General features: G+C 36.0%; 1 protein-coding gene across 2 annotated transcripts; it reads left to right on the top strand.

The window, feature by feature from the left end:
* Positions 1-28,141: 28,141 nt before the first annotated feature.
* LOC115697490 (subtilisin-like protease SBT2.2) lies at positions 28,142-34,875 on the top strand. 2 transcript variants are annotated; one of them, XM_030624516.2, is made up of 10 exons: positions 28,142-28,997; positions 29,668-29,827; positions 29,956-30,353; positions 31,381-31,476; positions 31,619-31,691; positions 31,905-32,187; positions 32,796-33,127; positions 33,202-33,466; positions 33,586-33,867; positions 34,384-34,875. In XM_030624516.2, exons 1-10 carry the CDS (start codon positions 28,780-28,782, stop codon positions 34,818-34,820), a joined length of 2,544 nt encoding a protein of 847 aa, XP_030480376.1. In that variant the 5' UTR covers positions 28,142-28,779; the 3' UTR covers positions 34,821-34,875. The 2 variants fall into 2 exon arrangements, with proteins under 2 accessions (XP_030480376.1, XP_030480377.1); XM_030624517.2 differs by having other exon boundaries at positions 28,143-28,997; positions 29,674-29,827.
* Positions 34,876-72,089: the final 37,214 nt, after the last annotated feature.

The following is a 72,089-nucleotide window of genomic DNA, read 5'->3' as shown; positions in this document are numbered from 1 at the left end:
AAATGATAAACATTCTAGCAACCTTTTATTCGATCGAAAAGAGAATCCGACGTTGTCCCGTTTAGGCGAGAGTCAAGGTCATTCCTATTTCATGAGCTCCCACCATTGTTTCATACTTTTGTAAGCCCTATAATAGTCGCCACCATTAGGGTGATCTATACTAAAATAAACACTTACAGATAGTTTTCGAGATTCTACGGCGTTAAGTTGCTAATGAACGTTCCTCCATTAGGGAGGATTACTCACTAAAACAATAACTATGTAAAACCAACAATGGAGATCGAATGTCTCTTGATTAAAGCTCATTATTTAAAAAATATGTATTTTATTTAATCACTTATTTTATTCTATATTTTAATAATGAAAATTACAAATTAAAAATGGTTAAATAAAAAAAATTTAAATTTTTTTAAAAAAATTCCAACTTTAATTAAATTTTCAATTATTTAATATTCGAAATTAAATAAATAATTAAAATATAATAAAATAAAATTTGAAAAAATATCTAATTTAATTTGTTATAGAAAAATCTAAAATATCCAACTTAAATATTTTTCAAATAAAATTTAATTAAATATCAAAAATTAAGTTGTAACCACTTAATTTAAAAATATTCCATTTTAAGTTTATCCATATTTAAAAAAAATATCAACTTAAAAAATATCTAAAGAATCTTAATAATCAATTCCTAGAATTCCTCAACTTAATTTTAAAATTCAAAAGATATTCAAATTTAAGTTCATAAATAAAATTAGTTAGAAATAACTAATTTACAACTTAAATAGGAATATTTAATGAAATAATTAAAATAAGTTTCAGAAAGAATCTAGTTAGTTATAATTCTATATTTAATTAAATACAAGAAAAATACATATAGTTTATCTAGAAATTAATTCATTAAACTAAGTGTGTTTTTCTTAAATTAATTTCAAAATATACGAATGGAAAAAAAATTCCATTTACTTTGAAATTAATTATGTTGCTAATCAATTTTTATTAGGTTAAACTAATTTAATTAACCTAGTACAGTTATCCAAATCAGGCAAATGGGCATTCACAGTTGGGGTTGTTCATGTGAGGGAGAGCTGGGTTCAGTATGTCGTACCCACTTCTATTGGCCCCCTAACTCTCACACAAGGCCCAAAGAGAGGAAGTTAACCTTAAAATGAACAACTGTTATTAATTGAATAGACCCAAAAACTAAATGGGCCTAAATAAAATCTATCATGGTGTGACATTTTATTTAGCAACCTAGTTCATCTAATTAAAAATTAAATGAACAACCTATCTGCATCTAAACATAAAGTAAACATATAAGCTCACACAGGCACACAGATTTGGATGGATCCTATCATGTTACTAGGTCATACACAAATGAAAGAAGAATGTAAAATTTACCTGTTACAAATTATTACTTGACCTATTGACAATTGAACCATGGGTTAAAATCAGATCATTGGATCTGTCAACAAGTTAACCATGGCAATTTAGATCAAGCAATAATCGGTTTTATAAAACTTACACATAAGCTAAACACATACTCCTGCAACAAGTTGAATTTGGATAGTTGGATGCAGGATTTATTTAATTTTAAATTAATTAATTAAAAAAATGAAAATAATTAATAAATAAATAAATAAAATTTTGGTTTTTAAATAAATTTAAATAAAATATATTAATTTAAAATTAAACCTACAAATTTTGAAAAATTAGGTTTCAACTAACCTAAATATCTTTTCATGAAAAAAAAAATTACTAACTATCTTTTAAATTTCATGTTATTTTATAAATTAAATATTCAATAAAATAAAAATAATAATTAAATATCTTTTTCTGATTTTACAATTTAACTTAAATAAAAAAATAATAAAATTTAAAAGTTAGCAAAATATTTTATTTCTATTCAAAAAATATCATGATTATAGTAATCTTATTTTAAATTCAAATAAGGTCAAAAAATTTAAAAATAGAATAATTTTAAAATATATATATATATATCTGACCTTCAATTTAAAAATAAGATAAAAAATTAAGCAAAAAGATAGATTTTTACCTATTTTCAAGTTCAAATTACACTAATATCTTAAATTAATTTTAAAAAAAATTAATTTATTTCTGATAATTAGATTTGAAATATGAAAAGTAAAAATCAAAATACAAAACTATACAAAAAATCAGAAGTTAATTCCATGAAACAGCATGAAAAATCGAAGAAAATCGAAAAAAAAAATGTGAGCTGTACGGATGGTATGCAGTTTCATACTCATCTGCGCGCGTCACAAGGTGTCCAGCCGAGAAACCTCAGCGCCAGGAGGTCCCTGCATGATTTCCATGCACGCAGGAGAGGGATCAGACATCCCTGAGCGTGTTGCTCAGACAGCTCCTTGTCCAAACACGCCCCTGACCGTGTGAATGGGCCATCCGCGCGTGTGGGAGGAGGGTGATCACCTTATCGTTTTTCAAAACTTAAAAAAATCACAACTAATTCAAATAAAATATAAATTGAGTTTAGTAAAAAAGTAAATTGCTTAATTTTTTTCCAAACTATCCAATAAAAATAATTCCAGAAACAAAAATTCAATTATTTTTTCATAAAATTTCACAAGCATCAATCAATCATCATATAACACAGAGATCAACATGAAACCATCCAAATCACACACAAATCGTTTTAAGTCCAAATTTCTTGAAAGCAAATCAATTACCATGGCTCTGAGGCCAGTTGTTGGAAATCTTTTACTAGGATCTTAGATTCACTAACAAGTATGTTGTTTAACATCTTAAATATGAACTTCTAAAATGATAATAAACACATATAAAGTTTAGGAAACCTTATATTGGGTGCAGCGGAATAATATGTCTCCTTCCACTCAGATCTCTAACCCTTGTATCCTTTATGTCGCAGAGTATCACCAAGATCTCAGTTCGAATGTCCTTCTGTTGAATATGGATTCTCCACGATCTTTCACACTATGATTGAGGTACCACTTGACGTGTAAGGGAACTACTCTATCACTCAAGGGGTTCGGTTCAATAGTGAAGAAGAGAGAAGGGAGGTGGCGGCTAGGTTAGGTAGAAGGCACTCAGGTTTTTCTCTGAAGGAATAAGATGCATCCTCTTTTTCTGAAGCCATCACTACCTATTTATAGTATGCCACCTAGGGTTAGGTTAGAATTATTTGGCATCAAAATAATGAAAAAATAAATGTTAAAAAACTACATAAGTGTTGGGTTTTATGCCCTAAATAAAACTCATTTCAATATAATCAGATCCACTTATTAATAAAGATCAGAAATAACATTTTATGTTGCATGGTTCACATGATTTATTTCATGATTATATGTATATAATGTATGAATTCTTTTTAAGTCCAGAACATATGAGTTTGTTAAAGATTATAGTGTTGTTAGCACAGTGGAATATAATCTTAATTGTATGTTCAAAAGCTTATTCCCTGATTTGTCAGAACACTGGATTTAGACTGACATGGTATAATCAGCGATAGGTATTCTTACACCTTGGAAAAGTGTTATGTCCTTTCCAGGACATTGGCAAAGTTTACCAGTATCGGATGCATGAAGTATACATCGGAAGGGACCGATATTGAACTTTGATTAGATATATTAAAACTTACCGTAATATCTATTCAATTCAATATCACCTGTTGATCCTAGATCAAATGATCTTAATCCTGATATGGTTAGGTTCAATCTCAAGAGTGTTATCTGTGTTCTTTGATTTCTTAGTTAAGCCTACTTTTGGGTCAGGGTGATACGTACATTTTGGGAACACGATAGTGCAATTGAGTGGGAGTGCTAACATAAAGATGGAATCTATAGCTTCTATCTGGCGAATAGAAAGTAAAGTATGATTTCCTTCGAGCTTAACCAAACGAAAATAAATGGTGGAGATCTCATTTCACTTAGCTGAAATATCATTTATACAGGGTTAAGTGTTTTAAGGATAAAATACATTGTAGGGTATTACAGTAATTTAATCCCTTTACAGTGTAAATCATCTATATAGAGGATCATTGATCACATTAGGGTTATAACAATGGATAACTAATGACGTGTCTATATCATGGAACATATAGAGCGTTCTATATGACTGAGAGTGCAATTCCAAGTTCTAAGTGTGGATTCAATGAGGAATTAATAAGTTAGGGAATTTACGTGGTAAATTCGGTTCGACTTATTGGAAGCTCGGTTATATAGACCCATGGTCCACATACTAGTTGAGACCATACTGCTTGTAAGACTCAGTTAATTGGTTTTAATTAATCAATTCAAATTCTAAAAGTTAGACTATGTCTAATTTGTAAATTCTCACTTAGTAAGGATGAAATCGTAAATAAAAGGGTTTCTAGGTTTAATTATTAATTAAGAGACTTTGTATGTCTAATTAATAATTATTTTAAATGATAATATTATTTAATAATCTATTTTAGTTATTAAATAATTAGTTTTGGCATTTAAATGGTTAGAATTGGAAAAATGGCATTTTTGGAGAAATAGAAATAAAATTGAGGAAATTGCAAAATCCAAGTGAGGCCCATAACACACCATGGCGGGCCACCTCTTTGCTTGTTTCCCAATTATTATTTTCAATTTTAATTGCCATGTAATTGCTAATAAAAGCCTAGCAATAATAGGAAAGTGGTGGATCACACTAAATAAGGCAGTTAATCAATTACACAGTAAAAGAGGAAACTGCTTATTTGGAAAGTTGAGCTCTCCCTTTTCCCTATATATAGCAGCCATTGTTCTCTTCTCTTGAATGATCATAGCTCACGAAATTAAGAGAGAAAAGAAGAGAGAAAATTTCGAAATTCCTTTAGTGAATGAGTAGTGCCCACACACATCAAGTGGTACCTCAATCATAGTATGTAAGACTATGGAAATTCTGCATCAAAGAAGGAGAAAAGAAGATCCAGATTCAGATCTTGATTATGCTCTGCTACATAAAGGAATCAAGGGCTAGAGATCTGAATGGAAGGAGTCATATTATTCCGCTGCACCCACTCTAAGGTTTTCTAAACTTTATATGTGTTTATTTTCATTGTTTTAGAATTCATATTAGGGTGTTAATCAAACATACTTGTTAGTAAATCTAGATCCTGGTAAAATAATTTCCAACAATAAGTGGCCGGCCAAGGCTTTGGATATTGAGCCCCACTTTTGCAATTTTGCTGTTTTATCATTTTTACATCTCATTTTCTCAAAAACGCTAATTTTCAAATTCAACCATTTAAATGCCAATTTCAACTATTTAATAACTAAAATTAATTATTAAATAATATTGTCATTTAATATATTTATTAATTAGACTAACCAAAGTCTCTTAATTAACAAATGTACCCTAGAAACTCTTTCTTTACAATTTTGCCCTTGCTTAGTGAAAATTCACAAACTAGACATAGTCTAATTTTAGAATTATAATTGATTAATCAAAATCAATTATTAGAGTCTTACAAGTAGTATTGTCTCAACTAGTACGGGGACTATGGGCCTATATACCCGAGCTTCCAATAAGCAGACCAAGAATTTATCAAGTAAATTCACTGACTTATTAATTTTTTGTTGCATCCACGCATAGAACTCAGAATTGCACTCTCAGTTATATAGAACGCTCTACATCTTCCAACATATAGACACGCTATTAATTATCCATTGTTATAATCCTAATTTGATCAATGATCCTCTATATAGATGATCTACATTGTATATGGAGTAAATTACCATAACACCCTTCAATGTATTTTATCCTTAAAACACTTAGCTCCGTATAAATGATATTTCAGCGAAGTGAAATGAGTACTCAACCATTTATCTCTGTTTGGTCAAGCTCAAAGGAAATCATCATTTCACTTTCTATTTGCCAGATAGAAGCTATAGATTCCATATCTATGTTTAGTACTCCCACTCAATTTCACTACCATGTTCCCAAAATGTACGTATCACCCTGACCCAAAAGTAGGCTTAACTAACTAATCAAAGAACATGTGTAATACTCCTGAGATTGAACCTAATCATATATCAGGATTATGATCATTTCAGCTAGGATCAACTAGGTGATATTGAATTGAACAGATATTACGGTAAGTTTAATATATTTGAATTAAAGTTCAATATCGGTCCCTTCCGATGCATACTCCATGCATCCAACCCAAGCTTTACTTTGACCAATGCTCTGGAAAGAACATAGCATTTATCCAAGATGCAAGTAAACTATGTTGTAGATTGTCATATCAGTAAAACCCTATGTTCTGATAAATCTTGGAATATCTTTAATCACATAATCTTGATTACTTTCCACTGTGCTGACGACATAATAACCAAGAATATAAGTGTGAAAAGGGTTTGGATGAATTTATAAATCAAATAGACAAGTAATTGATAACATGAACCAAATAACACACAAATGAATGAAAAATACTTCTGTATCTTTATTGATATTGAATAATAGAGATTACATTGAAATGGAGTTTTATTTAGGGCATAAAACCCAACATTATATTGATGGAATAATACAATAAATTAGGTCTTGAGAGGAAACATTGATTGTTGTTCTGCCATACCAATACTAGGACGATCGAATAGATTTCATAGTAGCTTAAGCTTTAACACTCTAAATTATTGCTTGTGATGTTTAGTGACCACAGTACCAATAGAAGAAGTAGAGGCAAACTCAAAGAGAATAGTACTTTTTTTTATGCAGAAGAACTATTCATTAAACAAAGAAAGGCCCAAAAGCAGTTACATTAGTAGAAATAAAGGGTTCTACCTCTCTCATACCAAAAAAAACCAGCAAAGTTTGATGAAGCATCCCAAGCACCTAGCTTATGAGCTACTTCATTCAGAAGTCTTTTTTTTCTGAACAAAGAAGAATTTTATTCAAAGAACAAACAAATACAAGCTAACACAGCGGCAGCAGCTGCAAACAGCGGTAACCCCAACCCTAACTCCCTACCAATTTTTAATTACATTAATTACATACTTATTTCTGGTACAATCTTTGAAGGGACCCTTACTAAGGATCCTAAGCTAAACTATTTTCCTTATCTCCATGCTCAATCTACTAGGAGTAGCACAACAAAGATCAAAGATACAAGTATTCCTATTTTTCCAAAGAAAGTACAAAGTGGCAGCCAAAACAGCATTCCATAATCGAAAAACCAAACCTTGTTTCATGTTGCAGCAACTATGAATCAACTCAGCAGCCGAGTTTGGCCAATGAAAGTCCCCTAGCCAAGTATTAACAGCAGCAGTAACCTGTGACGAGAAGCTGCAATTGAAAAGTAAGTGTTGCTCCTAAATTCGCCCGATATACGTGGACCAGTCAAGAGGGGACACGTGGATCAAATTACTTGAGAAGAACTGCTAAGTCTTTGTATGACACCAGGAAGCATTATTCGCATGGGTCCCGGAAGATGTACCCGGAGTACAAGGTACTCCCGGAAGCGAGCATAGCTTAAAGGCACTCCGGGATGTGTCAGGTCTCTCCCGAGAAATCAAGTCGCATTTAATGCTGCATGGGAGGAAGCGTGTTGGGACTGTAACACGCAATAAAGTCTGACGGCACAACCCCCAAACAGCAGCGCTACAGTAATGATCATTTAAGTCTAGCGACGGCTACTCTGCGAAGAGTCACGTCAATCATAAGACAAAAAGGACATTCTCCATAAAAACCCTACAGCACCTAGGGATTTGACCATGCATCACCCATGATATATTCATCGGAAATGCCCAACTTTATGGATACTTACAGACACATATGTAAGAACAATTCTAGGGATTACCCCACCAAAACACTATAAATACCCCCTCAAAGCTCATTTAATGGGGTCGGAGAATCTTGGTTGCTCAAGAGCAAAAAAGAGAAAAAACTCACCAAGAACATTCTTTGTATTAAAGAGAGAAACATTCTCCCAAGTGTAAAATCTGTATTAAAGATATCCATTAATAGCAGTGACTCGTGGACTAAGGCTCATTAACGCCCCAACCACGTAAAAAGTCTTCATCTCGCTTTCTTACAGCTCATCATCATAATCATATTTTATTAGTTGCCGAAAACCTCGGTCAACATTTTGGTGCTTTCATTGAGAGCTGAGGAAAGCTGCTTCACAACAAGCATTTAACTTCACGACAATGGTGGAGACGAGAGCTACACGTCACCCTCGCCCTCTAGAAGACGCTCAAGATCCCAATGAAGAGGATGTAGCCTCAAGGGCAGCAGAGGAATCCGAGGAAGAAGTTCCAGATGAAAACCACGAGGAACACCTCGACGAGTACGCTTACGATGATGGAAGCTACCAAGAGCTGGTGCTCCTCAGACAAAAAGCTATCGATCACGAAGCTGAGATCGAAGCTCAGAAAGTGCAAAATCAAAAGATGCATGAGGTGATGCTAGCCATGCAGAAAGCCATGGAGGCAGCTGGCATTCACGTGCATCCCAAGGCAATGGCCGCTGGACTCGACGGAGAGCCAGCTACGTCTTCGCCTAATTCCCGGCGAAAGGCCTAGGGAACCTAGCCCTATAAGGCACCCCGCCGAGGAAAACCAAGCAAAAAACCCTACTTCTGCCCCTGGTCGAAAGAAAAAGGCGCAGGATCCGCGAAAGGTCCGCTCAGATTTCCCTAAAGGGAAAGGTCCGCAGAGGGGCAAGCCCCAAAGAGGGAGTCTTGGCCCTCAGGATCGAGGGGACCGAAAAGCGTTTCCGTGCACCAGAACCGGGGGGTAGAGGAAGAGGAGGACAGAGATGTCCACCCATTGATCTGAGAAATCAAATCAATGGGAATCAAGGTGACCTCCGGGATCACCTTGATCAAAAAAGATACAGACCCGAAGTCTCCTCGGGTACTGTAAACGAAGGGATTATGGCTGAGCTTGCTATCCTTCGAAAAGATATTGCCCGAGTCTCCCGGAGGCAGAAGGGAGACGACTCCGACTCGGACAAAGGAGGACCGGAGCCCCGTGCCAAGCATATCCCGGAGGCGGAGCTCCCTAAAACTTCAAAATGCCCGAAATGGCGGCATATACCGGGAACTCCGACCCCGGTGATCACTTGTCACGATTCAACCGAGTCATGACAACATGCGGGTCGCAATGACGCCAAATGCCTATGCTTCCCCCTCACTCTGAGCGGTTCGGCGGAGGAATGGTTCAAGAAACTAGAACCAGGATCGGTGGGATGTTGGAACAAACTCCAAACCAACTTCCGGAGACAATTTGTCGCCGCCAGGAAGGTCAATTTGGAAGTTAGTGCCTTGACTAACATCAAGCAACTACCCACCGAGACCTTGAAAAATTACATCAAGAGGTTCCGAGAGGAAGCCTCGAAGACCAAGAAGGTCGACGACGGACAACAGCTTGCGCTTCTCCAAACAGGAATCCGCACTGGGACTCCCTTCTGGAACGAATTACAGCAAGAAGGCGCTGCTAGCCTTCGTGACTTCCGAAGCGAGTCCAAAAATATATTAACCTCGAAGAAGCCCGCATCGTGGCTTACGGAGGCTATTATCCCACCGGATAGCAGGATACATGCCGAGTATCGCCCTCGGAGTCGTCCCGACCGCGACCCCTCCGATTAGTGGCATACAGTTTTCTGCTACTCCCGGATACAGCCAGGGCCAAGCTCTGCCCCCGGCATCTTCCCATTACGGCAATCCGTCCGGGGTGAATGGTTGGGCTCCTTCACAGGCTGCCCTAACCGCTAGCTTAACAGGCCCTACCCAAGGGTCTAGAAGCAAGAGATCTTCCAAGGGCAGCACCCGAACGGGAGAAAAGCGCCAAAAGAAGGGGTACACACCCCAATACACCCAGTACACAGAGCTCACGGACTCTCAGGAACGTGTCTATTTTGCCACAAGGCAGAATACGCATTACCGGAGGCCCCAGCCATTGTACAGGGACAGCTCCCGGAGAGATCCGAGTAAAAGGTGCGAATATCACAACGATATTGGCCACAGCACCAACGAGTGTAAAAATCTCAAAGATGAGATTGAGAACCTGATCCGGTTGGGCCACCTCTATGAGTGGATCAAAAATAGGTTGCCCCACCTTAACCCGGGGCAGGTGGCAGGGGGCATGCCTTCGGGAACACCAGGGGGTACAGCAGGAGCATTGCCTCCAGCTGCTCCCGCAGGTGACGCCCAGCATATACCCGGACTACCGCCCCGGCCTAATGGACGGGTAGCCATGATCTCCGGAGGTCCCCATATCGGAGGAAACACTCGAAAGGAGCGGAAGAGATATGCCGAGGCCGCAAGGCACAGTGAAGTGTGGGAGGTCACTCAACTCCCAGCTCAAAGGCCTCGGCTAATGGACCAGCCCATAACGTTCACGGAAGAAGACGCCAAGACGGTGCGTTTTCCTCATCACGACCCGATGGTCATAGAGACCCCCATTGCAAATAAAGTAGTGGCTAGGGTCTTGATTGATAATGGAAGTTCCGTGAACTTGCTCTTCAAAGAGGCCTTCACTGCGATAGGGTTGACCGACCGGGACCTCTCTCCTAGCGGATCGCAGCTCACAGGGTTTAACGGGACAACTCTAATCCCGATGGGAAAAGTCAGGCTCCTGCCACCCTGTGCCCGGATACTCCCCAGAGCACGTTCAAGTATTGCACCTTCGTGGTGGTAGACTGTCCAACAGCCTACAACGCAATCTTAGGCCGACCGGCCCTCGTCGACTTTGGTGCAATAACTTCTATCCGACACCTATGCCTAAAATTTCCTACCCAGGAAGCCGGAGTCGGAACGGTGAGGGGAAATCAAGGAGAGGCCAGGCAATGTTACAACGTTGCCACCCACTTGCCAGTGCTCATGGTCCGGGGGCCCCCTGAAGTAGAGAAGGCTGAAGAAGACGAGTTGGATCCTCGTATAGGATCCGAAAGGGTCGTAGAACCAATGGAGGACGTCGAAGAGATACCAGTGTGCGACGACGACTCCACCAAAGTACTCCGGATAGGGAGAGGCCTAGACCCGGAGGAAAAGGATAAAATAATAAAAACACTGAAGGGCGCCATTGACATTTTTGCATGGCGCCAAGAGGACATGACCGGCATCAGCCCTCATGTCATCACCCATGTCCTCAACGTCAACCCGGACATGCCTCCTATACAGCAAAAGAGACGCCCGCTCGACCCGGCGAAAGCTGAGGCCTTAGAGAAAGAGGTGGATAAACTTTTGTCCAATAGCATGATCCGCGACGTATACTATCCGGAATGGCTGGCCAATTCGGTCCTGGTGCCCAAGCCAAACGGGACTTGGCGGGTTTGCATAGATTTCACAGATCTAAACAAAGCCTGCCCCAAGGACTGCTTTCCGCTGCCCAGGATCGACCAGATGGTGGACGCCACCTCCGGATTTAAGCTACTATCTTTCATGGATGCCTATGCCGGGTACAATCAAATAAAAATGCATACGGCGGACCAGAGTGCACTAGCTTCGTGACCGACAAGTGGGGTATACCGGTTACCTAGTCATGCCTTTCGGATCGAAAACGCCGGAGCAACCTACCAAAGAATGGTTAACCGGATGTTTAAAAGCCTCCTGGGACGAAACATGGAAGTATATGTAGACGACATGCTCGTCAAATCCAAAGCATGCAATAGCCATGCAAACGACTTAGAAGAATGTTTCGAAGTCGTCCGGGGATACGGCATGAAGCTTAATCCGAAAAAATGTACCTTCGGGGTCAAGTCGGGAAAATTCCTGGGCTTCATAGTCAGCCAAAGGGGGATCGAGGCGAACCCGGAGAAAATCCAAGCTCTCTTGGACATGCCATCCCCCAAGAAACATAAGGACGTGCAAAGTTTGACCGGAAAGGTGGCCGCATTGAGCCGCTTTATCTCACAATCCACGGACAAGTGCATACCCTTCTTCAACATACTGAAGAAATGCCAAAAGTTCGAATGGACGGATGAATGCGAAGAGGCATTCAAAAGGTTAAAAGACCATATGGCCAAACCTCCTATCCTATCAAAGCCCGTCCTTGGAGAAGACTTGTTCCTTTACTTGGCCGTCTCCGAGCATGCGGTCGATCGTCGCATTGGTCCGGGAGGAAGAAAAGATTCAGCACCCCGTGTACTATGTTAGTAAACGCATGATAGGGGCCGAGACAAGGTATCCGGTCATTGAAAAGCTGGTATTCTGCCTCCTGATGGCATCACGGAAGTTGAGACCATACTTCCAAGCCCATCCGATCAGAATTTTGACCAATCATCCACTCCGGCAAGTTCTCCAGAAACCTGAAGCCTCCGGAAGACTCCTCAAATGGGCAATGGAACTAAGTCAGTTCGACTTGCATTACGTGCCCCAGATTTCCATAAAAGGCCAAGCCTTGGCGGACTTCATCACCGAATGTAATGAAGCCGAGGCAACAGCCAATACACCGGAGCCATCCATCCCCACTTGGAGAGTATTTGTGGATGGGGCTTCAAATGAAAACGGTTCAGGAGCCGGAGTGGCTATGATATCACCTACTGGGTTGCGGCTCCAGCAAAGACTCCGATTCAACTTCACAGCTTCGAACAATGAAGCCGAATATGAGGCCCTAATAGCAGGGCTAAAATTGGCTAAAGCTGTAGGAGCCAAGAGGGTGGAAGTCTACAGCGATTCTCAGCTGGTCGTAAACCAAGTATCCGGAGAATACCAAACCCGCGGCGAAAGGATGGCCGCATACGTAACAATAGTCCGAGAACTGCTCCACGAGTTCACAGACTATAAAATAGAAAGAATCCCCCGAGAAAAGAACGCTCACGCGGACTGTCTGGCTAAGTTAGCCTCGGATAGTGAGATCGAAGAGCTGGGGGTAGTACCAGTGGAACGTTTGGCAGAGCCAAGCATCAAAATAAAAGAGACCACACAAACGGTTGGGCAAGAACCCAGCTGGATGGTCCCCATCATAAAATACATAACCACAGGTGAGTTGCCCCAAGAGAGGGCACTGTCTCGAAAGATTCGCATCGTGCTCATCGTTATGTAATGATGGATCAAATTCTCTACCGAAGAGGACTCAGCATGCCTTATTTAAGGTGTGTATCGGACCCTGAAGCTAGACAAATCATGCTGGAGGTCCATGAAGGGTTCTGTGGAGATCATACGGGAGGACCCAGCCTCTCAAAGAAAATATTGAGGCAGGGATACTTCTGGCCAACAATGAAAAAAGATTGTATAGACTATGTCCAAAAATGTGACTCGTGCCAAAGGTACGCGAACATACCGAGAGCTCCTCCAAATGAGATCACGGCGATGACAAGCCCCCGGCCCTTCGCGGTCCGGGGCATAGATCTCATCGTGTCTCTACCTACGGGAAAAGGAGGAGTAAAGTATGCAATAGTAGCAGAGACTACTTCACCAAGTGGACGAGAGGCCGAGCCTATGAAGACAATAACCGCTAAGAAGGCGTTGGACTTTGTTATCAAAAACATAGTGTGTCGATACGGCTTACCTCACAAAATAGTCTCGGACAATGGAAAGCAATTTGATTGCGAGGAATTTATCGACTTCGCAACCAACACGGAGTAGTGAAAAGCTTCTCCGCGGTAGCCGGCCTCAAACAAACGGCCAAAGTGAGGCGATCAATAAAATCCTAAAGGTCACCTTGAAAAAGAAGCCGCCGGCTTGTAAAAATAACTGGCCCGAAGAATTGCCAAGGGTATTGTGGGCCTACCGGACGACCCCCAGAACCACAACCGGTCACTCGCCGTTCTCAATGGCATACGGTTGTGAAGCAATGGTCCCGGTGGAAACATTATTCCCATCCCACAGGAGAACGACCTACGATCCGCCACTAATCGTGCCCTGCTCCAAGAAGCTCTGGATCAAGTCGAAGAACTCCGGGATGAGTCCCAAATACGGATGGCCGCTTATCAAAAGAAGGTGACCAAGTATTTTAACTCCAAGGTTAAAAACAGAAAATTCGCTATTGGTGACATGGTCCTAAGAAGGGTCTTCCCAGCCACCCAAGAACCCGGAGTGGGGGTACTTGGACCAAATTGGGAAGGACCATATGAAATCGAGGACGAAATCGGTTCTGGCACTTACAAACTGAAAAGAATGGACGGAACTACTGTCCCAAGAGCCTGGAATGCCGATCACCTCGTAAAATACTACCGATGGCGAATTAAACTTAGCTTTTGTTCAAAGGGTTTGTACCGTCCAAATGTATGCCTCCTCTATATTAAATAAAACTGAGTGCCTTAAAAACAAAGTTTCTATGCCACTCAGGGGGGTACTAGGGTATACCGCACGGACAAACAAAAACAAGCTAAGTAAAATATCCTGACCCAAAGGGCAGGTCAAGCTAAGTAAAATATCCTGACCCAAAGGGCAGGTCAAGCTAAGTAAAATATCCTGACCCAAAGGGCAGGTCAAGCTAAGTAAAATATCCTGACCCAAAGGGCAGGTCAAGCTAAGTAAAATATCCTGACCCAAAGGGCAGGTCAAAAACATGCGCAAAAATAAAGAGCGTAAGTATGAAATCCTGAGCCAAAGGACAGGTAGAAATATATAAAGTGTGAAAAAAGATCGCACATATATATAAATAAAAAAAAATATATAAAATATCCTAGCCCGAAGGGTAGGTCATACACATATAAATGGCCCGGGGACAGGCCTTAAATTGTCTCCCCTTCAAATAAAAGCTGCCGCCTGTATGTAAATTGTTCTAAGGCAGCAGCAAGTATGTACAAAGAAAAAAAAAGAGTTATAAAGAGAACGGGTACAATCTGGGTCAATAGTATGGCAGCTCAGTCAGCCCGCGGCGGAAGACGAGGTCCGATCCGTGCCTCAAGCTCAGCATCAAGTCTCTTCTTCTTTTCCCGAAATTTGGCAATCATGTCCTCGGGTTTGGGATAGAAAGAAAGCTTGATACTCTGATCATTGGTGGCCCAAGCCATGTAGACACCATCATCAAAGCGCTTCGGGCACCGGGCGCAGGAGACGGGAGAAAGGAGCTCGGCCCTCTTGGCCTTCCTGATAGACTGATCTTTGTAGTCCCGAAGCTCCTTCAGCTCCGCAGCCAGAGCGGCCTTGGATTCGATATCCGACTGGTGAGTCTCCTCTAGAGACCTCACCTTGGCGGCCATTTCATCCAAAGCCTCCCTGGCCTCCCGAAGGTCTCGCCTAGCCTTCTCGGCAGCCTCGGTTTGAGCCCTTAGCTCCTCCTGATGGTGGGCCTCCATCCTGCCTCTCCGCTGGGCCTCGGCCTGGATCATGTCCTCCGCCTGAGCCTCCCTCCGGATGGCCTCCTCTTCCCTGGCCTTGGCCTTCTCTTCCTTGGCCTTGGCCGCTGCTTCCTGGCGCTTGGCAACCTCCTGGTAGATCTGCCTCTCCGCTGTAAGGTCTTGGAGGACCTTCTTGACGTCGTTCATGTCCCCAAAATCGGACAGAGCGAAGCCATGACTTATAATGTTCTTGGAGAGGCGACCAGCCTCAGCTGCAAGCTGAACCATGACGGGGTGTAAGAAAAAATTCCTCCAAGGAAGAAAACAAAATACAAACACCAAAAAGGAAACGCAAGAAATTGCAAAGTACTTACCACTGTGAGGGAATGGCTGAGGTCCTGGACCTGGAAGATGGAGTTCAGGGAAGCGCAAGTGGCAAACCGCTTGGGCGCACAGCGTGTAAGCTGAGAAGCGAACTCACCGGTCATTTCCGCGGCAAAGGGAGCCAAAGTGGGCCCTAGGAGGGGACGGAACCAATCTGCCAAAGGATCCAGGTTGAGGTTCCACGGATCATGATAGTCCGGATGGCTAATGCTCGCCTCAACCTCCGCTCGCAGAATCCTCCTAAGGGCCTCCACATCGGCATATCCCCGGGAGTACTCATCCATAGCGTAGTTGTGTTTGGCTATGCGAAGCTCCTGCCTTGCCTCATCCCCCGGAATCGGGGTAAGCTCAATATGAGGAGGAGCAGGATTTTCCTCCATCGGAGAAACCCCGCCGTCTAGGCCATGAGCGGGAGTGTCAGCCCTCCAAGGCCTCTTCGGCTCATCCTGGGCAATCATCTTGCCCTTACGCTTGCGAATCAGAGCCACTTCAGGCTCCTCCTCGTCCTCCTCTGCTACCACTGGAAGGGCTTGAGGCTCTCCAGCACCCTCGGCGGCTTCCTCCGAGAAGTCCCACCCTTTCCCCTGGCCTTCTCCCGGAAGCACCTCCTCGTCATCCACTAAGTCAATGGTTTCGGGAGGGGCGCCAGAAGAAACCTTCAAGGAAGGGGCCGGGGGAGAGGGGGTGAAAGCCGGAGGAGCCACCGGAGTATGGACCCCGGCCAGCTGTTCCAGGATGGCATCCATGGAGGTACCTGTTCCAATAAAATAAGCAAGTGTTAGAAGTTCGCGAGAAACTGCTTACAAAAAGGTGCAGCAAATAAACTACTCCTACCCGGACTCCCTAATTCGGCCCTAGCAAAGTCCCGAACTTTAATGCTGGCAGCATCATCTCCAAGATAACTGTCCGAGGGCCGAAACCAAATCGGACGCTATGTAAGCCGACGGACCTGCGGAATAGGTTCCGGAGGGCCGGGACCCATCCGGGACCGACCTAGGTAATCTCCTAAGTTTGTAAAATAAAATTCCTTCAAATGATCCCCCCACCGGGTCGACGGCATCTTAAACCTACGGAGACGCTCGTCGAACCCTATGGGCCTACAACTGGTATATTCATCAACGGAAGGGACATACTGAATTATCAAAGGAGACTTACCACCAGCACCAGAAGTGCTAGCACCGGGAGCACCCGAGTTTGATTCGGGGACTGAAGGCTGAGGCCGGGAAGTCTGGTTCTCAGAAGAACCTTCAAGACGAAGGGGTCCCCCGGCGGAAGGACCTCCAATCTCTTCTTGAAGAATCTTGTCACAAAATTTTGCCTCGGACTTCCCGCCAATGGCTTGGCTCCTCCGCACCACCGGGCTCCCCACGCGAAGCCCTCTCCCCGAGGCAGCCTGGGCACTAGAATACGCCTTCTCCTGGGCCTTCCGGTAGAGATAATCTTGGTACTTCTTCTCTGCCGTAGCAATGAGCTCATCCCGGAAGGCCTTCTCCGCAACCGGCGCCCTCACGTTAGGGCAGATAACCTTGGAGAGGTTGGAGTCATCCACGGATTGGTGAGAAAGGATAAGTTTAGCCTTTCTGCAATTCTCCGTGGTGACCAGGCCCCCGACGTCAAGATCGGCATGGTCGTAGGAGGCGAAGGCTTGGGCCCTTCGAAGGAAAGCCTGAGTGGTGAGCGTCCGCTGGTAAGGTGGGATCCGCACCCACTCCGTGAGAAGCTCCGGATGGTCCACGGCCCTAAAACCGGAGGAGAAGAAAAATCGGTGGCGGTACTCCTTAACATGAGTCTGCCTATTATACGGAACCACCCCTTCGTTAGCAGGGTGGATCCGGAACCCGTAAAAACCGTCCTTAAGTTTGTCCCCTTTCTTGGGGACGGATACAAGTTCATAAAAATATAAAATCTCCGCCGGCCGGAGACCCCCGGCGCGCGCGCGCGTAAAAAATAAATAAGCCTGAGAGCAGGCGGTAAGCTTGAGGAATAAGTTGGTATGGCGCAAGGCCGACAAATACAAGAAAATTAACAAAATAATCCTGGAGCGGGAGCATTGCACCGGCCATCAGATGGGTCTGACTCCAAGCCCCGAAGCCATCATAGTTGAGATTGGGCGTCTCCGAGTCACGGGGAGGCCGGTGGAAGGTCCCTGAGGTAGAGGGTTTGATTCCAGCTACATTAATGATGTTCTCCAGCTGGTGAGGGCAGGTCAGGGTCGATCGAAGCTCGGCCGCTTCCCAACCAGTAGCGCGGGACTTGTACCCTTCCTGGGCGACAGGTCCCAGAGAAACCTCCTCCAGGGTGGCAATATTCTTCCCTTTCTTCTTTGAAGACTTCGAGCCAGAAGCAGACATGTTATGCTCTGAGAAAAACAAAAAAAAAAAAAACACCCAGCAGTTAGGCCCCGTACCAAACCCTAAACCAGAAAAAAAGGGGTGGGGGTCCCCTAACCGCTGGAAAGAGGCCCCCTCCGGACACGTGTCACCTGGGAAACTCAAAAGAGAATCCCTGAACAAGTGTCGGGTGCAGTGAAATCGCAGTAAAAGTGGTTTTGCAAAAAGGAAAAGAAAAGAGAAAAGTTTTCCTATGCCCTAAGCGATTGCTAAACGAAGGGTACACGGCCTTCTTCAAACAAAACTGCACGCCTACAGCTAATACAGTAAAACGTAAAGCAGAACTCAAAGAACTCAAACACCCACGCTCCAGAAATCTCTAAGTGCGAACCCAGAAAACAAACAAAATAAATGTGAGCATGTTACTGTCTAAAGATGCAAGAAACTTACAGTTGATTGTTGAACTGGGTATGGTTGAGCAGGAGTTGAGAAGCACTGGCAAAACCGAACACTGGAAAATTACAGGAAGTGTTTAAGTGTTAAGACGGTTTGTGCTACTTTGAGGAATTTTTCTCTCTGAGAAATTCGAGCAAAAATGGTAAGGAATGGGAAGTAACCGAAATGAAGGAAAGGTGGTGGCTTTTATAGGCAAAAATGCATGAGGAACAGGCGTCTTCACCTACCAATCGTACGGCAGGGGAAACGCACGATTCGAATTCCCAAAAGATCAACGGGCTAGATCAATCTACCATTAAGGCGGTGCAAACGTTTGAGTATCCGCCTGACACCATCAATGCGCCGCATCAATCATAGGGCGTGAAACGAATCGACCTCTGCAAAAGTGAATCACTGCATTTAATGCCATTATTAGACACACCTTCACGCGCCCCCAAGTCGTATCATAAGACCGAGGAGGCGGCTGGAAACATTCCTGCGAACAGGCGTATTGTCGCATTAAATAACATCATTTAATGTGCCCCCACGCGCTCGAGGCTCGAGCTGGGGAAATGAGGAGTCAACTGGAGACACTTGAACAAGCCTTGGTTTATTTTTACTAAGTAAACAAGGCTTGGGGGGTAAATGTTGCTCCTAAATTCGCCCGATATACGTGGACCAGTCAAGAGGGGACACGTGGATCAAATTACTTGAGAAGAACTGCTAAGTCTTTGTATGACACCAGGAAGCATTATTCGCATGGGTCCCGGAAGATGTACCCGGAGTACAAGGTACTCCCGGAAGCGAGCATAGCTTAAAGGCACTCCGGGATGTGTCAGGTCTCTCCCGAGAAATCAAGTCGCATTTAATGCTGCATGGGAGGAAGCGTGTTGGGACTGTAACACGCAATAAAGTCTGACGGCACAACCCCCAAACAGCAGCGCTACAGTAATGATCATTTAAGTCTAGCGACGACTACTCTGCGAAGAGTCACGTCAATCATAAGACAAAAAGGACATTCTCCATAAAAACCCTACAGCACCTAGGGATTTGACCATGCATCACCCATGGTATATTCATCGGAAATGCCCAACTTTATGGATACTTACAGACACATATGTAAGAACAATTCTAGGGATTACCCCACCAAAACACTATAAATACCCCCTCAAAGCTCATTTAATGGGGTCGGAGAATCTTGGTTGCTCAAGAGCAAAAAAGAGAAAAAACTCACCAAGAACATTCTTTGTATTAAAGAGAGAAACATTCTCCCAAGTGTAAAATATGTATTAAAGATATCCATTAATAGCAGTGACTCGTGGACTAAGGCTCATTAACACCCCAACCACGTAAAAAGTCTTCATCTCGCTTTCTTACAGCTCATCATCATAATCATATTTTATTAGTTGCCGAAAACCTCGGTCAACAGTAAGTGATCGTGAGTTTCCATTTCAGCTTCACAAACTGAAGAAAGATGACTTGGAATAGCCATAAACCATTGTAAGTAATCCCGAGTAAGCAGAAGGGTATTAGCTATCTACCAATAAATGAACCTGTGCTTAGGCACAACAAGTTTGTCCCAAATAGCCCCTGCAAAATCAGCCTTAATCCCTTCCACAAGCAGATTATAGCATCTTTTTGCATTGCATTGATTTCCCCCTCACAGCTTGATTGAGAATCACAACATTAATGCTATCCCTTATGTTCAAAATCTTCTTGAAGTACCAACTTGTATCAACCTTCTTCAGGCAATTCCGTATGTCATTATCCTTCAAGTAAATGGAATTTATCCATTTGACCCAAAGACAATCTGCCTTGCTAGCAAGAGCCCAAAGATACTTAGCCAAGAGACCCATGTTCCACTTTTTCCCATCCCGAAACCCAACACCTTTGAGGTTTTTAGGAAGGCAAACCTTGTCCCAAGAAATCCAGTGAAGCTTACTTCTATTCCCTGAAACTCCCCATAAGAAGTCCCGATAAATCTTGTCTATTGCTGACGTAATCTTGGAAGGGAGTATGAAGATACTCATCCAATAATTCCTTATCCCAAGCAAGACCGAATGTATCATTTGAGCTCGCCCTACAAAAGAAAGATTTCTACTTGCCCAGCAGTTTAGGTTCTTGTTCAGCTTATCCAATATGACTCCACAATCTGTAGCCTTCCATTTGGTTGGTCCAAGATTGACTCCTAAGTACTTAAGGGGGAAGCTTGCCTCTTCTATTTGAACAAAGTCCAGAATTTTAGATTTATCCTCTTCACTAACCCCTCCAAAGTATATGTGAGACTTTGAGGTGTTAGCAAGCAGACCTGTGTCATTGCAGAACTTAGTGAAAGCTTCACTAGTAAGCCTCACTGAATTAATATTACCTTTACAAAAGATAACCAGGTCATCTGCAAAGCACAAATTAGTCAAGCGAAGGTGCTTACATAAATCCCTTTTGACTAGAATAATAACTTAATAACCTTGTAAGATAGTCCATAATCAGAAGAAAGAGAAGAGGGGACATCAGATCACCTTGACGAAGGCCTTTTTTTCCCTTTGAAGCTACCTTAAATTCTGTCGTTGAGTAGCAGATGATAGCTAGTACCCTTAAGACAAGTCATTATCCACCTGATAAACCGAGAAGGAAAGCAAAGTAACCTGAGCAAATCTTCCACAAAGTCCCAGTCCACTGTGTCATAGGCCTTACTGAGGTCAACTTTTATAATACACCTAGCAGAAATATTCTTCCTTGTATAGCCCTTTAAAAGGTCTTGAAAAAACATAATATTATGAGCAAGGAGTCTATTTTTGATAAACGCACCTTGATTGTTGTTGACAATTGAAGGCAAAACTTCTGAGAGTCTTTAACAAATCATTTTCGAGATACATTTATAGACTGTATTGCAGCAAGCAATCGGTCTATAATCCTTTCCTGAAGAGGGGTTCTCCACCTTAGGAATTAAAGAAATGGCAGTCTCATTTAAGGAGTGGGGCAATCTTTCGGTAGAAAAAAAATCCAAAACCGCTACAGGAAACATCATCACCAATTTTATTCCAAAGGTCCTTGTAAGAACCTGAACCAAACCCGTCTAACCCAGGGCTTTTAGAGGAATGAATGCTAAAGAGAGCTTTCTTAACATCCCCTTTATTGAAGGGACGAATCAAGCTAACTTGTTGCTCCAAACTCAGACAGTTGCCCTGCTTTATACAAGTCTCATCAATAGAACTTACTCCTGAACTCTTGCTACCCATAAAATTTTCGAAGTGCTTCAAAAAGTGATTAACCACCTCCTCGAAATTGTCTACAATTGTATCCCCCTTCATGAAAGTGGTTATTCTATTTTCTAATTAATCTTCTTTTCCTCATCATTAAACTTGATCCATCTGATCCATCTGATCTTGCTTTGCTGTCTAAGAAACTGAGTCATTCTATCCTAAGCTGTCAAAAAATTCTGCTGAGTTTCATTGACTGAAAGTTGCAGAAAATTATCATTAGGATTCGAGGCAACCGCCTCTTGAATTTTGCAAAATTCCTCTTTCGCATCTCGATACTACAACATCCCCCACTTTATTCTTATGAAAAGCTTTTAAGGCATGTTTGATCCGAAACAACTTCTTCATTAGACTGTTAAGACCACCACCAGCTGCCTCTTTGTTCCAACAGTCCATCACAAGCTGAGAATAACCCAGGTAAGAAGGCCAATGATTCCCAAATCTAAAAGGCTTAATCCCTACATTATTCTGCACATGAAAATGAACAAGGCAATAACAGTAATCCGAGATGACCTCCCATTTGAAGCAAGTATTAGAGTTAGGAAACTCATTCAACCAGATATTGTTTATAAAAATCTATCTAGCTTGGAATAAATTCTATCTCCCACCTCGTGTTTATTAGTCCAAGTGAAAAATGAACCCGAACTTTTGAACTCCTGAACTTGACCCAATGCTAGCCAAGCTTGAGCGTCCACAATGTCTTTATTCTGAATAGACCTTCCTCCATTTCTATCTTGGAAAATAAACATTGCGTTAAAGTCTCCAAAAATAATCCAAGGCTCATTAAGATTACCAAAACTCGCAAGATTGTCCCACAACTCTTTACGGGTCTCCATAGCATTACTCCCATATACAGCCGTGATAAAAGCACTCTTTCTCTGCCAATTGAATTTTATTTTGCAATGAACCAGCTGGTTAGATTCATGTATGACCTCCACTCGAACAAATTTATCTTGCCAAATAAGCAAGATTCTCCCAGCAATAATCTCACTCAAATAACAGCTCCAATTCGGAAAGTTATCCTCCATCATGCCTTCAATTTTCTCATGTTTTATTTTTTCTTCAAACAAAGCACCAAACCTAATCTTATTCAGCCTACACACATCAAGAATCACAACTTGCTTTTCTTTTTTATTCATTCCACGTACGTTCCACCTTATCATATTACTAACTTCCATAAGCAATTGAATTTGGATAGTAACCAAAGTCTCATCCTCTGCTGCTGCTATTAACACAACATAGGCACTATTTGATTTTGCCACTTCTATATCTTTCTTTGTTTCTTTATTCCCTGCATGTCGTGAAGCCTTTCTCTTAGGCGTGATCCACTCCTTTCCATGTTCAGTAATAACCACATCCCTCACCCTTTGCATCTTCTCAACATCAGCCTTCGATTGATTACTAATACCAACCTCTTTATCCTCTGTCATCCCAACAATTCCCCCTGTTTCACTTTGCTCATTCAGCTGATCTTTCTTGTTCTCTTTGTTAACAGTAGGTTTCTTTTACCACACAAATTTCTTCTCTTTGTTACAGTTAGCAACTGTATGCCCCAACTTAGCACAATCTGTGCATTTAGCGGGCAACCATTCATATTCTATCACTTGTTCCACCAATTACTTTTTTTTCCATTCATAAAGGAAATTATTTTTGGAGGGTCACCGATATCTCAATATCCACTAAACATGAGCAAATTTCACCATAGATCTATCTTGAGTCACCTTATAAATCATAATAGGTTTGCCTATTGTGCTAACCAAGGCGCTAAGATTTTTCTTCCCCCAATATTGTAATCCCAGCCCATTCAGTCTAATCCAAACTGGAATTGAGTTGACTATTCTATTCAAATTGAGATCAGTTGTCCACGACCTTAATACCACCGGCTTCTTATCAAAATAAATGGCTCCCGCCTCAAGGATGAGATCTCGAGTAGCTTCATCTTGAAAATTGACCAAAGTGTATCCTGAGTGCATCCACACAATCTTTTCTATACCTAGGTTACCCCAAATCCTCTTGATGAATCCCTCAAACACTTTAAATGGGGGGTTTGCACCTAGCACAATACATGCTATAACATTTTTCCAGTATAAGGCGTCAACCTTAATCTCCTCAAGGTCTAGCTTGGCCACAATCTGATCACCGATTCTAATTGGTTCAGTAAATGTAAGTTTGGAAGAAGGTGAAGGTACCTAATTCGACTTAAATTTACTCCAAAGATCCCTTGCATTGGTTTGGAAGTTGGCTTGTTCTACTTCCTCTGCCCAGCTGACTGGAATCGACGCTTCACGATCGAATTGCTCAGCTTTGCTACCTTCAGCTTCATTATCGATCCCCAAGTTCTTGCATGGATTGTGAAACTCTTGCCTTCTGGTTCAACAACCGAACCTTGGATCAAAGGGAGATCCGCCTCCTTAGCACTATTAGCTATAGAAATTGCAATGGTTGGCTTTCAGCCAACCCTTTTCTTCTTCGCCATGGGAGAAGAGAGGGAGAGCTCGCACGCACTCTAATTTTCTAAAATGGTTATACTTCATTCAAAAGTCTAGGAATCTAAAAAATAACAAAATCAGGCAAAGTATCAAGAATAGCGAACAACTAAGTAAATAAGCCTCTGTCACGCCAAGAAGGGAAAGCATGATTATTGGCACTAGAGACCAAATGCATGTAGTCAGAAAGGAAGATCGGGTGAATTTAGCCCCTAACCTTTGTAACAGAAGCTGCAAAAAGGAGGGACTCAAAAAGTATAGTAGAAAGAGTAAATTCTTCCTATGCTAATTTTTCTACTCTTACGGGTGTAATTTATTGTTGGAAATATTTTACTTGGATCTAGATTTACTACCAAGTATGTTTGATTAACATCCTAATATGAATTCTAAAACAATGAAATAAACATATAAGAGTTTAAGAAAACCTTACATTGGGTGCAGCGGAATATAATGACTCCTTCCATTCAGATCTCTAGCCCTTGATTCCTTTCTGTAGCAGAACATAATCAAGATCTGAATCTGGATCTCTTTCTCTCCTTCTTTGATGATAATTTTCCATAGTCTTACATACTATGATTGAGGTACCACTTGATGTGTGTGGACACTACTCTATCACTCAAGGGTTTCAAAATTAGAAGAGAAGAAAAGAGAGAGAAGGTGGCGTGTAGGCCTTTTTTTTGAAGGAAACAATGTTCAAAGTCATGAGTTTCCTGAAGCCAACATTTTCTATTTATAGAATGCCCTCTAGGTTTAGGTTAGAAATGTGTGGCATTAAAATAATAAAAAAGTAAATGGTAAAGACCTATGCATAGTGGGCGGCCAGAATAGGAAATTGGGCCTCACTTTGCAACTTTCCCATTTTGTTATTTTTCATTCTCATTTTCTCAAAAATGTCAATTTTCCAATTTAACCATTCAAATGCCAATTCTAATTATTTAATAACTTAAGAATAATTATTAAATAATATTGTCATTTAATATATTTATTAGTTTAGACATATAAAATATCTTAATTAATAAATAATCCTAGAATCTCTTTTCTTTACAATTTCGCCCTTGCTTAGTGAAAATTCATAAAGTAGACATAGTCTAACTTTTAGAATTATAATTGATTAATTAAAATCAATTAACTGAGTCTTACAAGCAGTATGGTCTCAACTAGTATGGGGACCATGGGTCTATATAACCGAGCTTCTAATAAGTCGAACCGAATTTACCAAGTAAATTCCTTAACTTATTAATTCCTTATTGAATCCACTCTTAGAACTTGGAATTGCACTCTCAGTCATATAGAACGCTCTATATGTTCCACGATATAGATACGTCATTAGTTATCCATTGTTATAATCCTAATGTGATCAATGATCCTCTATATAGATGATTTACACTGTAAAGGGATTAAATTACCGTAACACCCTACAATGTATTTTATCCTTAAAACACTTAACCCTGTATAAATGATATTTCAGCTAAGTGAAATGAGTACTCCACCATTTATTTTCGTTTGGTTAAGCTCGAAGAAAATCATCCTTTACTTTCTATTCGCCAGATAGAAGCTATAGATTCCATATTTATGTTAGCGCTCCCACTCAATTGCACTACCGTGTTCCCAAAATGTACGTATCACCCTGACCCAAAAGTAGGCTTAACTAACAAATCAAAGAACACGAATAACACTCTTGAGATTGAACCTAATCATATCAAGATTAAGATCATTTGATCTAGGATCAACAGGTGATATTGAATTAAATAGATATTACGGTAAATTCTAATGTATCTAATCAAAGTTCAATATCGGTCCCTTCCGATGTATACTCCATACATCCGATACTGATAAACTTTGCCAATATCTTGGAAAGGACATAACACTTTTCCAAGGTGTAAGAACACTTATCGCTGATTATACCATGTCAGTCTAAATCCAGTGTTCTGACAAATTAGGGAATAAACTTTCAAACATATAATTAAGATTATATTCCACTGTGCTGACAACACTATAATCTTTAACAAATTCATATAATCTGGACTTAAATGGAATTCATACATTATATATATATAATCATGAAATAAATCATGTGAACTATGCAACATAAAATGTTATTTCTGATCTTTATTAATAAGTAGATCTGATTATATTGAAATGGGTTTTATTTAGGGCACAAAACCCAACATTTATTGTATTAAAATCCTATTTTCTCATTCTCCCATTATATCAATTATATCAATGCTCATAGCTTAGCAAGGCTTACATTAGGGCTAAAATGAGAAAAAAAAATTGGAGTGGTAATTTTCTAAATCTACTAAATTGCAACTAAAACTATGATTTTTGAAAGAAGTTACATTCCTAATAAAAAAATGTTAAAAGACATCTATGGTGTTTGGAATTATCTATTGAAGTAATTAAGTGTTGGATTTTACATAATTTAATTTAGGGCATTGCTATTAGGTACCAGTAGTGCCCAACACCTTCTATTGGTGACCCTATTATTGGTTAGTGATATTCCCTAAAAGTTATTTTTTTAAGTTATATGAGACCCGATATTTAATTACACCAATAACGGTATGATACCAAGGAGGGTGTTAGGCACCAGTAGTGCCTCTTAACATTTTTTTTAATTCAAAATAACTATCACATAATATCATTAACCATTTACTAAACGTGTAGTGCTAAGTACCGTATAATAATGCCTAGAAAAAAAGGTCAAAATCAATATAAATTGTGACTTGTTTTAAGTAAAATTTATATTGGTTGTGTTAGGGAGTCCCACATTGCTAATGTGTGGAAAGATAATAGAATATATAAGATGAATGTACTACTTCTCCCATTATCAATTGGTTTAGAGATGGAACCCCATTTACCTTATCCCAAATTCTAACATAGTATCAGAACAAAAAAAAAAAAAAAAAAAAAACTCTAGCGATTATCTGACCCAAAAAAAAAAAACCGAAGTAGAGCCAAAAAAAGAAGCCACCAAAAATTTGAAAAATAACTGATCCAATAACCAAAGTCAAAAAAGCCACTTGTAATTCGGGGATAGCGAGTCAAAAAAAGAGCCACCAATCCAAAAATATTGATCCAAAAAGTAGAGTAAAAGAACCACTTGTGATTAGGGATAGTGAGCAAAAAAAAAAAAAAAAGGCTTATGATCGAGTTGTCCAAGATGGTGACTAATAAAATAGCTACAATCTTCAGGGGGATGTTAGAGAGTCATATTGTTAATGTGTGGAAAGATTATACAATATATAAGATGAATGTGCTACTCATCTTATTACTAATTGGTTTTGAGATAGAACTTCATTCACCTTATTCGAAATTCTAACTATGAACACAATGTACATATTAAAAACAATTTAAATAAAAAAAAAAGATTCCACTAATTTGTGAAAGTTTAAATATGTGATTGAAATAAAATAGAAAAAAATAATTTTCATTTCATTAATTTGTTTGATTGCATATTAAAGGAAATGACCTTTGTACTATTTTAGTAGAATGAATATTCTATTTTGAAATAGAAAGAAAGATCATTCTAATTCACGATGACAAAAAAATTATAATTTTTATATTAATTTTTTTTATACATTTTAAAATTTATTCTATTCTATTTTTATTTCTATTCCCATTTCTATTTCCATTTTTATTTTTTATTTTTATTATTTTTCAAAACTAAACACTATTTAATTGTTAAGCCAAATATAGTAGGTGAATAATAGTATAATACTGATCTCATACTCAATATACACCACCAACACCACCGTCCCACAAGACCTCCACTCACTCGCTTACTCACTCACTCACTCACTCACACTGTCACACACACACTAACACTATTCTTATATCCTCATCCACATGTTAATTTTCTCATTCGCTGTATCTTATATATAATCTATTAATGTCACGGGGTGATATAAAAATAATAATTGGAACGTTGGTGAGAAATATACTATTAATGCATACAAGGGCCAAAACAAAATAGTTCTGACTCATCATACCCTTGATCAATAAAAAAACACCCAAAAAATAGCTGTATATGAATGTGATATGTACAAATGGATGTAATGGTGGCATAGGCCTTTGTTTTTAGTTTGGTAAGAGTTTATGTAAATTAAAATCTCAGATTGCACAAAAAGACACCCAAGAAGAAACCCAACAAAAGGAAAAAATAAAATTGGAAAAATAATAAAAACAAAAGAAAACGGCTCAATTTTATTTTCTTTCTTTCTTAGTCCATCTTAGTATCTTACTTACTTTTAAACCTTTTTCTTTTCACATCTAAATAAATAAAACGTTCAAATGCACAATACCCAAGAAAAGTTGCAGATTCTCCATGTACATTACTTCCCCAGCTATTAATTATCCCTTCTCCTAACTTCATCTTCTTTAACTCTCTCTCCTCTTTCTCTCTCTAGAAACAAGCAAAAGTGAGCAAAAGGCTTCTTCTTTTTACCTTAAAGGGCCCTGCTTTGAGGGCTACATCACTCTTCATGTGTGGTTACTTAATGGGGTTTCATTACTTTCATCTTACTGCCATTATCGACCACTAGAAAGGGGTATTTGAGTTTTTCATTGTTCTGCTTGATTCATTGACATATTAGCTCAAAGGGTCTGCAAATGGTGGATGTGGGTTTTTGAGTAGTTGAGCTTAGAAAGCAATTTTAGTACAAATCTTGGAGGAATTGTGTTTGGTTCCTTGCTGGGAATTTCTGGTGTGGTCTCGAAATGAGGAGCATTTATGGTTTTTATTTGATTGTGGTGATTTATTTTGGTATGTACATTAGCACGTTTTGTCAGGAGGATTCGGATGAAGACATTACAGCTATTTATATTGTTACTCTTAAAGAAGCTCAAACTACTACTCATTACTATAATGAGATGAGAAGTGTCAATCATAGTTCCAAACTTGGTGGTTATGGAAAGTTCGACGTTCATAAAAGAAGGTCATTTTTCTTCACATCCTTTAATTTTTTATTTTATTTATTAATTAATTATTTTTATTCCAATTAATTGGAAGTTCAATTTTTTTAGTAGATATAATTATTTATTTTAGTTCCATTTTTGTGTATTTTATTGCTTTTATTCGAGAATTTGCGGACATGGGAGGTTGTTATTTGGTGGCCAAAAATAAACAAACAAACAAACAATTTTCTTCAAATTTTTAAGAAAAATTGGGTTTCTTTGATATCATTGTATTTTTTTTTTCTCTTTGGTTGTACATATTTATTGAATTTTCATATGGTTCCTCAAGTACACACAACAGAAGCAAGTACACATGAGTAATCGTAGGATATCTTGGGCTTGTGTTACATTTGGAGTAAACAAAAATTATATTACTGTGTGAACATTGGTAGTTAGTTACTGTTTTTTTACATGAAAGAAGGTTTGTATATTACTTGAGTATCTTATTTGTGTTCATTCTGGTAGACTTTCTAAGGAAATTGTCTAAATTTGCATTCATATTTTAATCATTGTATCATGTAGTAGTCTTCGCTAATAGTAGTGACTAGAGAACAATGTGGATGGTCAATTTTTTTTCTCCTCTTATTTGGTTGCATTATTGTTAATCCACTTTGCATCTCTTCTGATGATGTTTTGAATGTCTTGTTTAAGATTTAGAAACATTTCGAAAACGGATCGGCGCTATGGTTCTTATATTGCACGAGTTCATGATTCATTATTGAGGAGGACTTTCAAAGGGGAAAAGTATCTGAAGCTGTACAGTTACCATTACTTGATTAATGGATTTGCTGTGTTTGTTACGCCAGAGCAGGTATATATCATATCATTCAAATATAATTATTACTTATAATTGCTTTTTCTGTTTAAATTAGTGCTGTCTGGTTTATTCATATTGGTCATATAGGAATGTTTGATTTGTCTGTATTATGTGATTTAAAGGCAGATAAGCTTTCAAGGAGGAGAGAAGTGGCTAATGTAGTTTTGGATTTTTCCGTTAGAACGGCGACAACACATACACCTCAGTTTTTGGGTTTGCCACAAGGAGCTTGGCCCCAACAAGGTGGATATGAATCGGCCGGGGAAGGAATTGTGATTGGGTTTATTGATACTGGCATTGATCCAAATCATCCAAGTTTTGCAGATGACACAAGTGATAGTCAATATCCAGTTCCTCACCATTTTCAAGGCATTTGTGAAGTTACTCCAGATTTTCCATCAGGTTCATGCAATAGGAAGCTTGTTGGGGCTCGACATTTTGCAGCATCAGCTATAACCAGGGGAATCTTTAATGCATCTCAGGACTATGCTTCGCCATTTGATGGTGATGGCCATGGAACGTGAGTTTATGTGGCTTTTCTTAATATATTGTACTTTATATTGTGCCTTTGAGCCTGTTTTGATTTTCTCTGTTTCATATCGGTAGCATTACTGCCTTTTCTTTTCCCCATCATGAATTTTGAATTTCGGTTGCAGTCAGAATGTGAGAAAATTTAATAGGCACATCCATGCATTGCAGTTTGGGATTTGACTTGATATCCTTATTACACATATGCATTGTGATTGTGATAACTTTTTTCTATAAGCCATATGAGCTGCATAGAGGATCTCTCTTTAGGCATCAGAAGATCTAGATAACAAAGTATTGTGTGCAAATGCTTTAGGCTCAGGCAAAAGATAGAGCCAACTTTTGAATTTACTTCATGGGGTGTTTTTATTTTTTCAAATTTTCTGGGCAGCTTGGTTGTCATATTTTCAAATTTTTTTTCGCAATTTTAGAAGAAGAATTAAAAAAAAAAGGAAAAAAATTGCCAATGAGATAACTATGTGCTCTTATTCATGTTGTTTTTATTGATTAAGAGGGAGCTAATTTTTTCATTGAGGCACTTTACCGAGATTCAGACGTAGTTCCTCATCGTGATTACCTAAAATAACAACTTTCCTTGTTTTACTTGTTATTAATGCTAGTATCACTGTTACTTTTAGGGCTGTATTCAGAATCCAGATTTTACTTACCCATCAGGACTGCATAAAATAACAGCTCTTCCTTTCCTTGTCATTATTAGTAGCATAATTTTTATTGTTGTATTATTATCATTTGTCTGTTTCCGAAGATCGGTATGCACCACACTGTCTCCATTTACAGAAGTGTGCGTTACAAAACTGGATACACAACTGTTTGTTCATTTCATATTTTGTTAGATAATGCACAGACTCTGCCAGTAGGTCCTTTTTTTTTTGTGACATAGATGATGTATAAAGACAGATATCTTAGATGATTTGAAGAGGAAATATATAATAATTTTTCTTCCCTCTATCGTCTGAACTCTTCAAGAGTCAGCTTATTGATATTGATATAATGTACAGGCACACAGCCTCTGTTGCAGCAGGAAACCACGGGGTTCCAGTCATTGTATCCGGGCATTGCTTTGGAAATGCAAGTGGGATGGCTCCTCGTTCACAGTAATTATCTAGATTTAGTTATCGATCAGTTGGATTTGTTGTTAGTATTGCATCATATTAGATATGTTTTCTGCAATTTTGTTTTTTAAGAAAAAATGTTGTTGCAAGAAATTCTGTATTAAGTAATCCATATCTTTCTCAGTGTTGCTGTTTACAAGGCATTGTACAAGAGTTTTGGAGGCTTTGCTGCAGATGTTGTTGCTGCAATAGACCAGGTATATAAAATTGATTTTCTTTAATGTATTTGCAACTAATTCATCTGTAAATTTGACAAAACTAATTGTATGACACGTGCAAGAGATAGAACAGTTTATATGATATAATTTCCTTTCTTTTGGTTTATCCAATGCATCTAAATTATGGATTTGAGCTCGGATGGTTGAAGTTATGCTCATACTCTATTTTAACTTCATTATGTTTATTCTCAGGCTGCTCAGGATGGGGTAGATATAATAAGCTTGTCAATCACTCCAAACAGGCGTCCTCCTGGTATTGCAACATTTTTTAATCCCATAGACATGGCACTCTTATCAGCTGTGAAGGCTGGCATATTCGTTGTACAAGCAGCTGGAAACACTGGACCATCACCAAAAAGTATGTCTTCATTTAGCCCATGGATCTTCACAGTGGGCGCTGCTTCTCATGATAGGATTTACAGTAACTCTATAGTCCTTGGCAACAATGTTTCTATTCAAGGAGTTGGTCTTGCTCGTAAGTTCACCTTGCAAATGCTTATTTTATTTCCTTATTTTATGTAGGATTATTACTGAAGAACTAGTTTCAAAGAAAACTTTCTAGGTTTGACAATGAATATTATCATATGAATTTTATGTGAGAATTCTGGATTTATGCTTCTAAATATAACAGCAAAGGAGAATACAGAATTTTGAGTATACATAATTAGTAGCTGGAGTGCCCAAGTAGTTAACCATCCAATTGCACACTTAGTAGTTAGTCGATGTGGGATCCTAACAGTTTCACTACTTTGACAGTGGTTAATAATCCACAATTAGTTTACAAAAAAAAAAAAAAAATCCACAATTATGGTGTTAATGAAATGATTAAGCATGTTTACTAAAATCTCTTTTAGAAAGTTAAAATATAATTAACCTTGGCCCATGATGGATGATTCATGTTATTAAATCAACTTTCATTTTCTTATTTTCAAGAAATATACTTATAGTGCTCCTTTTACTGTATGACACTGACACTCTTGAATGACCATGTGTATGAGTAGTTCTAATGATGCATGTTATTGCAACTTGTGTGTAGCTAATTATAGATTTGCAAATTAACTAATGTTATCTGTTTTTATTCAGCTGGAACTGAGAATGATACAATGTACACACTAGTTTTGGCTGTTCATGCGTTAAACAACGACACAACAGTTACTGATGATATGTATGTGGGTGAATGCCAAGACTCAAGTAACTTCGACGGTGATATTGTCCAAGGAAATCTTTTAATTTGTAGCTATTCAATTCGATTTGTGCTTGGAATTTCCACAATCAAACAAGCTCTTGAAACAGCCAAAAACTTAAGTGCATTGGGTGTTGTGTTCTATATGGATCCTTTTGTAATTGGTTTTCAACTTAATCCAGTTCCAATGAATATGCCTGGTATCATAATTCCATCTCCTGAAGATTCCAAGGTACGGGTCTCCCTTTAGGTGGATGTATATTGTAGAATCTCTTACATGCTAATTAAGTGTGGTTTTTCTGCCAGGTTTTACTCCAATACTACAATTCCTCTTTGGAGAAAGAGGGTAACAAAGTTGTAAAATTTAAGGCTACTGCAAAACTTTGTGGTGGACTAATGGCAAATTTTAGTAATTCTGCTCCAAAGATAATGTTTTACTCTGCTAGGGGACCAGATCCAGAGGACAACTCACTTGATGATGCTGACATTATGAAACCCAACTTGGTAGCTCCTGGAAATTTTATATGGGCTGCTTGGAGTTCTGCTGGAGCTGATTCAGTTGAATTCCTTGGTATGAGTTTCTGGTCTTCACCAGTTGTGAATATTTTTCATTTATATAAATCTTAATAGTATGGTTAATATTATATAGTAGTTATAACTTTTGTTATGTTTTTGGTATTGACCCACTAGGTGAGAACTTTGCAATGATGTCTGGCACAAGCATGGCTGCTCCTCACATTTCCGGGCTTGCTGCCCTGATTAAGCAGAAGTATCCAAGTTTCAGTCCTTCAGCAATTGCATCCGCCCTTTCGACAACAGCTTCTCTATATGATAGGCATGGTGGGCCAATAATGGCTCAGCGTGCTTATGCCAATCCAGATCAAAATCAGTCTCCTGCGACACCTTTTGACATGGGCAGTGGTTTTGTTAATGCAACTGCAGCTTTGAATCCAGGCCTGATTTTTGATTCCAGTAAGTCGATACTATCGAACACATTGAAAGTAGTTCGGCTCATAGATTACTTGTTGGTGCATAACAAATCCTGATAGTTGACAAGTATCCAAAGCTATTAGATAGATTTTTATGTTCAAATATTTGCTTTATCAGCATGGCTGGTTTTAAATTGTTCTCCAGGCTAAAAATGTTAGGCAGTGTTAGAAGTTTAATGTGTGGCTGGGTTGGTTTCTGATCAGTCTAGCTTTTAAAATCAACTTAAACAGAAAACCTGGCTATGTGATCTTTTCCTTCTCCCCTCTTTATTATAAATATAAGATTGTTTTTTGGAGGGGTTTAGTTTTGAAAGGATTTTTAGGCTTTGCAACCTGAAAGTGGGGAGGACAAAGACACGAATTTCGGATCATCAAATGCTATTGCTTTATCAACATTATCGATTGTCTTATGTTTCTATTTTCACTTTATACTTAACCTTGGGTTTGTGTAGTTTACTACGTCAGTGATTATTGCTATCATGTTTTCACTTTCTTGTAGGTTATGATGATTATATGTCATTTCTATGTGGCATCAATGGATCAGCTCCTGTGGTTAGGAACTACACAGGTCAAGACTGTTGGATTTACAATTCGACCATCAATGGCCCCGATTTAAACCTGCCCTCAATCACATTAGCAAAACTAAACGAGTCAAGGACAGTCATGAGATCGGTGCTTAACATCGCCGACAATGAAACTTACAGTGTGGGCTGGAGCCCTCCTTTTGGAGTTTCAGCGAAAGTTTCTCCTTCTCACTTTTACATTGGCAGTGGACAGAAGCAAGTGTTGACAATAGTACTAAATGCCACAGCCAACAACTCAGTAGCTAGCTTTGGAAGGATTGGACTTTTTGGAAATAAAGGTCATGTTATTAACATTCCTTTGTCAGTTATTGTGAAAACCACATATAATAGTAACACAACAACTAACAGCTAAATTTGGCTGATACATTTATTATTGTTATTAATATTATTAGTATCTTCTTTTGCCATTTACCATGTAGTTTGTTCTTCTCTTATCCTTTTGTTGGGTTTTTCTTCTCTCCTTTTTTAGTTTGCCTTTGTCTAATTTTTTTATTCGTTTTATTTTTTTTTTTTTTGTAAATATTGTGACATTCTGTCATGTAAATTTTCAAACTCCTGCTTTGTAATGTAGATGCCGTATTCAATAATTTTTGATAGATCTTTTCTTCCCCCCCTTCTCTCTGTCTCACCTATTATTTGTTGTGGCTTAAAAGATTACCAAAATGTTTTTAAAAACTGTCAAACCTAACATAAATTATTTATTGAGGAAGAAGAATATGCTTCTCTCATTAAAAGGTATATATTGTGGCATATATTTATATATATATATTCTTTAATGATGCAAACTTTCCATGCGCACACTTATAACACTTCTTCTTCAAAGCCATATATCTTTCTCAAAATGCCATAAGTGTGCGCCTCAAAACCTCAAAAAGTATGTTTGCATCACAAATAATAAATTGATTTCTTTTTTTTTTTTTAATAATTAATAATTTTTCCCTCTAAACTTTCGATAATATTGATTTTGCCCCTTTAAATATACTTGTTAAAAATTATCCTTAAAATTTTACATTCTCAGAAAGAGTAAATTGCGGTATAACCCCAAGAAGTATAGATAATTGCAACTAACCACCAATTCACAAATTTTGATGGTAAAACCACCTAAATCCCAAAACTGTTAGCAAAAACACCCCTCCATCCAACAGATCCTGTTTTGTGCTTATGTGGCTCGGGAGCCCAATCGCCAGGTAGACTTGCAAATGCCAATTATGTGGCATTATGCATTTAAAAACCTAGAAAAATAATTTGAATAAAAAATTAAAATTAACTAATAATATATTTAGAAATATAATAAAATTTATAACGGAAGAATTAAAATTTAGAACAGAAGAATTAAATCGAAGGTTAATGAAATTTAAAATAGAAAAAAGAAATGGGTAAATGAAATTCGAAATCCTTTATGAATAGAAATTCCCAAAACATAAAACCTAAAACAAACTAACCTAAAGACAAAGACGCAATAAGGAAACCCAAACCAGTAACACATGAATCGAAGAGTAAGCAAACCCAAACCAATGTAAGAACTCCAAATCCATTTTCGTAAAATCGAAGGAAATCCAGAAACATCCATTGGAAATCAAAGAACAGCAAAAAGGAACCAGACGTCGTTGATGAAATGGCCTTTCTTCGCCGAAATGAGGAGGATGCTCCTCTAGACTACGGTAAGTCTTGGATTTTATTTTTCTAGTGTTTTTTAGGGTTTTGAAAAATATTGGGTATGAGTGTTGGTTTTATAGTGGTTTTTAATTCCAGTAGTGGATGTAATAGTCGGGTTGTGGGGTTTGTTGATTTGTGATCCATACAAAGGTCAAGTGGGTAGATGAGATATTAAAGTATTGCACTTTTGGGCAGAACGAAGTAGTCAAAAGCTGTTAGAGAGTCTAATTCTTTTATCTTCTGTAATAGGAACATTTGCACATGTTTTCTTCTTCTTCTTCTTCTTCTTCTTTTTTTTTTTTATTATTTTTTTTTATTTTAACCTGTTCCTAGCATGTGGGGCCTAATATTGTTTAGGGGGTTCTGTCAAAGTATTGGGTAAAGTTGTTTGGTTTTGCCTAGTATACATCTATCCTTAACTCTGTCACTTTATATTATTCTTGAAAGTTTGAACTTAGATAATTTCACTGTGAAATTATTCCATAGGGGTTTTTGGTTTACCTGTTATTGCAATAAGATATATGAGGGTGGTCGAATTACCTATTTTGATCATTGTGGGTTTGAAGGGTTCAACAGGCTGCATTTGGAAGAAATGGCTATGGGATTGGGATACCAGTTCCCATTTGGATTTCTTTTAAGCCTAAAGGGAAACACCTGAATATGGGATTTAGGGTGGTTGAACAAAAGGAAACTGATATGATCTTGGATGATTTAAGGTCTAAAAACTATAGGGAGGCCAATATATATTTGACACTGCCAGATTCACATTTGCAGTGGATTGGTATTTGGCTAAGGATGTTGTAAGGCATAATCTAGAATCACCATCATCAAATTTGGAGAAGTGCACTTTGGAGGAGCTGCCATCAGATTGTGGATTTGTTGTAGATGTTGGTGTCAATCCACATGGTCATCATGACCCCAATGACATGTTTGTTGGAATTATTTTACCAGGATCTTAGATCTACTCACAAGTATGTTGTTTAACACCCTAAATATGAACTTTCTAAAACGATAAAATAAACACATATAAAGTTAAGAGAACCTTACATTGATGCAGCGGAATTAATGTCTCCTTCCACTCAGATCTCTAACCCTTGTATCCTTTCTGTCGCAGAGTATTATCAAGATCTGAGCCCGAATGTCCTTCTCTTTGTGTGTGATCCTTCACAGTCTTCCAATTTATGATTGAGTTACCACTTGCTGTGTGTGGGCACTTACTCTATCACTAAGGTTCGAAATTTTAGAAGAAGAAAAGAGAGAGAGAGAGATTTCGACTATAGAGAGAAAAGGGAAGGCTCAGTTTTTCTGAAGAGAAAATTTTCTGCCAGAAGATGTTGTAAAAACATGTGATTTGAGTGAGCCATCACTTTCTATTTATAGGCAACTACTAGGTTTAGGTTAGGAATTATTTGGCATTAAAATAATGAAAATATCAATTTGAAAAACCACTATAAGTGGCCGGCTATGGTGTGTAATGGGCCCCACTTGGTTTTTTGCAGTTTTCACAAATTTTATTTCTATTTTCTCAAAAACGCCAATTTTCTAATTCTAACCATTTAAATGCCAAAACTAATTACTTAATAACTAAAATAGATTATTAAATAATATGGTCATTTAATTTAATTATTAACTAGACATATAAAGTCTATTAATAAATAAATAAACCTAGAATCTCTTTTCTTTACAATTTCGCCCCTGCTTAGTGAAAATTCACAAATTAGACATAGTCTAACTTTAGAATTATAATTGATTAATCACAAATCAATTATTGAGTCTTACAAGCAGTATATTCTCAACTAGAATGGGGACCATGGATCTATATGCTGAGCTTCCAATAAGTGAACCGAATTTACGAAGTAAATTCCTACTTATTCATTCTTCGTTGAATCCACTCTTAGAACTTAGAATTGCACTCTCAGACTTATATAGAGCATATTATATGTTCCACGATATAGATATGCTATCTCATTTAACCATTGTTATAATCTTATTGTGATTAAAGATCCTCTATATAGATGATTTACATCGAGATGGGATAATTTTACCGTTCTCACCCCTCAATGTATTTCGCCCCTTAAAACACTTAGCTACCTGTAAATGATGTTTAGTGATCTAAGAATTAGTCACTTAAACAAGAGCTCATCCATTTACTTCTATTTGCTAAGCTCGAAGGGAATCATCACTTAACTTCTATACACCAGTAGAAGCTACAGATTCCATATTTATGTTCAGCACTCCCACTCAATCATACTATCATGTTCCCAACATATACGTATCACCCTGACCAAAAAGTAGGCTTAACTAATAAATCAAAGAACATGAATAGTACTCCTGAGTTGAGCCTAAGCATATCAGGATTTAGAATCTTTTAATCTTAAGATCAACTACTGATATTGACTTGGAAAGATATAACGGTAAGTTTATAATATCTTAACTAAGTTGCAATGTCGGTCCAGTCCAATGTATACTCCATACATTCGAAACTAGTATACTTTACTAATGTCCTGGAAAGAGCATAACACTTACTCCAAGTGTAAGTACACATCATCGCTGATTATCACATTAGTGTAAATCCAAAACACTGATGAAACAGGGACTTAATCTTTTGATTCATATGATCACAATCACATTCCACTGTGTTGACGATACTGTAATTGTGAATAAACATATGATCTGGAAACTAGTTCATAAATACATTTATGAAACATCCTTTACTATATGCTTTACTCATCAAGGGATACTGAAATCTTACTATTTTAAAGTACATATGAATAAACAGAAGACATATCTCTCATATTTTAAAATATGGAATTGAGATAATACAGCGTAGACTTTTCTTCAACAATATAACTTTCTGGTAATTTCGAATTTACAAAGTTATAATTCTTCTCTGGTAGAGCTTGAATTATTATAGAATAATTCCTCCACCCCCAAAGTAACCACCATCTCATAATTTCGAGTGAGTTGGTGAAGATACAAGGATAACTGATATACAGTTCCTTAATATCTAACATATAGATCACTTTCATAAATCTTTCTTGAATACCTTCTAATGTTCCTTATTTGATTACATCTCAGATAGCTCCCACTCAATAGCAGATGTCTGGTTAAATAATGCATTTAACCTCTTTATTGTTTGGAGAGTTATCTAGTTGTGACTTATTAGTCTGAAACTTTAAGTTAAGACTAAGTCATCAACATAGTAGCCTAGTATTTGAAGTGAAAAATACATGCCAGAGATTAAGTAATCAAAATTAAGATACCATAAAATGTTATGACAATTAAGAATTCTTGGTTCAAGTCATTCGAATAGACTGAACTAGAGTTCTATTATATAATTCTCATAATTCTGATAAGTTATATCTATCCACATGAATGGTTAGATTTGCTTTTCAGTAGTGTTCTTAAGTTCCTATCACAAGTATCAACCTAATGAAGATGGGTAAAGAATTTTAAAATTCTCCCACTCAATTAAGGTAGTGTGAAACATTATCAAAGAACTTTTATAGGTATCAATTTTTACTACAACAGTAAAATGAATTGGAACATACAATCAAGATCAAGGATTTATATTGATAATAGCTAAGTCATTATATTACTACCATGTTTAAAGAAAATATGTGTTTACATAGGGTATTGTGGAGTAAACTCCACCCCTAAGTATATACATATAGGGTATTGTGGAGTAAACTCCACCCCTAAGTATATACATATAGGGTATTGTGGATAAACTCCACCCCTAAGTATATAGAGATTATGATCCACCCCTAAAGGTTGTAAAGATCATGATTCTCTAAGTGTGATAGAGTTTATGTGGAGTTGAAAACGATCTAGAGTTCATTAGATATAAAAGATCGTTGAACTGCATAGTTTTCTTAACTTTTCTCCACCCCTATCAGATCAAAAGATCCTTTTATTAAACAAATTCTTAATAATTGTATTAGGATTAACAATTATTAATAAACATAGAAGTAATTTCTAGTCTTTATTTAATATAACCCTATGAAGAGTTGTAAATATTATAGAATTTGCAACAATAATAAAAACACTTACACATACAAACATATAAATATAATGTGGTAATTGTGTTGAAAGATAAAGTAAATGAAGCTCAATCTCATAAATTGCAATTTGTTTGAATAGAAAAATAGAATAAACTTTATTAATAATAATAATAAAAAAAAAATGTATTGCAACAATATGAGAAAAACAGGGATAAAAATCCCTAACTAAAATTCGAAATCCAAATTGTCTTTAAACTAAAACAATTAATTCAAAAAATAGATTAATGAGCTTCATCTCCAACTTGGATGATCTTCACCCTTTGTCCAGCTTTCCGATCCAACTCTTTTGAGTTCAAGTAGCTTGGCCTATAAGAAGAAGAAACAAATAAACAAAGTTAGTCCAGAATCATAAATCCAATTGGATAATAATTCACTAAAACTCTTAAAGTTTGTAGAAAGAAATACCTTGTTTTTTTGCAAGAAGTTTAGGACATTGGGTTTCCAATGACCTTTCTCATTGCAGCAGCCTTTTTGTTTTTCATGGCTTTTTGCACGCTTCTTAGTGTTTTTCCACTTCTGTTAGGTTTTATGCCCTAAATAAAACTCATTTCAATATAATCAGATTTACTTATTAATATAGATCAGAAATAACATTTAATGTTGCATGGTTCACATGATTTATTTCATGATTATATGTACATAATGTATGAATTCATCTGAAACCCTTTTCACATACTTGATCCTGTTTATTGTGCTGTCAACACATTGGAAAGTACACATGACTATGTGAATAAAGATTCCTAGATTTATCAGACACAGGGTTTTACTGATATGATAATCTACAACAGAGTTTACTTGCATTTGGAGAAATTCTATGTTCTTTCCAGAGCATTGGTTAAAGTAAAGCTCAGGTTGGATGCATGGAGTATGCATCGGAAGGGACCGATATTGAACTTTGACTTAGATTTATTAAACTTACCGTAATATCTATTCAAGTCAATATCACCTAGTTGATCCTAGATTAAATGATCTTAATCCTGTTATGATTAGGCTCGATCTCGAGAGGCTATTCATGTTCTTTGATTTGTTAGTTAAGCCTACTTTTGGGTCAGGGTGATACGTACATTTTGGGAACACGGTAGTGCAATTGAGTGGGAGCGCTATCATAAACATGAAATCTATAGCTTCTATCTGGCGAATAGTAAGTAAAGGATGATCTCCTAGAGCTTGACCAAACAAAAATAAATGGTGGAGATCTCATTTCACATAAGCTGAAATATCATTTATACAGGGTTAAGTGTTTTAAGGATAAAATACATTGTAGGGTGTAACGGTAATCTAATCCCTTTACAGTGAAGATCATTCATATAGAGGATCATTGATCAAATTAGGATTATAACAATGGATAACTAATGATGTGTCTATATGGTGGAACATATAGAGCATTCTATATACTGAGAGTGCGATTCTAAGTTCTATGCGTGGGTTCAACGAAGAATTAATAAGTTAGTGAATTTTAGTAATAAATTCTTGATCTACTTATTGGAAGCTCGGTTATATAGACCCATGGTCCCTGCACTAGTTGAGATAATATTGCTTGTAAGACTCATATAATTGGTTTTGATTAATCAATTATAATTCTCAATTTAGACTATGTCTATTTGTGAATTTTTCACTAAGTAAGGGCGAAATTGTAAAGAAAGAGTTTTAGGGGCATATTTGTTAATTATGATACTTTGTATGGTTCAATTAATAAATATGATAAATGACAATATTATTTAATAATTATTTATAGTTATTAAATAGTTAGAATTGGCATTTAAATGGTTGAATTTGAAAATTGGCGTTTTTGAGAAAATCAGATGCAGAATAGATAAAACTGCAAAATTGCAAAAAGTGAGGCCCAAATCCACTATGCATGGCCGGCCACTTTTGTAGGGTTTTCCCTATGATATTTTCATTATTTTAATGCCAAATAATTCAAACCTAACCCTAGTGGAATGCTATAAATAGATAGTGAAGGCTTCAGGAAATTTACACTTAAATTTCACACTTCTGATTCAAATAAAACTGAGCCTTCTCTCTCCCTATCTTTGGCCGACCCTTCTCTTTCTCCTTCCCTCTTCAATTTCGAAATTCTTAGTGTGAGAGTAGTGCCCACACACAGCAAGTGATACCTCAATCATAGTGAGGAAGATCGTGAAGAAAGACTTTCAGCAAGAAGGAGTTTCAACACTAAAGAATCAGAGAAAGAGATCCAGGTTCAGATATTGATAATGCTCTGCTACAGAAAGGAATCAAGGGCTAGATATCTGAATGGAAGGAGTCATATTATTCCGCTGCACCCAATGTAAGGTTTACTAAACTTTATATGTGTTTATTTAATCGTTTTAGAAAGTTCATATTTAGGGTGTTAATCAACATACTTGTGAGTAGATCTAAGATCCTGGTAAAATAATTTCTAGCAACTGGCCTCAGAGCCACGGTAATTGATTTGCTTGCAAGAAATTTGGACTTTAAAACGATTGTTTGATGTTTTGGATGGTATCATGTTGTATTGAGTGTTATTTGATGATTGATTGATGTTTGTGAATTTTCGTGAAAAATAATTGAATATCTGTTTCTGGAATTATTTTTATTGGATAGTATGGAAAAAATTAAGCAAGTTACTTTTTTACAGAACTCAATTTCGATTTAATTTGAATTAGTTATGATTTTTTGAAGTTTCGAAAAAATTGGGGTTGAGCATCAAAACCTGCGCGCACGGAAATCATGCATTCCTTCCGTGCGTCGAGTTTCCACGCCCAATCACCCCCCATGTGCGCGCGGACGGGTATGCACAGCATCCCGTCCGTGCAGCTCGCATTTTTTTCGTTTTTCTTCGATTTTTCATGCTTTTTCATGGATTTAACTTCCGATTTTTTGTGTAGTTCTGTATTTATACATTTACTATTCCTAATTCAATTCTAATTATCATAATTAAATTTATTAATATTTTTTAAATTTAATTCATGATATTAGTGTAATTTGAATTTAAAAATAGTAAGTGTCTATCTTTTTTGCTTAACCATCTATCTTATTTTTAAATTTGATTATATCTTATCTTATTTTTAAATTTAAGGTCAGATTTTAAATTTTTTAAATTAATTTTTTTTTTTTAAATAATTTGACCTTATTTAAATTTAAAATAAGATAGCTATAATCATGTAATTTTAAATAGATGTAAGATATTTTGCTAACTTTTAAATTTTGTTATTTTATTTATTTAAATTAAATTTAAAATCTGAAAAAGATATTTATTCATCTTTTTTTTTTTAATTTTTATTTAATTTTTATTTATAAAATAACATTAAATTTTTAAAAGTAGTTAGCAAATTTTGAAATGATATTTAGGTTGGTTGAAACCTAATTTTTCAAAATCGTAGGTTTAATTTTAAATATTTTTTTTTAAATTCGAAATTTTTTCAAATTTTTTCTAAACATTTTCGAAAATAATTTTTTTTTTAATTAATTATTTTTTTTTCGAAATTATTTATTCAAAATTAAATAAATCCTACATTCAACTATCTAGCTAACCTTGTTGCAGGAGTATGTGTTTTAGCTTGTTTGTAAGTTTTTAAAACCTATTATTGCTTGATTGCAAATAGCCATGGTTAACTTGTTGACAGATCCAATGATCTGATTTTAACTCATGGCTCCCTTGGTCAAGTAAATAATTTGTAACAGGTATATTTACAATCTTCTTTCATCTGTGTATGACCTAGCAACATGATAGGACCCATCCAAAGTGTGCCTGTGTGAGCCTATGTGTTTAATTTCATTATAGATGCATATAGGTTGTTGTTGCTAAATAAAATATCATAGTTCTTGATAGATTTTATTTAGGCCCATTTAGTTTTTGGGCCTATTCAATTAATAACAGTTGTTCATTTTAAGGTTAAATTTCTCTCTTTTGGGCCTTGTGTGAGAGTTGGGAGCCATAGTAGTGGGTACGACATACTGAACCCAGCACCCCCTCACATGAACCACCCCAATTGTGAAGGCCCATTTGCCTGATTTGAATAACTGTACTAGGTTAATTAAACTAGTTTAACCTAATAAAATTGATTAGCAACATAATTAATTTCATTTATTTTGAAATTAATTTAAGAAAATCATAGTTTAAAGAATTTTATTCTAAGCTAAACTATATGTATTTTCTTGTATTTAATTAAATATAGAATTATAACCATCTAGATTCTTTCTGAAGCTTAATTTAAATTTTTCATTAAATATTCCTATTTAAGTTGATATTTAGTTATCTATAACTAATCAACTTAAATCTGAATATCTTTTGGATTTAAAATTTCAAAATTAAGTTGAGAAATTTTAGGAATTGGTTATTAAGATTCTTTAGATATTTTTTAAGTTAATATCTTTTCGAATATTAACTTAAAATGGAATATTTTAGATATTTTTTAAGTTAATATCTTTTCGAATATTAACTTAAAATGGAATATTTTTAAATTAAGTGGTTACAACTTAATTTTTGATATTTAATTAAATTTAAATTTGAAAAATATTTAGGTTCTAGATTTTTTCTGATACAACATAAATTAGATATTTTTTCAAATTTTGAGGAAAAGATACTTAGTCAAATAAGATATTTTCTAGATAGTTATTTCTAGACTACTTATTATTTCTAATATTAAACAGGAAAATATTATACATTGTGAAATTAATTATTTATATATAATTAATTTTGGTACAATTTATTTTAAGTATATTTTTCCTCGTATTAAACTAGAGATTAATAATTAAGCCTTCTCTACACTTAATTATTTATTTCTTGAATTTAATACATTTAATTAATTTGAAAATTAAATATCTAAGTTGATTTTCATTATGATACTTAAATATTTCTTTTTCATGACACTTAATTAAATAGAAAATTATTTTTAGTTGAAATTTATTTTTTCGACTAAATTTAAATAATTTTCAAAATATATTTTTTTCTTTATTTTATTAATCAAATTTCGAAATTGCATTTCTTAAATGCAGAAATTTCGAATTTTATTTGAAAAATAGATTAAAGTTGTAAATTATTTATTTTAATTTTGGACCAACTTGAATCAATGATTTTTTCATCTAATGATTAATTAAAATAAATGAAGTAAAATATATTTAATTAGAAATTGAATTAATTAGTCCATGAAAATCTAGCTAGATATTATCTGTTTTTGCTTGAAGTATTTTTCTAGTGTATTTAATTAAATAGAAAATTAATATTTAAGTTGATTTTCATCATCATACTTAAATATTTGAAATTTTTCTTATATATTTAATTAAATATGAAAATTATATTTTTTGTTGTAAATTAATTTTATTAATTAATTTTGGGCCAGCATTAAATTAGAATAATTTTTCCAGGATTTATTTTTTATTTTAACATGAATTTTCGAAAATTGTATTCTTAAATACTTTAATTTTTCGAAATGCAATATATATTTATAGAAAATAAAATTTGAGTTGTAAATTAATTTAAATTAATTTTGTAACAACTTAAATTGAATATTTTTCTAAATATTTATTGGAAATTATTACTAAGATGGAAATAATTCATGTTATTTTCATATCCATCTAAGTAAAATTTATAAATATTAAATTAAAATTTATATTTAGAATTTTTCATTCTAAATTGGAAATTTTAATTAAATAAATATATATTTAAAATAAATAGATAAAATAATGAGATTCAAAGAAAATACAACTCTCTTTAAATAATGAGCTTTATCATTAAGATATTCGATCTCCATTGTTAGTTTTACATCGCGTTTAGTTTAGTGAGTAATCCTCCCTAATGGAGGAACGTTCATTAGCAATTTCGCACCGTTTAATCTCGAAAGATAAGTAGTTTGTAAGTGTTTTATATGGTATGGATCACCCTAATGGTGGCGACCATATTTGACTTGCAAATTATGAAACAATGGTGGAAGCTCATAAGATAGAATTGCCTTGACTCTCGCCTAAACGGGACAACGCTGAATTCCAATCTTGATCGAATAAAAGGTTGCTAGAATGTCTACCATTTTAGATGAGCTGACAACTCTATTCAATGAATGGTAGCTTTGACTCTCGCCTAAACGGGACACTGATATCAGTTTGTTGAAAACCTTAGAAATTATTTAGGATTGTATGTTTTAGTATTTTCACTTGTCATTCCTACTTGCTATATGTTTAATAATTTCTGAATTGTGTATGAATTTATATTGAACCATGTTATTTTCTGTTATTAAGTTGTAGTTTAATTTCGAATCTTCATTGTTGGTCTAACTTGGCTTGTTTATCTAATGAGATAAATCCCTAATGGATTTTCACCATTAGACATTCATAATAGTGTTAGACCTCGAAAGATAAATATTGTATATGCGACATCTAGCTGTTCATTAATTGATGACACCTTAGACTAGTATTTTTACGATATGAAACAAGAAGATATATAAATAAGATTACTTTGGTTTTCGCTAATCGAAGCATCGTTGGATTCTTATTTAAACAACGAAATTATCCTAATTCCTCTTAGCTTATTCATTTCAAATTAGCTCAATAACATATCATTGGATGAATGGTCTATAAATCATTTCATGTCATTCTATATTTTCTCTTAAGAAATTAAATGACGCATATGATTATAATCCCGAAATTCTATTCCCAGTTGATATAAAACCTCAATCTTAGAAATCTCCTACTTGTATGGGCAAATCTGACTTAGATTTAAATTAGTAGTGGTGGTCCGAGATAGAATTACTCATTTTATTTGGTTGAAAAGTCTTTCACTTTAATTTTAGAATCCAAACAGAAATTTTCATATATTTCTATTTCCAGGAAGCAATACAGTTACACTTTCCAAGTGTTCAATATCCATCTTCTATTAATGGATTCAAACTGTATGGAATATGAGTTTGGTATTCTGTGACCAGGATCCACTTGCACTATTCTAAGAACTCTTTGATGTAACTATACCTAAGTCATCAAAAAGACACAACCACATTTTTATTAATCTATGGCATTTGTATCTTGTTCATAGTGGATTAGACAAGATCAATCTCTGCAAAGAGTTAATATGCCTATATCCACTGAAAGTAAGTTCATCTCATTCGCAGATGGATGTACATTCAGGGGTGGATATGGGTTTTTCGTTGTATTCTTAAAACGATCGCTCTAGATTATACCTTACGCAAAGAAATTTAAAATGTTTGAAAAATTTCTTAAATTTCTAGCAATGGTTAAATCCATTAAGGTAAGTGGTTAAAGATCTTGCGAACTGATAGGGGTGGAGAAATAGTTAGTAGATATGCAGTTAAAAGATCATTAAATTGATTTTGAATTATATCCAAACTTACCTCCCCAGAAATTTCGAGTTGCATATTGATGATTAGTTACTAGTCGTTGCCTAAATCCTTCTATGTAATACAATTTCAGAATGATGTAATGGTTAGGTACTTAATGTAAATCATTACTAGATTCATGGATGTCCTAATCAAAATCTTAAGAAAAGCTAGAACTGTTAACCATGGTTTGTTAGCTATTCTAAGTGATTAGGGATGGACCATCCCATTGTCAATAGATAAGAAAGTGTTTGTTCAAACAAATACTACTTTTCTAAGATAATGACTAAGTCTGAAAACAAGTAGCAAATAAAGGAGATATTTTTCTTGATTCCAAAAGTGTTCTATCATCTTATATGACATATGATGGTCCCACTGCCTCTGTTGTCTTGTCACAACTAAAGAGGTCAATACCATTTAGTTTTCTTAGACATAATTCACGGTACCTTGTCGTAGTGGGAGAGTTTCTAGGAACTCACGTTCTTGGAAGACACTAGTGATTAAAATCCATTGTGAGTTCAAACAAGTAATGGATTGTCAAAATAAGAAACTAAGAAGAAAAGCCAATAGAACTATGGTTTAATCCATTCACATGGAGTAACCTAAAGTTTTCTATTACAAGGACATAAAAGGAAATTTTCGTTTATAAGTCTATTCTATGGACTTAACAAACTTCTTGTTCCTAGTATTATAGGTTTGAGTTTATCTAAACCTATGGCTTGTGGTATACCTGGTAATTACTTACTCTAATGCAAGTAACTTACTTTAGTAGAATGCTGAAGCATTTTTCTTTCTAACGGCAATCTATAGAAGCTTCACAACTTTGTAGACATAGATTTTATTTATCTAAGGAAAAGTCTCAACTATTCCAGAAAAGATAAAGCCATGAAAGAATTTCTTAAATAAACAGTGAGAGGTCTTAGATATGCTTTTGTATGCCTTAGACCAGACACCTGCTGTTGAGTGGGAGTAATGAGTAGGTATCAGATTAATCCAAGAGAAGAACATTGGAAGACAATCAAGTAAATCTTAAGATTAAGAAGAGGAACTATATGTTAGTCTATAAGGGTGTGTTTAAAACTCTTAGACTACACCATACCAGATTTTGAAATTTGTCTTTGTGCTAGAAAATCTTTCTGATAAGATGGTGATTACTCTGGGGGTGGAATAGTAATTTTGGAGAAGTGTAAAAACCTATCTGAAGTCTCTAGGTCTACCAGAAAGGGACTGAATGTTAAAGTTGCAGGAAAGGTACTTATTCAGTCTAAGGAAAGTTCTATACATCTTTGGCACCATTCCAAATTGCCTTAACTACTAGTGTTACTTCCTGAATAACCAAAAGTAGTTGCCAAAGGTATAGAATCCAGTATCCCAAGAGAGTAGACATATAGAGAGGAATTTCACATTATCAATGATTTTGTGATTAAGGAAGAGTAATAGTGGAGGAAAGGTTGTGTTTAATTCAACCTTTCAGATCCTATTATGAGGAGTTTACTACTACTACACTTGATTTGTATATCAAGGTGTTGAGATTATTTGAAACACACTTTTTTTTTATGCCCTAAATAAAACTCATTTCAATATAATCAGATTTACTTATTAATATAGATCAGAAATAACATTTAATGTTGCATGGTTCACATGATTTATTTCATGATTATATGTACATAATGTATGAATTCATCTGAAACCCTTTTCACATACTTGATCCTATTTATTGTGCTGTCAACACATTGGAAAGTACACACGACTATGTGAATAAAGATTCCTAGATTTATCAGACACAGGGTTTTACTTATATGACAATCTACAACAAAGTTTACTTGCATTTGGAGAAATGCTATGTTCTTTCTAAAGCATTGGTTAAAGTAAAGCTCAGGTTGGATGCATGGAGTATGCATCGGAAGGGACCGATATTGAACTTTGACTTAGATTTATTAAACTTACCGTAATATCTATTCAAGTCAATATCGCCTAGTTGATCCTAGATCAAATGATCTTAATCCTGTTATGATTAGGCTCGATCTCGAGAGGCTATTCGTGTTCTTTGATTTGTTAGTTAAGCCTACTTTTGGGTCAGGGTGATACGTACATTTTGGGAACACGGTAGTGCAATTGAGTGGGAGCGCGCGCTTGACCAAATGAAAATAAATGGTGGAGATCTCATTTCACATAAGCTGAAATATCATTTATACGGGGTTAAGTGTTTTAAGGATAAAATACATTGTAGGGTGTAACGGTAATCTAATCCCTTTACAGTGTAGATCATTCATATAGAGGATCATTGATCAAATAAGGATTATAACAATGACTAACTAATGATGTGTCTATATGGTGGAACATATAGAGCATTCTATATACTGAGAGTGCAATTCTAAGTTCTATGCGTGGGTTCAACGAAGAATTAATAAGTTAGTGAATTTTAGTAATAAATTCTTGATCTACTTATTGGAAGCTCGGTTATATAGACCCATGGTCCCCGCACTAGTTGGGATAATATTGCTTGTAATTGGTTTTGATTAATCAATTATAATTCTCAATTTAGACTATGTCTATTTGTGAATTTTTCACTAAGTAAGGGTGAAATTGTAAAGAAAGAGTTTTAGGGGCATATTTGTTAATTATGATACTTTGTATCGTTCAATTAATAAATATGATAAATGACAATATTATTTAATAATTATTTATAGTTATCAAATAGTTAGAATTGGCATTTAAATGGTTGAATTTGAAAATTGGCGTTTTTGAGAAAATCAGATGCAGAAAAGATAAAACTACAAAATTGCAAAAAGTGAGGCCCAAATCCACCATGCATGGCCGGCCACTTTTGTAGGGTTTTCCCTCTGATATTTTCATTATTTTAATGCCAAGTAATTCAAACCTAACCCTAGTGGAATGCTATAAATAGATAGTGAAGGCTTCAGGAAATTTACACTTAAATTTCACACTTCTGATTCAAATAAAACTGAGCCTTCTCTCTCCCTATCTTTGGCCGACCCTTCTCTTTCTCCTTCCCTCTTCAATTTTGAAATTCTTAGTGTGAGAGTAGTGCCCACACACAGCAAGTGATACCTCAATCATAATGAGGAAGATCGTGACGAAAGACTTTCAGCAAGAAGGAGTTTCAGCACTAAAGAATAAGAGAAAGAGATCCAGGTTCAGATATTGATAATGCTTTGCTACATAAAGGAATCAAGGGCTAGATATCTGAACAGAAGGAGTCATATTATTCCGCTGCACCCAATGTAAGGTTTACTAAACTTTATATGTGTAAAGACCGCTTAGTTTAATTTGGAAATTAGCAGTTAATCATGTTTAATTATGGAAAATTATTTATAGATATTTAAGTAATTATTTATGCTGTTATTTTTTAATTCAGAATGCATTTTTATGTCATATAGTGAAATTTTATAATTTTGAATTTTCGGTGTCCGGCAACATGGAACTCGGTGTATGGCTCAGTAGAATCACAAATTAGTATTTCAGTATAGTGGGACGGTTTATTTAGACATTGGAAATGTCGGGATTAGTCGGGAATTTAGAATTTTCCCAAAATACCCCTAAGTACCCTTTTATGCCTTTTAGTGTGGAAATGGCAAAATGGTATTTTTGCCCATTTGTATGTTTGTCTTTTAGTGAATTTTATGTTAATGAGAATTAGATTTTTAAAGTTTATTTTGGCTGAAGTGATTTAATAAAACCATCATTTTATCCCATTTTATCCATTTTTCTAAAAAAATAAGAAAATTGAAAAGATATATATCTCTCTCTCTCGTTTTTCCCTTAGAACCCAGCTAGGGTTGTGGATTTCGCAACTTCATCTAGGGATTTCAAGCAAATTCTTTGTGGTTTTAACTCAAGGTAAGGCTCTAGCAACTCTCTTTTAGTTTCTTGGTTTTTTTGAAGAAAAATGATGTTGAATTGCATGCTTATCTTGAAGGATTGTTGCTGCTGTGTTTGTGAAATATTTTTAGAGGTTTAATCTTGATTGTTTGAGTAGAATAGAGCTACTTGTGATGCATGTTGTGGTGTTGTTTAAAGTTATGGAAATTTTTACTCAAAGCTATAGTTTTTCAAAGTGAAATTGTGAATTTTGTTGCTGTTGGGATTGTTTGTGTTTCATTTCGGTTTCTGCAGTTCTTATATGCATGGTGGAGTAGATTTAAGCTTGTTTTGATGCATGTTAGTTAGATTTAACCAACTTTGAGTTTTGAACTCAAAGCTTGGAGCTTTAATGGTGGATTTTGATTTTATGCATGAAGCTTTGTTTTATCACTTGGAAAATGTTTATTATGGTCTAATTAGCAGGTCTGGACAGTTTGGTTGAGTTTGGAAATGTTTTGGTTGGAGAATTGATTTTTGGTGTTTTTCTGGGTAAAACCGGTTAACCGATTTTACACTGCTTGTAAAACCGGTTACCCAGATTTTGCAGTAGGGTGTGAAACCGGTTTTTCTCAGCTTGTCGTTTTGTGCTAGTTTCGGGTTTTCAGGCAGTTTGTTCTCTGCTAGTTTGAGGTATTTTTGTGTTGTAATACAGTAGGTTAAGTTTGGTTTTAAAACCTTCGTCCCAGTTGTGATTTAGCGTGTCACTTAACGGTGTTGTGATTTTTACGGTTTAGGAGCCTGTAATCCGCCGAGTTGTTAGTTCCACTCAGGTTGACTGGCACACCTGAATTCGGAATTGAGATAAGATTAGTATAACAGTATGCATATATATATATTACATGTTTAGCGTGCATGTTAGGAAGCCTGTTAGATTACATTAGATATGTATGTTGGCTTCGTACCATCCGACCATATCACATCGGTTAGGCTAGAGTATGACTAGCAACTGGAGTATGACCAGCACACCGAGTATAGGCTGATACTAGGGTTGGTGGTACAGTGTTATGTGACCGTATCACATCGGTTAGGCTAGAGTATGACTAGCAGCTGGAGTATGACCAGTGAACCGAGTATAGGCTGATACTGTAACACATCGGTACAGGCTAGAGTATGACTAGCAGCTGGAGTATGACCAGTGTACCGAGTATAGGTTGTTACTTGTCAATAGTACCGTCTTATGAACGTTCGGGACTCAATATCGTGTGGGAGACGACAGTTAAGGTTATGGTCAGGAGTATGGGCGTCTGATCATAACCCGGGATTTATGTATGTTTATGATTTATGCTTTTCTTACTGAGTCTGTCGACTCACAGTGCTATGTTTATGTGTAGGTAAGGGCAAGGCTAAGGCTGAAGGACCGTGAGAGCGAGCCGGTGAAGATTGTACATGTCAGGGCGGTTAGGCCTAGAGCGTACGATCCTCGGGACAACAGTGCTTGTTTTGTAATTAGTCGCTAGGCGACAAGTATTTTGTATAGTCAGTGAACTTTTGTAAAATGTTTTGTAATCGGGATCCCGAGTATTTTTGTATAAATATTTTATAAGTTTAATGAAAAAGCAAAAATTTTAATTAATCACGATCTCCATAATTAAACCTCGTTGATTAGCAACGAGCTGCACAGTACGTTTAAAAATCACGTAATACGCCTATGCTAGTTAGGGTGTTACAATTTGGTATCAGAGCCGCCAGGTTGTCTTTCGAAGATCGTCACGACATTTACAATCATCATCAGCAGTTAGCTCTTTCTACGGTTCAGTAAACTTTTATTGCTTTAGTAGCTTATTTAATTATTATGAAATAAGAAAAGCCTTATAGGAAGCATGTTAGTATCCTGATAGTAGAATAGGCGCATGTTTTAAATTTCTAAATTAAGCGGCATTAGTAAGCTCTATCAGGGAGCTCAGTTTCCCCCGCATGTTAGGGGCCGTGGTGGAGGTCCCAGGGGCAGGGCGCGTGGTCGGGGTGACGATAACTCGCCACAGGCTGCCCAAGCCGATCAGGAAGCCTAGAATTGGGAAACTAGGTTTGCTGAAATGCAAGCCAGGATAGAGGAGCAAGATCTTGAGATTCAGAGATTGAGGCAACAGGGTGCTCCTGCGGTGCCGGTGCTGGAAGTTCCTGTGGCACCTGCCCCTGCTGCTCAGGCCGAGATAGTGGTAGCGGCGAACAGAATGGAACCTCTGTATGAAAGGTTCCGGAAGTAAGCACCTCCAGTTTTTCTGGGAGGTCCGGATGTCATGAAAGCCGAACAGTGGCTAACGGTGATCACCAAGATACTGAACTTTATGGGTGTCACCGGAAATGACAGAGTGGTGTGTGCCACCTTCCAGTTCCAAGAAGACGCTCTAGTCTGGTGGGACATGGTGTCTCAGATTCTTGATGTCACCACCATGACCTGGGAAAGGTTCCAGGAACTCTTCAACGCGAAGTATTATAACGAGGCAGTTAGACGTGCCAAGAGGAAAGAGTTCACCCACCTGACCCAGCGGGAATACATGAGCGTGACAGAGTATACCACCCAGTTCGATCGGTTGGCGAGGTTGGCCTCGGGAATAGTGCCAACCGATTTCAGCAAGAAAGAGAAGTATGGACGGATTAAATGTGAAGATCAAACATGACCTTATGATCACCCCCAACGACAAGACCACCTATGCTGAGATGGTGGAGAAGGCACTGCGAGCTGAGGGCGCAGTTGGATGTATGTCGGAGTCGGCTAGTACTCCAGGGAGTGGCTGGGCTCCTACCCCTCCTGCATCAGGATTTAGCAGGGGAGGTAGTGGTTCAGCCATGGACCAGAAGAGGAGAACATCCACTGCATCCGGTGGCTCAGGGCAGAACAAGAGGTTCCGGGGGAACCAGAGTAGAGGCAGCCGTCAGGGTGGTGCTGAGACCCGGTTTTCGTACCCAGAGTGCCCCAGTTGTAAAAGGCACCATCTGGGTGAGTGCAGAGGTCAGGGATGCTTTCAGTGTGGCATGCCCGAACACTACAAGAGGGATTGTCCCCAGCTCAGATCAGAGGCACCTAGGGCTCCGGCGAGACCCACTCCAGCTAGGGTGTTCGCCATCACTCAGGCTGATGCAGAAGCCAACCCCTCAGTTATAATAGGTCAGCTTTCGGTTAATAACTCATTTTATTCAGTGCTGTTTGACTTTGGGGCCACACATTCTTATGTGGCAGCCAGAATCTTTAATAAGTTGGGTAGACCGGTTGATAGTTATGAATCAGGGTTTGGAACCCTATTACATGGCGGAGAGTTAGTTATCTCCAAAAGGTGGATTAGGTCTATGCTGATCAGAATAGATGGTAGAGAGTTAAGTGCTGACTTGATTGAGATGAGCCTAGTAGATTTCGATATTATTTTAGGAATGGATTTCCTATCTAAATACTCGGCTAGTATTGATTGCAAGAGGAAGATGGTGATCTTCCAACCACAAAGTGAAGAACCATTTGTGTTTGTTGGTTCGGTTCGGGGATCTCGGATCCCAGTGATTTTGGCCATGTCAGCGAGGGAGTTACTGCATGGCAGGTGTTTAGGGTTTCTGGCCGTGGTGGTGGACACCACTCGGCCAGATACCATTCGGCCAGAGGATATCAAGGTGGTTCGGGAATTTCTAGATGTTTTTCCTGAAGAACTTCGAAGTTTACCACCTCAGCGGGAGATTGATTTCGTTATAGATTTGGCACCAAGAGTGGAACCGGTTTCCAAGGCCCCGTATAGAATGGCTCCAGTTGAACTTAAGGAATTAAAGATTCAGCTTTAGGGGTTGCTTGACATAGGGTTTATTCGGCCTAGTGTGTCACCCTGGGGAGCCCCAGTTTTGTTCGTCAAGAAGAAAGATGGAACTATGAGGATGTGCATCGATTATCGGGTGTTAAACAAGCTAACGGTGAAGAATAAATATCCACTACCTAGGATCGATGATCTGTTCGATCAACTTCAGGGGAAGACGGTCTTTTCCAAGATTGATCTCCGATCGGGTTATCATCAGTTAAGAATCCGAGAGGAGGACATTCCGAAGACGACTTTCCGTACTAGGTATGGACATTACGAATTCTTGGTTATGTCGTTCGGACTAACCAATGCTCCTGCAGCGTTTATGGATTTGATGAATAGAGTATTCAAGGATTTCCTCGATATCTGTGTGATTGTGTTTATCGATGACATCCTTGTGTACTCTCAATCAGAGGAGGAGCATGAGTTACACCTTCAGATGGTGTTGCAACGGCTTAGGGAACACAAGCTTTACGCCAAATTCAAGAAATGTGAATTCTGGCTATCTCATGTGTCCTTCTTAGGGCACATCGTTAGCAAAGATGGGATACAGGTGGATCCCGGGAAGATAGAATCCGTCAGGGATTGGCCGAGACCGAAGACAGTGACAGAAATTAGAATCTTCTTGGGTTTAGCCGGGTATTATCGTAGGTTTGTGGAAGGGTTTTCTAAGATTTCATCACCCTTAGCCGAACTTACAAAGAAGAATCAGCGTTTTGTCTGGTCAGATAAGTGTGAAGCTAGTTTCCAGGAGCTGAAGCAGAGATTGATTACCGCTCCAGTGCTAGCTTTGCCTTCAGACAACAAGAAATTTGTAGTTTATTGCGATGCATCTAGACAGGGTCTGGGGTGTGTGCTGATGCAAGCCGATCGGGTTATCTCTTATGCCTCCCGTCAGTTAAAGGATTATGAACAACGATACCCGACTCATGATCTAGAGTTGGTCGCGGTGGTTTTTGCATTGAAGATCTGGCGGCATTACCTTTATGGAGAAAGGTGTGAAATCTATACTGACCATAAAAGTCTCAAATATTTCTTTACTCAGAAAGATTTGAATATGAGACAGAGGCGTTGGTTAGAGTTAGTGAAAGATTACGACTGTGAGATTCTCTATCACCCTGGGAAGGCCAATGTAGTGGTCGATGCCCTGAGCAGGAAGGGTCCCGGGCAGGTAGCTAGCATGATTCAAATCTCACCTCAGTTAGCTGAAGACATGGTTAGATCCAGCATTGAGTTTGTGGTAGGTCAGCTTCACAACTTGACGCTGCAATCTGATTTGTTGGAAAGAATTAAAGTCGCTCAGATGACTGATCCAGAGTTAGTGAAAATCAGAGATGAGGTTTTGGCTGGTCAAGCCAAGGATTTCTCAGTGTCAAACAACGGGATGCTTCTGTATAAAGCTAGGGTTTGTGTTCCGAGTAGTGTGGAACTCAGGAATGAGATCTTTGAGGAGGCTCATTCTACCCTTTATTCTCTGCATCCCGGCACCACTAAGATGTACCAGGATCTTAAACCGTACTTCTGGTGGAGCGGTATGAAGAAGAATTTGGTAGAATTCGTATCGAGATGCCTCACTTGTCAGCAAATAAAGGCTGAACATCAGAGACCAGCAGGGTTGTTGCAGCCTTTAACCCTACCTGAATGGAAGTGGGAAGATATCACGATGGATTTCGTGGTTGGGTTACCTAGAACCACGGGTTTGTTCGATTCCATCTGAGTTGTGGTGGATCGATTCACGAAATCTGCTCATTTTCTGCCTGTTAGAACAACCTTTACAGTGGATCAGTTGGCAGAATTGTACGTTAGAGATTGTAAGACTTCACGGGGTACCAAAGTCTATAGTTTCGGATAGAGATCCGAAGTTCACCTCCAAGTTTTGGCAGAGTTTGCAACGAGCAATGGGTCCAAAACTGAAATTCAGTACAGCATTCCATCCTCAAACAGATGGGCAGTCCAAAAGGACAATTCAGATATTGGAGGACATGTTATGAGCCTATGTAATGGATTTTGAAGGCTCTTGGAACAAATATCTACCGTTGATAGAATTTTCTTACAACAACAGTTATCAGAGTACGAAAGGGATGGCTCCCTATGAACTGTTATACGGTAGGAAGTGTAGATCTCCCATCCACTGGGATGAGACAGGGGAGAGGAAATACCTAGGTCCGGAGTCAGTGCAGCGGACCAACGAGGCAATTGAGAAAATAAAAGCTAGAATGCTTTCCTCACAGAGTAGACAGAAAAGTTACGCAGATTCGAAGCGCAGAGATGTTGAGTTCCGAGTAGGGGACCATTTGTTTTTACGGGTATCTCCAATGAAGGGGATCAAATGCTTCGGGAAAAGAGGCAAGTTGTGCCCTAGATTTACATGACCTTTCGAGATTCTCGAGAAGATAGGTCAAGTGGCATACCGGTTAGCATTGCCTCCAGCTTTATCAGCAGTTCACAACGTATTCCATGTCTCTATGTTGAGAAAATACGTTTCAGATCCCTCTCATATACTCAGTTATGAGAGCCTTGAACTGCAGCCAGATATGTCTTACGAAGAACAGCCAGTGCAGATCCTGGATAGAAAGAATAAAGTCCTTCGGAATAAGACCATAGCTTTGGTCAAAGTACTCTGGAGAAATAGCAAGGTGGAGGAAGCCACCTGGGAGCAAGAGTCAGATATGAGAGCTCAATATCCAGAGTTATTCAGGTTAGATTTCGGGGACGAAATCCTTTTAAGGGAGGAATAGTTGTAAAGACCGCTTAGTTTAATTTAGAAATTAGCAGTTAATCATGTTTAATTATGGAAAATTATTTATAGATATTTAAATAATTATTTATGCTGTTATTTTTGAATTCAGAATGCATTTTTATGTCATATAGTGAAATTTCATAATTTTGCATTTTCGGTGTCCGGCAACATGGAACTCGGTGTATGGCTTAGTAGAATCACAAATTAGTATTTCAGTATAGTGGGACAGTTTATTTAGACATTGGGAATGTCGGGATTAGTCGGGAATTTAGAGTTTTCCCAAAATACCCCTAAGTACCCTTTTATGCTTTTAGTGTGGAAAGGGCAAAATGGTCTTTTTGCCTATTTGTATGTTTGTCTTTTAGTGAATTTTATGGTAATGAGAATCAGATTTTTAAAGTTTATTTTGGCTGAAGTGATTTAATAAAACCATCATTTTATCCCATTTTATCCATTTTTCTAAAAAAATAAGACAATTGAAAAGATATATATCTCTCTCTCTCTTCAAACACTCTCTCTCTCGTTTTTCCCTTAGAACCCAGCTAGGGTTGTGGATTTTGCAACTTCATCTAGGAATTTCAAGCAAATTCTTTGTGGTTTTAACTCAAGGTAAGGCTCTAGCAACTCTCTTTTACTTTCTTGGTTTTTTTGAAGAAAAATGATGTTGAATTGCATGCTTATCTTGAAGGGTTGTTGCTGCTGTGTTTGTGAAATATTTTCAGAGGTTTAATCTTGATTGTTTGAGTAGAATAGAGCTACTTTCTATGCATGTTGTGGTGTTGTTTAAAAATATGGAAATTTTTACTCAAAGCTATAGTTTTTCAAAGTGAAATTGTGAATTTTGTTGCTGTTGAGATTGTTTGTGTTTCATTTCGGTTTCTGTAGTTCTTATATGCATGGTGGAGTAGATTTAAGCTTTTTTTGATGCATCTTAGTTAGATTTAACCAAGTTTGAGTTTTGAACTCAAAGCTTGGAGCTTTAATAGTGGATTTTGATTTTATGCATGAAGCTTTGTTTTATCACTTGGAAAATGTTTATTAGGGTCTAATTAGCAGGTCTGGAAAGTTTGGTTGAGTTTGGAAACGTTTTGGTTGGAGAATTTATTTTTGGTGTTTTTCTGGGTAAAACCGGTTAACCGGTTTTACACTGCTTGTAAAACCGGTTACCCAGATTTTGCAGTAGGGTGTGAAACCGGTTTTTCTCAACTTGTCGTTTTGTGCTAGTTTCGGGTTTTTCAGGCAATTTGTTCTCTGCTAGTTTGGGGTATTTTTGTATTATAATACAGTAGGTTAAGTTTGGTTTTAAAACCTTTGTCCCGGTTGTGATTTAGCGTGTCACTTATCGGTGTTGTGATTTTTACGGTTTAGGAGCAAGTAATCCGCCGAGCTGTTAGTTCCACTCAGGTTGACTGACACACCTGAATTCGGAATTGAGGTAAGATTAGTATAACAGTATGCATATATGTATTACATGTTTAGCGTGCATGTTAGGAAGCCTGTTAGATTACATTAGATATGTATGTTGGCTTCGTACCATGCGACCATATCACATCGGTTAGGCTAGAGTATGACTAACAACTGGAGTATGACCAGTTTACCGAGTATAGGCTGATACTAAGGTTGGTGGTACAGTGCTATGTGACCGTATCACATCGGTTAGGCTAGAGTATGACTAGCAGCTGGAGTATGACCAGTGAACCGAGTATAGGCTGATACTATAACACATCGGTACAGGCTAGAGTATGACTAGCAGCTGGAGTATGACCAGTGTACCGAGTATAGGCTGTTACTTGTCAATAGTACCATCTTATGAACGTTCGGGACTCAGTATCGTGTGGGACACGACAGTTAGGGTTATGGTCAGTGGTATGGATGTCTGATCATAACCCAGGATTTATGTATTTTTATGATTTATGCTTTTCTTACTGAGTCTGTGGACTCACAGTGCTATGTTTATGTGTAGGTAAGGGCAAGGCTAAGGCTGAAGGACCGTGAGAGCGAGCCGGTGAAGATTGTACATGTCAGGGCGGTTAGGCCTGGAGCGTACGATCCTTAGGACAATAGTGCTTGTTTTGTAATTAGTCGCTAGGCGACAAGTATTTTGTATAGTCAGTGAACTTTTGTAAAATGTTTTGTAATCGGGATCCCGAGTATTTTGGTATAAATATTTTATAAGTTTAATTAAAAAGCAAAAATTTTAATTAATCACGATCTCCATAATTAAACCTCGTTGATTAGCAACGAGCTGCACAGTACGTTTAAAAATCACGTAATACGCCTATGCTAGTTAGGGTGTTACAATATGTGTTTATTTCATCGTTTTAGAAAGTTCATATTTATGGTGTTAATCAACATGCTTGTGAGTAGATCTAAGATCTTGGTAAAATAATTTCCAACAACTTCTTCTTCGATTTGGGCTTAGAAGCAGAGGCAACGTTTGCTTCAGGTTTGACCGTCCCATTACCATTCCTAGAATTGTGAGGCTTACTCCCTTTCTTCTTGGGTCCTCCAATCAAATTTTCATATGTCTGAAGGTCATTGACTAACTCATGAAAGTCTATGTCCTTTTTATTCATGACATAATTTGATGTATATGGCAGAAATGCTGGAGTCAGACTATTCAAGATAAGACTTACTTGAGTAGCACTATCCATTTCAGCACCATGATCCTGGGCTTCTTGGAAATAACTTGCCATGAGGAGAACATGGTCACGCACGTTTTGATGGGGTTCCATCCGTGCATTGATGTACTTCTTAGTCGCGTCAAAGCGAGACTGAAGTGATGCCTTACCGAATAGCTCATTTAACTTCGTCATTACTTCAGCAGCCTTTTCGGTTTTAGAAAACCGAGTTTTGAGGGTGTCAACCATGCTGGAAAGCATAAAGTATAGAGCTTTGTCATTTGCTTTCTGCCAACGCTTATACTTTTCTTTCACAGCTTTGGATGCATTATCCCCAGGCACTTCAAGTGACAGCTCAGTTAAAACAAACAAGGCACTTTCTCCTATGAGAGATATATTAATGTTCTCATTCCATTTAGGAAAGTTAGATCCATTCAGCTTATTTTCAGTCAACAGTGATAACATAGAATTCATCATGGTTATACAGGATACTACAAAATAACAAATAGAAATCAATAATGGTTAACACAAAATCAATTCAGAAATTATAAGCACATAGCATGTAGGAATGATAAGAGAAAATACAAAAAAAAAATCCTAAAGAATTTCCAAGGTTGTCAACAAACTGATATCAGTGTCCCGTTTAGGCGAGAGTCAAAGCTACCATCTATTGAATAGAGTTGTCAGCTCATCTAAAATGTTAAAAATTCTAGCAACCTTTTATTCGATCAAGAATGGAATCCAGCGTTGTCCCATTTAGGCGAGAGTCAAGGCTATTCTATCTTATGAGCTTCTACCATTATTTCGTATTTTGCAAGTCAAATATGGTCGCCACCATTAGGGTGATCCATACCATATAAAACACTTACAAAGCTACTTATCTTTCGAGATTAAACGGTGCGAAAGTGCTAATGAACGTTCCTCCATTAGGGAGGATTACTCACTAAAACAAACGCGATGTAAAACCAACAATGGAGATCGAATGTCTTAATAATAATAAAGCTCATTCTTTAAAATGTATTTTCTTTATTATTTTAATAAAATATATTCATTAAATTTGAATTTAGAATTAAAATTCTAGATTAGAACTTAATTTAATATTTATAAAATTATACTTAGATGGTGATTGAAATAAAATGAATTATTTTCATATTAGTAGTAATTTTGATATATAAATATTAAGAAAATTAATTTAAGTTGTATTAATTTAAATTAAATTGCAACTTAAAATAAATTTTCACGAGAATATATTTATTGTATTTTGAAAAAAAAGAAAGTATAAAATTATACTAATTTTTTGAAAATACTAAATTAATAAATACCTAGGAAAAATACTTCAAGCAAAAATATCACCTATCTAGATTTTCCTTTGACTAATTAATTCAATTTCTAATAATATATTTTAAATCATTTATTTCAAATTAATCAATAAATGAAAAAATTATTGATTTAAGTTGGTCGAAGAATTAATTAAAATAAATAATTAATTTACAACTTAATCTATTTTTCAAGATAAATTCAAAAACATCTAGCATAATTAAAATGCAATTTCGAAATTGATTAATAAAGAAAAATATATTTTGAAAATTATTTAAATTAAAGTTGAAAAATTAAATTTCAACTAAAAAATAATTTTCTATTTAATTAAGTGTCATGAAAAATAAATATTTAAGTATCATGATGAGAATCAACTTAGATATTTAATTTTTCAATTTAATTAAATGTATTAAATTCAAGAAATAAATAATTAAGTGTAGAGAAAGCTTAATTATTAATTTCTAGTTTAATACTAGGAAAAAATATACTTAAATAAATTGTACCAAAATTAATTATTTAAATAATTAATTTCACAATGTATAATATTTTCCTATTTAAATATTAGAAATAATAAGTAGTCTAGAAATAACTATCTAGAAAATATCTTATTTGACTAAGTATCTTTCCAACAAAAATTTGAAAAAGTATCTTATTTAAGTTGTTAGAAAAAAAAATCTAGAACTTAAATATTTTTAAATTTAAATTTAATTAAATATCAAAAACTAAGTTGTAACCACTTAATTTGAAAAATATTCCATTTTAAGTTTAAAACTAACTTAAAAAATATCTTAAGAATCTTTAATAACTAATGCCTAGGATTCCTCAACTTAATTTTAAATTTAAATAAAATATTCAAATTTAAGTTAGATAAGAAAAATCAGTTGATATAACTAATTTATAACTTAAATAGGAATATTTAATTAAATAAGCTCCAGAAAGAATCTAGTTAGTTAAAATTCATTATTTAATTAAATACAAGAAAAATACAAATAGTTTGTCTAGAAAAAAATATCTAAAACTAAAAGTGTTTTTCTTAAAATTAACTTTAAAATATTAAAATGAAAATAAATTTCATATATTTTAAAAGTTAATTATGTTGCTAATTCAATTTTATTAGGTTAAACTAATTTAATTAACCTATCACAGTTATTCAAATCAGGCAAATGGGCCTTCACAATTGGGGTAGTTCATGTGAGGGGGAGTTGGGTTCAGTATGTCGTACCCACTTCTATTGGCCCCCAACTCTCACACAAGGCCCAAAAGAGAGGAATTTAACCTTAAAATAAATAACTGTTATTAATTGAATAGGTCCAAAAACTAAATGGACCTAAATAAAATCTATCATGATGTGACATTTTATTTAGCAACAACCTATCTATATAATAAAATAAACATATAGGCTCACACAGGCACACATTTGGATGGATCCTATCATGTTGCTAGGTCATACACAGATGAAAGAAGATTGTAAATTTTACCTGTTACAAATTATTTACTTGACCAAGGGAGCCATGAGTTAAAATCAGATCATTGGATCTGTCAACAAGTTAACCATGGCTATTTGCAATCAAGCAATAATAGGTTTTAAAAACTTACAAACAAGCTAAACCACATACTCCTGCAACAAGGTTAGCTGGATAGTTGGATGTAGGATTTATTTAATTTTAAATAATTAAATTTTGAAAAATTAAATAATAAAAAAAATATTTATTTCGAAATTAAAAATAAATATACATATTTCGAAATTAATAATAAAATATTTAAAATTAAACCTACAATTTTGAAAAAATTAGGTTTCAACTAACCTAAATATCATTTCAAAATTTGCTAACTACTTTAAAAATTAAATGTTATTTTATAAATAAAAATTAAATAAAAAATTAAAAAAGATAAATAAATATCTTTTTCAGATTTTATGATTTAATTTAAATAAATAAAATAACAAAATTTAAAAGTTAGCAAAATATCTTACATCTATTTAAAATATCATGATTATAGTTATCTTATTTTAAATTTAAATAAGGTAAAATTATAAAAAAATATTTAATTTAAAAAAATTTAATATCTGACCTTAAATTTAAAAATAAGATAAGATATAATCAAATTTAAAAATAAGATAGATAATTTAGCAAAAAGATAGATATTTACTATTTTCAAATTCAAATTACACTAATATCATGAATTAAATTTAAAAAAATTAATTAATTTAATTATGATATTTAGAATTGAAATAGGAATAGTAAATGTCTAAATACAAAACTACACAAAAAATCGGAAGTTAAATCCATGAAATAGCATGAAAAATCAAAGAAAAACGAAAAAAAAAAAATGCGAGCTGTACGGACAGTATGTTGTGCATACATGTCCGCGCGCGCTAGGGGAGTGCTTGGCCGAGAAAACTCGGCGTAGGGAGAGGGCTGCAGCATTTCCGCGCGCGGATGGGCGGTTCAGACAGGCGCTCGTCGAGCAGCTTGTCTGAATGCGTGTTGTCCGCGCGCGTGGCCCTGTTGCACGACTCTAATTTTTTTTTGAATCTTCAAAAAATCATAACTAATTCAAATTAAATCGAAATTGAGTTTTGTAAAAAAATAAATTGCTTAATTTTTTCCATACTATCTAATAAAAGTAATTCCAGAAACAAAATTTCAATTATTTTTCACGAAAATTCACAAACATCAATCAATCATCAAATAACACTCAACACAACATGAAACCATCCAAATAACAAACAATCGTTTTAAAGTCCAAATTTCTTGCAAGCAAATCAATTACCATGGCTCTGATACCAGTTGTTAGAATTATTTTACCAAGATCTTAGATCTACTCACAAGTATGTTGTTTAACACACTAAATATGAACTTTCTAAAACGATAAAATAAACATATATAAAGTTAAGGGAACCTTAAATTGATGCAGCGGAATTAATGTCTCCTTCCACTCAGATCTCTAACCCTTGTATCCTTTCTGTCGCAGAGTATTATCAAGATCTGAGCCCGAATGTCCTTCTCTTTGTGTGTGATCCTTCACAGTCTTCCAATCTATGATTGAGTTACCACTTGCTGTGTGTGGGCACTTACTCTATCACTAAGGTTCAAAATTTTAGAAGAAGAAAAGAGAGAGAGAGAGAGAGAGAGAGAGAGAGAGAGAGAGAGAGAGAGAGAGAGAGAGAGAGAGAGATTTCGACTATAGAGAGAAAAGGGAAGGCTCAGTTTTTCTGAAGATTAAATTTTCTGTCAGAAGATGTTGTAAAAGCATGTGATTTGACTGAGCTATCACTTTCTATTTATAGGCAACTACTAGGTTTAGGTTAGGAATTATTTGGCATTAAAATAATGAAAATATCAATTTGAAAAACCACTATAAGTGGTCGGCCATGGTGTGTAATGGGTCCCACTTGGTTTTTGCAGTTTTCACAAATTTTATTTCTATTTTCTCAAAAACGCTAATTTTCTAATTCTAACCATTTAAATGCCAAAACTAATTATTTAATAACTAAAATAGATTATTAAATAATATTGTCATTTAATTTAATTATTAACTAGACATATAAAGTCTATTAATAAATAAATAAACCTAGAATCTCTTTTCTTTACAATTTCGCCCCTGCTTAGTGAAAATTCACAAATTAGACATAGTCTAACTTTAGAATTATAATTGATTAATCACAAATCAATTATTGAGTCTTACAAGCAATATATTCTCAAGTAGAATGGGGACCATGGATCTATATGCTGAGCTTCCAATAAGTGAACCGAATTTACTAAGTAAATTCCTACTTATTAATTCTTCGTTGAATCCACTCTTAGAACTTAGAATTGCACTCTCAGACTTATATAGAGCATATTATATGTTCCACGATATAGATATGCTATCTCATTTAACCATTGTTATAATCTTATTGTGATTAAAGATCCTCTATATAGATGATTTACATCGAGATGGGATAATTTTACTGTTCTCACCCCTCAATGTATTTTGCCCCTTAAAACACTTAGCTACCTGTAAATGATGTTTAGTGATTTAAGAAAGCTCATCCATTTACTTCTATTTGCTAAGCTCGAAGGGAATCATCACTTAACTTCTATACACCAGTAGAAGCTATAGATTCCATATTTATGTTCAGCACTCCCACTCAATCATACCATCATGTTCCCAAAATATACGTATCACCCTGACCCAAAAGTAGGCTTAACTAATAAATCAAAGAACATGAATGGTACTCCTGAGTTGAGCCTAAGCATATCAGGATTTAGATTCTTTTAATCTTAAGATCAACTACTGATATTGACTTGGAAAGATATAACGGTAAGTTTATAATATCTTAACTAAGTTGCAATATCGGTCCAGTCCAATGTATACTCCATACATTCGAAACTAGTATACTTTACTAATGTCCTGGAAAGAACATAACACTTACTCCAAGTGTAAGTACACATCATCGCTGATTATCACATTAGTGTAAATCCAAAACACTGATGAAACAGGGACTTAATCTTTTGATTCATATGATCACAATCACATTCCACTGTGTTGACGATACTGTAATTGTGAATAAACATATGATCTAGACTTAACTGATTTTGTGTGTAAATATAATAAACATATTAAACCATTAGCATGTAAAATTCATGCAAACATAAATCACTTCAAATTTCTTATATTGATAACTAATCAGATTGTAAAGGGTTTTATTTAGGGCACAAAACCCAACAATGTTATACAACAAATTTCTCAAGTTGGGAGATTTAGCAGCACAATGGGTGGATAAAGAGGTTGATTCTCATGAGTGCATCCCCCAACCGAGAAATACTATTCTTGAGACAATAACAATATCATCATTGTCATCTAAGTCTGAGTCTAAGGAAGATTATGGAGATCGAGATGATGATGATGAAGATGATGGAGATGATAGTGGAGATGATGATGGAGATGATAGAGATGAGGGACATGATTCAGATGAGGGTCTCGATGAAGACTTTGAGAATATGATGGCCTTTGTTGAGGAGCAATTAGCTTATTTGGACGATGATGGAGGCATGCCAAGATTTCCATACAGTCCACCCCTCATGCACCACAAAGTCCTCCTCTACCAGATGTTGCACCGGTTACCAGGTTAGAATTATACTTTTTTTATGCATGACATAGATTTTAATGCATTAAGTAAGTCGATATTATTGATAGAAAATGAATAAATTGATACTGCATTTTACAGGAATTAAGTGGATTAACTAGTGATTCAGAGGTTGTGATTGTTGGTGTAAAAGAAGGTTTAGAGGAGACCCCAAGAAGTAAAAGACTCATAGAGACAAGGATGAGGCATGATTCAGTTGCACCCAAAGATATGTAAATTGACCAAAATGATCCACCAATCCCAACTGAAATTGAACCAGACATTATCTCCCAACTTGCATTTGAGTTTCCAACCCAATCTGAAGTTGAATTTTATCCCAGTGTGACTTATTCCAACCCTAACCTAAACACCAAACAAATTTCCAAACTGGGCCACAAGCAGACCCTCAGCCAAACCACCAAATTGAGGCACAGATTGACCCCCAACTAGACCACCAAAATGAGCCACAAACTGACCTCTAGCCTAACCACCAAATTGAGCCACAAACTGAACTACAAACTGCACCCCAAACTGAGCCACAATTTGAACTACAACATTGAGCCCCATACAACACCCCATACTGAACCTCAAGCAACACCCCATACTGAACCCTAAATAAAAGCTGAGCCACAAACTGAATCACGTGTTAGAATTATGTTTTTTTATGCATTTTATAGATTTTAATGCATTAAAGAAGTTGATGTTATTGATAAAAAATGAATAAGTTGGTATTTCTAAAGTTGCATAGATTTTAATTTGATACTTTTTTTTTTCTTTGATTTACAGGAATTAAGTGGATTAGAGGAGACTCGTAAAAGATTCAAAGAGAGGAGGATGAGGCATGATTCATTTGCAGCCAAACTTTTCAGTTGCACCCAAATAGAGCCACAAACTAAACCACAAATAGAGCGTTAGTCAGAACTACAATCTGAACCAAAAACTTAACTCCAGAATAGAGCCACAATGTGAACTACAAATGCAACCCAAATAGCTCAATCTAAACCCCAAATACAACCACAATTTGACCTCCAAACTACAATCCCAACAGCCCAAACAACATCCCAAACTGCAACTCAAACAACCCAAACAACATCCCAAATAGCACCCCAAACTGAAGTTGAGTTTGAAATGCATGAGGAGGAGTATAATACTGAACCAGATGTGGAGATGAATGAGAATGTGCAACATGAGAATTTTTCTTGGTGGAGAAGGCATACTGAGTTGGTTCATGAAAATAGTTTTGAAGATGAAGGTGATATTGGTGATGAAGTTGAAATGAAAAGTGTTCATAGTGATGAAGAGAATGAATGTGCAACTCCTTATAAGGTTTCATATAATCCTAAGACAAAAATGGACGATGTGGAGTTCAAACCATACATAGAATTTTCCACAATTGACTTGCTAAGAAAGACTATTAAGGAACACTTTATTCACAACAAGGAGTATATTCTGCTGGCTAATGTCAAGTAGAAGTTTAGTGTAAATATTCTAAATTTTTAAAAATTTTACAGGATGTCTTAAAGAGTAAATTGGGGCATAACCCAATACTTTTACTTTGCTAGCAATTAACCCTCAAAACTCAAATTTTGACGGAAAAATCCCCAAAATTTGTGTTCTTTTAGCAATTAGTCATTAACATCCATTTTCATATGTTAACTGGCAGATTGGTTGTGTCCACGTGTACACATTTTACACATGACACAATTTTATCGGTAGACGTAAATAATTATTAAAAAAATAAAAATAAATTAATTTAAAATAAAAACAAATAAATTTTAAAATATTTTAAAATTAAAAAAAACCAAAAAAATTAATAAATAAAAATAAAAGAACAAAATTAAATTTTTTTTAAAAAAACTTAATTCTTTAAACAATTTTACCCTCTCTCTTCAGCCTTCTCACTCTCTCTTTCATTCTTCTCTCTCCCTCTCTCTCTCTCTCTCTCTCTCTCTCTCTCTATATATATATATATATATATATATGTGGGATCTATATATTGCCCAAAGCCAACCAAAAATCTGACGATCGATGGTTAAAACGAGCCACAAAATCAAAATCCTTGTCCTCCAAAACCTCTAGATTCACCCTCTGTCGCATTTTGTAGTGGAGATGCGCTCATAGAAAAGTCGTCGGTGCTGGTGGAGATGCACACCAACGATGCATTTGGACTACGAAATCGAGATCCACGCCCCCAAAACTCATGTCCCCCAAAAAACTCTCTCCCTCTCATTTCTCTCTCTCTCTCTCTCTCCTTGTTTTTTTTTTTGTGCAGGTTTTACGAGGGCTGGGTTCGTGGTTGATGGGGATGGGGATGGGGTTCGTGGGTTCGTGGTTCGACGGGGACGGGGACGGGGACGGGGACGGCTTCGCGAGTTTATGGTTGATGGGGACAAGGATGAGGTTTGTGGGTAATGGTTCGATGGGGTGGGGACGGGTTCGTGTGGAGATCTTGTAGGTGGATAGTCGGGGTTTATCTTTGCACTGGAGGTAGAGATCTCAGATCTGATTCAACGTTGTAGATCTAAATTTTTTGTGTATATTAATATGTATTTGTTTGTTAGATTTAATTTTATTTAGATTTAGTTTGAGTTCTGTCTAATTATTTTTATGTGTGATTTGGATTTGAAAAGTAGGGTTGTGGTGGTTGTTGCAGTGATGGTGGGTTGGGGTGGCAGTGGTGGTGATGGTATATATGAAAATGAAGAAGTGAAAAAAAAATGAAGAAGAAAAAAAGAAAAGAAAAGAAAAAGTTGTTTTTATTTTTTTGTGTTTGAAAAATATTCTTTTTAATTTACTTCTTTTTTATTTTAAAATATTTTTTAAAATTTTTTAATTTTATTTAAATATTTATTTTTGTCAACCAATAATATTGTATCATGTGTACAGTGTGTTCATGTAGACAGAATCCTGTTTTAAACTTGAACTACCAACTTGACAGATAACACATGAAAATAGATGAAAATGGTTGGATTTTAAGAATTTTGCCATGAAATTTTGAATTTTAAGAGTTAATTACTAACAAAGTAAAAGTAAAAAAAATTGGGCCACAAATTACTATCTTAAATAAATATAGGGGTAAGTTGTAGAATACCACTTTTATTAATCAATTGATTAAATTTACCTCTAATTTTATAATTAGTTGAAAAATACCTCTTTTTATATGTATTGTACACAAAATACCTTGACATAAGAGAGTCACATGGAGATCAGTATCTTGAAGTGACAGGGGCAAAATTGGTACAATGTTTAAAAAAAGAGGTAAAAATGATAAACTTTAAAAAAGATGGTAAAAATAAAAGAGAACAATATAAAATGGTATAGAGTGTAATTTCCTCATAAATATAACATACACACTACAAAAAGACCATCTAAAGTGATGAGACTATGGGCCCGTTTGGCACAGCTTTTGGAAAAGCTAAAAGCTGCTTTTCAAAAAAGCTGTGACAAAAAGGTGTTTGGTAAGCAGTTAAAAAATAGCTTATTGAAGAAATTATGGAAAAGCTACAGCTAAAAGCTAAAGCTGGTACAACCCAACTTTTAGAAAAAGCTGTTTTGATTAAAAGACTTTATAATAAATTATTTTTACTAAAAATTTATTTAATTATTTATTATATATTATAAAAAATAAAAATATTTTTTAAATGAAAAAATATTTAAAAATAAATAATATTTAAATTTCTAATTTTTTATTTTATTTTAAAAAATATTTTATATTTATATTTTTATTATTAATAAATAATATCAATTTATGTTTCTTATAAACTACAATTTTATCTTTTGCAAGTGATAAAAATATAATTTAAAAATATTAAAAATTATTTTTATCAAATGCATATAAATTTATATTATAGAAAAAAATAATTAAAAATATATAAAAAAATAAAAAATTTATATAACATATTTTTATATATATATTTGTAATTATAATGAACTAGATTAAAATATTATCATTATTGTAATAGAATCTTAACAACTCATAGCACTTTAAAAATTATAATTTACCAAACACTCAGCTCAGCTTTTTTCCACAGCTTCACTGTTTGTTTTTCCCACAAAGATACATACTGCTTTTCCCCACAAAGATACTGTACAACCGGCCCTATAACTTCCCATTTTAAAAGCTCAGTGGAGAATTTTTCCTAATCTACGTAAAGTAATCAATTCTATATTTTTATTATTTATTTTGTTGGATAATAATTGTTGTTTATGCTGGTTTATTTATTTGCAATGGGTGTGGGAATTTTTTTTTTTTTTCGGGATAAATACTATTTTGGATCTTGTGTTTTGCAAAAGTTGCTAATTGGACCCTCTATTTTATTAAATGATAAAATGTACCATATATTTTCTAAAATTGTACAAATAAGACATTGAGCTCAATTTTCAACGATTTTATTTTTTAATATAACCAACTTTAAGACAATTTCTAATACGAACAGATACATAAAATGTAATCAGTTTTGTCATAACATCTCTAAATCAGATTATTATTAAGTTTTATTTTGAAAAAAAAAAATAGCTTAGGGTCCTATTTGTACAATTTTAGAAAATACAGGGTCTATTTTGTCATTTAACAAAATAGAGGGTCCAATTATAAACTTTTGCCAAACACAAGGTCCAAAATAGTATTTACTATTTTTTTTTCGTTAAGCAACGTAGGTAAACATAGTTGAATTTACTAAATTGTTTGAAAGTATACATTTGGATTTGTTTAGCATTTCACCCGAAAAATTAAGGGATAAATTAAAAAATAGCTCTTCTTTATATGCATTAATAAAAAATATTCTCATATTATATTTTATTAAAATATACTCACTTTTATGAGTGGGTTGTCCAATATACCCTTACTCTCTACTTAAGTCTAGCATATAATGTGCATTGATAGAGATTTTATAACAATGGAAGAAAATCAAGATTTATTACAACTCTATTGTAAAATTATATAAGGACTAAAATAAGAGATTGATTAAATATATGTTACAATATATATATATACACTATATATATTACATATATATATGAAAGGTAGAAGAGAAGATTACAACACATGTAATATAATATATGTATATATATAACAAGAGAATAATATATATATAAACACTCACTCACAACCTTGAGTGTAGATTAGTGGGGATCACCATGACTTGAACA

This window comes from Cannabis sativa, chromosome 7 (genome assembly GCF_029168945.1).
Source record: "Cannabis sativa cultivar Pink pepper isolate KNU-18-1 chromosome 7, ASM2916894v1, whole genome shotgun sequence".
Classification (NCBI taxonomy): Eukaryota; Viridiplantae; Streptophyta; class Magnoliopsida; order Rosales; family Cannabaceae; genus Cannabis; species Cannabis sativa.
This window is presented reverse-complemented; position numbering and strand designations above follow the sequence as displayed.

Excerpts from the sequence above, each read along its gene's own strand:
- LOC115697490 (XM_030624516.2), top strand. The coding sequence starts at position 28,780 with ATGAGGAGCATTTATGGTTTTTATTTGATTGTGGTGATTTATTTTGGT. Across the intron at positions 28,998-29,667 it reads TTCGACGTTCATAAAAGAAG|ATTTAGAAACATTTCGAAAA; the intron begins GTCATTTTTCTT and ends GTCTTGTTTAAG. Across the intron at positions 31,477-31,618 it reads GGGATGGCTCCTCGTTCACA|TGTTGCTGTTTACAAGGCAT; the intron begins GTAATTATCTAG and ends TATCTTTCTCAG.